This window comes from Sphaeramia orbicularis, chromosome 16, assembly GCF_902148855.1.
Source record: "Sphaeramia orbicularis chromosome 16, fSphaOr1.1, whole genome shotgun sequence".
In the NCBI taxonomy this organism is placed as follows: domain Eukaryota; kingdom Metazoa; phylum Chordata; class Actinopteri; order Kurtiformes; family Apogonidae; genus Sphaeramia; species Sphaeramia orbicularis.
In genome coordinates this window covers 20,495,267-20,567,355 of record NC_043972.1, presented here as the reverse complement: position 1 = coordinate 20,567,355, position 72,089 = coordinate 20,495,267, and the positions used below count along the sequence as shown (strand labels likewise).

At 36.2% G+C, this 72,089-nt stretch overlaps 2 protein-coding genes across 3 annotated transcripts in view; one reads left to right on the top strand and one right to left on the bottom strand.

The window, feature by feature from the left end:
- The window catches only part of LOC115434828 (beta-2 adrenergic receptor), a 7,913-nt gene extending 7,010 nt beyond the window's left edge, over nucleotides 1-903 (bottom strand). The window contains exon 1 of the mRNA XM_030156945.1: nucleotides 706-903. The gene's annotated coding sequence lies outside the window, so the exon portion shown is untranslated. The remainder of the gene's footprint in view (nucleotides 1-705) is intronic.
- A 32,895-nt stretch (nucleotides 904-33,798) lies between these two features.
- On the top strand, nucleotides 33,799-71,625 carry plekhf2 (pleckstrin homology domain containing, family F (with FYVE domain) member 2). 2 transcript variants are annotated; one of them, XM_030157366.1, is made up of 2 exons: nucleotides 33,799-33,974; nucleotides 70,161-71,625. In XM_030157366.1, exon 2 carries the CDS (start codon nucleotides 70,172-70,174, stop codon nucleotides 70,910-70,912), a length of 741 nt encoding a protein of 246 aa, XP_030013226.1. In that variant the 5' UTR covers nucleotides 33,799-33,974; nucleotides 70,161-70,171; the 3' UTR covers nucleotides 70,913-71,625. The 2 variants fall into 2 exon arrangements, with proteins under 2 accessions (XP_030013226.1, XP_030013227.1); XM_030157367.1 differs by lacking the exon at nucleotides 33,799-33,974 and adding an exon at nucleotides 39,216-39,368.
- The last annotated feature ends 464 nt before the right edge of the window (nucleotides 71,626-72,089 follow it).

The following is a 72,089-nucleotide window of genomic DNA, read 5'->3' as shown; positions in this document are numbered from 1 at the left end:
CTGTAGTAGTAAACAAAACCCTGCTGTTAATCCGCAAATACAGCGGCTTTAAAGGGGGTTCCTGGACATCCCCTGAACATCATATAGCAATAAAAACAAAAGAAAAGATTTAATAAATTATAAATATTGATACAAATAAAGCTTAAAACACTAAAGAAAATGTATATTTATACTCTAATGTCACTTTTCTGTTTCAGTGTTGCACTGAGGGTTTTTACGCACATCATATCCCGCACAGCCGGCGAGTAAACCGCCGGTAGAGCCGCGTTAACGCTCAGAAATCCTGCCAAACACCCCGCTATAGGCTTATCTGTCATCACTAATTCTGCTTTTCAGTTTCAGATGTCATATCCTGAAGCTTTTTTCACTGTATATCCATCTACAACGCGCAGCCATGCAGAAACCTCCCGCACATCCAGCCAATAATCCTCAGGATGCGGGGGGAATCCATCAAAATCACTTTGCACAAGCGCACAGTCCTCTGCGTCTGTTACAGGACTTTGAATGGTGTTAAACACAAAGCCAAAACTGGTTTTATTTCTGTAATTTCACAGAAAAGCGTGTGCGTAAATTTGGATCCTATAACTGGAGAAACCTTCAGATTCTCTCAGACATGAACCCTCCATGAAACCATCTAAAGGGCTTAAAGTGGTCCAGATAAAGTCCTGCACGTGAGTTGAAATGGACAGAGGCAGCTCTACTCACTTTCAGCTCCAATTCACTTCAAGACGCAGACGCAGCCGTGCGTGAAGCTGCATCTCCCTGCTGGATGTCCACACAGCTGCAGGTTTAAAACATCCCACAGTCTTTGAAGGAGGATGGAGAACAGATCCAGAGGCACAGGAGTCACTTTCCACGTCCAGATGTCGGTGCGTGAGGGTGGATCTGCTGCGCTCTGCTCAGCTCTGGAGATGCCGGGAAAGTGTCTCCACCGCTGGTGCGTCCATTGGCTGAGGATGCTGATGACAGAGGAGACCCTCCACCCTCCACCCACCCCCTCCCCAGCCTAGAACGAACCCGCTGCACCAAGACGTAGGCAAAGGAGGGCAAGGAACATGTACTTGTACTGCTTTAGAGAGGAGTGAAGATTAGTGTAAAATAATGCATGACATGAAGGATGACAGACAAAACCACTGTGTGTTAAAGGTGCCATATGGCGCAAAGACCCTTCAGCCCTATTAGCCCGCCCGTGGGCCGAAAAATTATATTAATATTCATCTACTATAAAATATAATAAATCAGGACAATGGATGTTTTTTTTCAACTTTTGCTCAAAGTTTAGATCCTAATGTTAATAAAAGTACATCAAAAGTGTATTTCAGTGCAAACTTTAATGTTCAAACATGATTTTTAATCTTTGTGGGGTGAAATATACGCTATTAAAAATGTCACGAACAATTAATTTATGCATATCATCGTCAATCCAGCCCAAAAAATAAATAAATAAATAAAATAAAATAAAATAAAATAAAATAAAAAACAGGCGAGGGTAAAAAATTCTAATTTCTCTTTTAGTTTGTTTCAGTTTACTCAGGCATAGTAATAGATACGATATTTTAGACAATGGCAATAGATTCTGTGAGGTGTCTAAATGTCCATAGACACCAAGAACATCCACATGAATCTTATTATTGTGAAGTAATTCTTCATTTCCTTTGGGTATGTCTTTTTAGGCGTTTTTCCCCTGAAAATATGGTCAGGGTTTAACTGAAACTGCTCATGAAATATTAACATTGGAGAGAAAAGGAAAACCAACAGCTGTATGAAATCTAAACTTCACGTTATTTCCAATTTTCACATATTACATAACATGATTTACAACCCATTATGTATTAAAAGTCCCTTGTAGAAAGACATTTAATTCTCATGAAATATTCACATTAGAGGGAAACCTGAAACCTCCAAATACTTTAAATTAAACTGAGAAGAGAATGGAGCCAAATAAACAAAGCCTGTTCCTTTGTGGTGCTTCCAGCCAAACATGTCCAAGGCTTTCATCATCATTATGCTCTGACATAAACCACTATTATTTCCAATTTTCACATAATTTCAACAGAAAACAAAAACTGGGCAATAAAAACCTAAACCTCAGATCAGCTGAAACACTCAGTTTATTTAAATCCAGGTTAAAGACCCACCTGTTCTCAGCTGCATTTGAATAGAGTTTGGATTCAGCAGTTTGGATTTGCACTGTTCCTTTTAAGCTAAAAGTTGTTATCTGTTTTATCTGTTTTATCTATTTATCTGATTGTTTTTTTGTTTTTTTTCATGCCTATACTTCTTTATTGCTTCTGCTGTAATGCTTTTAATGTTTTATGTAAAGCACTTTGAATTGTCTTGTACATGAAATGTGCTATAGAAATAAACCTGCCTTGCCTTGCCTAAATAAACACCAAAATAATTTGAGGAGAAAACGGGCCAGAATGCTGCAAAACACAAATGTATACAAAAATAAAATGTATTAACCTATACATAAAATAGGCTACTACTCCTCTTAAAATGAGTGACAGAGGTGGTGTTAGGATTGTGAAACATTAGCATAAAAGATATTACATGACATGTGATTTACAAAAAGACTGTATGGAAAGACATTTAATTCTCATGAAATATTATATTATGTCATGAAAGATTCTGGACAAACATATCCAGGGGTTTTGTTTGACATGAACCAAAAAAATGTATAAAATCTAAACTTCATATTATTTCCACATTATAATTTGAGCAGAAAACAACCAAATATCTAAATGAATAATAAAATAATCTAACAAGCCAATGTTCATATTAACAGAGTTATGCAAAATATAAATACTCTGTTGGTCATGATGTTGGAATAAAATATTTTAGCTCTTCTCATGCAGTGATTGAGACAGCATAATTTACTCTTAATAGATTAGGTGAAATTGGGAATCAGTTTGTAATCATTGAACCTGATCAAAGGTGATTATTGATGTGTATAAATAGGAATAAAAAGAATAATGTGCCTGAAAACAAAATTATTCAAACTTTATGGGCAACATTGTATTGTAAATAAAATTACATAATTACAAAGGTGATGAAACATTAGGATGAATGAATACATGGTATCAAATATGACTTACAGAACTGTATTAAAGGTCCCATATCATGCAAGGAAAGCTGGGAAACCAAAACCAAGCTGATTTAATAATAACAGAACTACAGTTGTATTGCAAATACTTTTTATTAAACTAAGCTGAGAGTGGCATTGTGGTCCAGTTTTTAACACTGTCATCTCTTAGCAAGAAATTCCTGGCTTTGATACTTTCTTTTGTGTAGACTGTGCATGTTCTCCTTGTGTCCTCAAGGGTTCTCTAAAGATATTCATTAAAATAAGGAATATTCTGAGAGGAAAAGACTAAAAAAGAGCCAATGTTCACCTTAGTAAAATGTACAAGTTTTGCAAAATACGAATATATACAGCAATAAAGTAAATTCCTTTGAATAAGAGTCATATTTATAGAGAACAAACAGGGGTTGGACAAAATAATGGAAACACCTTCACCTCAAGATGATAATGCCCCAATCCATACAGCTAGAATTGTTAAAGAATGGCATGAGGAACATTCTAATGAAGTTGAGCATCTCGTATGGCCGGCACAGTCCCCAGACCTCAACGTCATTGAGCATTTATGGTCAGTTTTAGAGATTCAAGTAAGACGTCGATTTCCACCGCCATCGTCTCTAAAGGAGTTGGAGGGTATTCTAACTGAAGAATGGCTTAAAATTCCTTTGGAAACAATTCACAAGTTGTATGAATCAATACCTCGGAGAATTGAGGCTGTAATTGCCGCAAAAGGCGGACCTACACCATATTAAATTATATTTTGTTGATTTTTTAAGGTGTTTCCATTATTTTGTCCAACCCCTGAACCTTAAACTGGCTTTCAAAGGTGGTGTTTGGATCATGAAATGGATGAAAGAATCCATTACAAAACCATCGTACAGTGAATGTCCTGTGCTTGTTCAATATGAATCAGTAACAACAAACGGAAAAACCAAAACCAAGTTGATTTTACCTGTCAGTCTCCCTCCTGTCAGACTGAATTGGATTCTTCATTCATCAGTTTTAGTTTCAGTTGTTGGTCAAAGAAGCTTTAATAGTGAATGAAGAGTTTTTTTAAAAAAAAAAGCTCCTGAATGTCCTGAATGTGGCTCCTTCTTCAGCTCATCTCAAAAGAAATGAGAAGGAAAAGGACAATAATGTCTAATGTGAGAGTCGGAGTTATAGAAATGTGATTCTCTGCTGGTTTTTATAACAGCTTTTACAAACACACTGCAGTATTTTTCTTTGTATCAGACATAGACATTATAGAGGCCCCTAAACCTTCAGATTTTCACACAATGATTTCACTGTTCATGAGTAATTTCAGAGTAACATCAATAGGTTGCCGTCAGATACAAAGACTGGATTTAATAACATGAAAACAACAAAAACAAAACCAATGCAGCCTAAATTCTCATTTTTACTTTCAGCTAAAGGTGAAGAAGTGTAGACATCCTCCTTTCCTATTCATGTATTGTCTGCTTATCAGCCAATATCAGCAAATTATTAACCTATACAATCTGAATTTCTGTAGTGACTAAAAGATTTCACTGATGTTTGCCACATGAATGTAAATAAAATAATAATGAGGACAATCATGTCAGTTATCAGGGAAAAAAAGGATTATATAGACTGTTCTCATTCTGTGGTGCAGTGAAGTCATGAAGCGGCATCTATTATTGTTGAAATCTGTGGATAATTTTTCTTCTCTCCACCTTCGTCCTGAACCTGGTCCTGATCTGTCAAAGAACCCGTTCCCTGACCTTTGAGCCGAGACAGATTAGTTTATTATCCTTCCAGAAAACCTCTTTGTGTCTGGGAGAACTCAGTCTGAAAAGTTCAATAGTGGCAGAAAAGACATTAGACACAGACCTTTGTCATTACATATAACCAAGAATAAGTACAACAGAAGTGGAGTGGGCACTACTTTTCCAGCTGAGAACCACGGCCTCAGACGTGGAGGAGCTGATCTTCACCCCAGCCACTTCACACTCAGCTGCGAACCGCCCCATTGAGAGCTGAAGACTGCTGCTTGACGGAGCTAAGAGGACCACATCATCCACAAAAAGCAGAGACGTTATCCTCCAATCACTGAAGTCGACCCACTGCTACACCCAGCTGTACCTAGAAATTCTGTTCATAAAAGTTAGGAACAGAACCAGTGTCACAGGGCAGCTCTAGCAAGTCCAACCCTCAGCGGGAACAGGTCCGACTTGTTACTGGCTATGTGGACCAGACTCACACTCCTTCAGTACTGGGACTGAATGGCTGCAAACGGGGGAATATACACCCCATACTCCTGGAGCACCCCCCACAGGATACCCCGAGGGCAGTGGTTCCCAACCTTTTTTGGCTCGCAACCCCATTTTAACATCACAAATTTCTTCAAAATGGGAATTTTTTTTACTAAAATTAATTTGCTTTTGATTATGTAACAGTTTGCTATACCATGTTGCAAATAAACGTTAATTTTAGATAACATTTAGTCTATATAATGTATATTATTACGGACGGAAGCAGAAAAGCCAGGTGTAGATTACTGCACAAAGTGAGAATTCTATTTTCCTTGGTCAGGATATGTACAGTCAGTCCAGCTTGGATTTACTAGGTTGACAATTAATACTGAACAAACAAGAACTCAAACTATGAATTATGAAAGAGCTGCAGCATCTGAAACTGACCACAATAAATATTTGAATGATAAACAGTACCACAGTGCTTCAGTTTCAGCTTCACAGTTTGTCATGTCTTTTATGTATTGGGATTGTCTCTGTCAACTCACTATATATTTTTTATTAATAATTTTTGTTTTAAATTTCTATCAATTACTAGAAATTTCAGGTGACCCCACGTGGGGTCCTGACCCCAAGTTTGAAAAATACTGCCCTAGGGACACAGTCATAAGCTTCCTCCAGATCCACAAAACACATGTGGACTGGATAGGCAAACTCCCAAGCCCCCTCCAGCACCCTAGCAAGGGTATAGAGCTGGTCCACACTGGTTTTCTTGTCTGGGACATTGCTCCTCCTCACTCTGAGGTTCAACTGTTGACCCTCTGCTCCAGTACCTGGTGTAGACCTTACCAGGGAGGCTGAGGAGTGTCATCCCTCTTCATTTCCATGACCGACATTTAAGCATTAATTCATTCTTTTGACACTAAAACAGTAGATAAGAATATTTGTGACATAGTTTTAAAGCCACAACATTCAGACTCAGAGTCTCGAGCCAATAAGATTTGGGATATTTTCTACCTTTCAGGATTGTTTAAACCAGTGTTTTTCAACCTTGGGGTCGCAACCCCATGTGGGGTCACCTGGAATTCAAATGGGGTCACCTGAAATTTCTAGTAATTGATTAAAAAAAAATTGCTGATACATTTTTTTAAGGATTCAAAATATATTTCATTATAATTAAAACATCACACACTTTTCCTAACAAAAATCAAGTTCAAATAATGTGCAGGATATAATATCTGAGAGGGCGTATCTTGATTGACCCGATCATGTGACCGCATGCATTACTAACACTTCAACCTGCCTGGACACAAGCGCAGTCAGAAAACTGGACGAAACACAGAATGGAAAGATTTCTTCGCCAACCTGGACCAGATACAACATCTCCAAGAGAAAAATGTCTCCGTTTTGAATGTCTGGGGTCGCCAGAAATTTGTGCTGTTAAAATGGGGTCATGAGCCAAAAAAGGTTGGGAACCACTGCTCTAAACCCTGTGACGTTATAGTATCATGCATCTGCAGGTTTGGCACAAGTGGACACAACAAAACAAAAGCGTAATCCAGGGCTTGTCAGTGTGTGGTGGGTAATCCTTAATCCAGGGGGCATCACAGCAGACGGCTCCACTCCCAGTTTGGTTCTGGAGCTTAAAACCGAACAGGCGGTGACATGAAACCTGTCATCTGCTTTTGTTTTAATACCTCGAAGGAACACGATCAGCATTTTCAAACCAGCTCTCCAGCATCAGAGACTCCAAACATCCATCATACCAAACATGAACTAACTGTACTCAGTGTCAAATAATCCAGTGGTTACTGTTAGAATGAACTATAACTGTTCAAAGTGGTACAAGGCTTCATTATCTATGTGACTGTAACATTATTTTGTCGTGTTTAAATACTTTAACACAGTGGTTCCCAACCTTTTTTGGCTCGTGACCCCCCAGACATTAAAAACTGAGACTTTTTTTTTTTTTTTTGCTGAAATTAATTTGTTTTTGAACATGTAATAGTTTGCTATACTATGTTGTAAATAAAAGTTAATTTTACACAACATTTAGGCTGTATAATGTATATTATTATGGACGGAGGCAGAAAAGCCAGGTGTAGATTACTGCACAAAGGGAGAAAATATAAATAAATATAAAGAATAACTCAAACTATGAATTATGAAAGAGCTGCAGCATCTTAAACTGACCACAATGAACATTTGAAAGATAAACAGAACCACAGTGCTGCAGTTTCAGCTTCACAGTTTGTCATGTCTTATATGTATTGGAATTGTCTCTGTCAACTCACCATATGTTTTTTATCAGTAAGTTTTTATTTTTTATTTTTATCAATTACTGGAAATTTCAGGTGACCCCATTTGAATTCCAGGCGACTCCACATGGGATCCCACGGTTGAAAAACCCTGCTTTAACACAATATGAAGAAGTTATTGAAATGGTTTTAATATTGGCAAGCAGGGCTGGAGTGGCCATATGGAGTACCAGTCATTTTCCCGGTGGGCCAATCAATATTGGGGCCAAATAGACAGCCGTTTTTCTTTTGTGTGTGTGTGTGTGTGTGTGTGTGTGTGTAACTACGGTAACCCTCCTGGCCCTGGGATATGGACATGTGATTGGCCCAGTGGTTTGTCTTTCATCTAAATGGTCAATCCTTGACCTTGAGTAGCACCGTCCCACAGAGCTGCAGACTCAGCATAGAGGTGACAATGGGTCCACTGGCCTGCCCCTTTTCAGAATACCTGGTCCAGTAGCTCGATGAAAGAGGCTACAGCAGCCCAGGAGTCCCATCCCCTCATCCAATCACTTTTATGAAAAAAAAGTAGTGAGAGAGAGTTATCAGAGAGATAGTGGTATCATCTTACCAACAAAAAGAAATTAATAAAATGGAGAAGGAGCACAAAAAATCCAAAGGCGTTTTTTGCAGAAATGGATGAAACCATTGGAAGCTCATAGATGCATGTGAACATTATGTATATGACTGGACAAATTTTCACATCCATGTACAAAGAAATTGTGAATTTCATTTTGTACATGTTTGTTTTGTGTTGGTTTGTGTCAAAAAGTTGACTAATGTTCTGTTATTTTCTAGGGCCCACTTTTCTCCCTCTTATGTTGTCCCTGGATATAATTCAATATTGCATTATAATGTATGATTTGAACACTATCATCTATATTTATATGAAGTCTTTTGATTTGTTTTGAGAGGAAAGAAGCTGTGTTTATCTTCAATTCTTGCATTTCCTTCCTGATTTCAGATCCTGTAACTTTAATCTTGTTGTTTTATGCTGCAAACATTGTCTTTTGAAGGAAATGAAAGTGCATTATTTATGGGAAATGAGTCTTATTTTCTTTCAATAGTAGATAAGTATACAAGACTGCCATGACTGTTTTTCATCAGAAAAGTGTCTAATTTTTAGAAAATCTATCTAACTGTGTCTCAGTAAATAACACATAGCAGCTAATACTGATCTACAGTTGTTGCACAAAGGTTTGTCATTGACATAAGTTTTGATCTGCTGCCTTTGTTTTTTAAATGTTTTTTCCACTCAATTCTGAAGTACACTGCACAACAATGAAAAGCATTTTAACAGATTTTATTGACAAATAAATTGCACTGAAGCATAGAATTGATTTATGGCTGTAGATTCAAACAGTAGTAAACATAGTTTGAGTGAAATCCAGCAGAGAAGCAAATTTAAGAGTAATTCACATTTCAGTTTAACAATATTAAGTCTGTCTTGCAAAACTGTTTTTGCGCCACATCTTTGAATCTAGACATTTTTGCTTATTTTAACTCTGAAAGATCCAAACATACACTTTTAACCTAAATCATCTACTGATCTAAACTGTTTAATTCCTGTTGATCCACTAATTCTATCAATCCATGTAAATAATTGGTGTAAAATACAGTTTGTCATCTTTTCATGGTCATCATTTATGACCCATTTGGACGTTCAGAGACGGTTCATAGTTACTATGGAAACACTGTTATCTTCTACACCACTGATTCACCAGTAAAACCCATGGAGTTGGATCAATGACAGTGGATGGAGACACTGGATTTATGATCAATAACAAATAAAATGAATAAAAATTATGAAAATATTTAGAAAACCTTAGATAACGTGAAAAAATAAGCAAAAACTTAATCAAAATTAAGTAAAAAATAATAAAATACACAATAAAATTAACAAAAACAGCCAAAGTGATCAATAAAATTAACAAAAATGAAAAATGAAACAACTAAATATTAAGTAACATGAACAAAATAAGCCACAAAGTGAAGAAAATTGATGAAAAAATAATAAACCCATGGAGTTGGATCATTAACATTAGACGGACACACTGGGTTTATATTCAGTTCATGAGAGATTGGACCAGAAAAGTGACTTTTTCTTCAGTTTTCTCCTCAACTTTACTTTAAACTCTTATGAACATCTACATGATTAGTAAATTAAATGTTGTAAAATACCTGATTTTCACCAAACACCCCCCCCCCCCCCCCCCCCTTCCCCACAAAATACAGAAGATAATATTACAATAAATGGTGATAAACCACTTAAGGATGGTTAAATACAGAGAAAAATTCATGTGGGAACTGACACAAATATCCCACTGGGTCCTTATGGGTTAAGGCCAATTATGGTCATTATGTGCTTAAACTAAATGTTTTTCCATAGTGGGAGATTTGTTCCATAACAAGACTAATTGGTACTATTTAATAAAACCTGCCTTCTTTCTTTTGAGGCTAATTTCAATATAAATTATGTAACATGTGAAACAGAGCAGATTTAGATACAGATATTTATTTCAGTCCTGATGTGAGACAGAAGACAGATGCCACAACATGAGCTTACAGATCTTTTTCCCTTATGGATAAAAGTCTCAGCAGGATTTTAAGTCAGCTGGGGGTGGAGAAGCTGTCCTTCAAGCCGTAATGGCAGTGTATTCTTCAACATCCTCTAACATTCTGTGAGCAGAAAGGAGGTGAAAATGGTGCTGAAGGAACAGATAGAGCTGATAATGGCCAGCCTTCAGCAGCATTTTTCACTCTTCAGACTGAAGGACAGGGGGACTGGAGGACAACAAACCTGAGCTGCACAAAGATAGATGTGTTACATAAACCTTATCTAACCTGGTGGGGTGACTGAGAATCAGGTCCTTATTCATGGCAGCACCCCTGGTCAGTCAGATTTCCACAAAACACTCATCTCACCTTGTCCTCCTTAGGAAAGGAGCGACCCTTTCATTGAAAACATCGTCAATAAGAGGAAAGAAACTGCACTTCCACCGCTCTGCATTAAAACCATCAATAGAAAACCTCCATTCTCCTCACAAATTGAGTTTTATTTCTGTTCCTTGGACCCAGAATGGCTGTTTTCGCTTCCTAATGGATTTAATTCAGTTTGGCTGCTTAGAGATGCATGTTGGCGAATGTGTGCAAAAGCATAAATGGCTAAATAAGAAAATAAATAAATAAAGGCTGTTTATTCCGTTTGTATGCTGCCTCTTGGCCAAGTCATTATTGCAAATGAGAATCAGTTCTCAACTAACTCAACTGGTTAAATGAAGGTTAAATAAGTAAATAAATCAATAAATAAATCAATAAGAAAATTAAAATTAACACAAACTTCTGGGAGTCGAGGAAAAAGTCAATGAAATACAGGAGGATTTTCCCATTGTCATGTTTTAAAATTACATAAAAGACAATAGGAGAACAAGAATGATGTGAAGTTCAGCGGTTTTTGCACTGAAACAGTAGAAATGAGGCAAGAAAATAAGACCCAGTTTTGAAGACTTTAGTTTTGTAGAGAATGAAACATCAAATGATTAATTACATGAATAAAAATGAACAAAAAAAAAAATTAAAATGAAATGTATTGAATGACTAAATGTATAAAAAAATAAGCAGGGTAATTGCAAAAAAAAAAAAAAAAAAAAAAAAAATCAGTTAAATGAATCAAAATGATCAAAATGATGAATTAAATGAAAAAGAATGAAAAAAGAAATAGAATAAAAAGAAATGAGCAAAATAATCAACAAAATGAAAAGATGAACAAAATATTTAATAAAAAGAGAAGAATAAGGAATAAAATGAACAAAATGAAAAACTGATATGATTGTCTTGATAACAGAATAAAAATGATCAAAATACTCAATAAAATGGAAAAGAAACAAATACAGTAAAAAAAAAAAAGTAAAATAATCCAAAAAAGAGCTATGAATAAGCAATAAAATGAGAACAAAAATAAATTCAGTTATCAAAAAAGGAATAAATTAATCGATAAACAAATAAAAATGTATAAAACAGTCAATAAAAAGAACACAGCTATGAACAAAATAAAAAACAATGTGATGGGAGGCTTCAGTTTGACAGAGAATGGCTGTGGAAAAAGGTCTGAATATGAAACAGGTCACGTATAACTGTATTCCCTTCGATCCATTATCTAATATTTTCTCAGCCAAAAGCAAAAACACACAAATGAGGTAAAATATTCACCTGGAAGCAGTGGCACATCAGCTGAAGGTACATAAAGTCTCAGAGGGATCGAGAGGCAACTGGACCAGATTTTTAACGTCCTGTTTAGCATTTTGTCCAATACATAAGCCAACCTCACACTCTCAGCTCCTGTTTCCAATGTAAAACCAGGAGGTGAAACTCTGTAAATGTCAGACCCGCAGGTATCGATTCATGCAAACACTAAGAACACAAATAATTTCACACAATGTTCATTCCATAGCTTGCAGCACATGTATCAAAATACTATTTCATGGAATAACAAGGACAAAACACAACAAATACTCACCTCATTATGCAATAACACCTGCATCTACACATGACCTCAACCTGCACTGCATTTTATGACAACCCAAAAAAAAAAAAAAAAAAACACAAATTTTTATCTTTATATGTTATATTTTTAACAATTAAGTTCATTCACACTTTTTCAACACCCACATTTTATTTCTTCCATTCTCTTTAGGTACAACCATTAGTTGGTTAATAGTTTATAGAGACAATTATTAAATTATTAAGTCCATAAGATGAACAAAAAATGAACAAACACACAAAATTATCAACAAAGTGAATAAAATGAACTAAATAATCAACAAAATGAACAAAATTGTCAATGAAATGAAAAAAAAAATCAACAAAATAGTCAACAAAATGGATAAAATAATCAATAAAATGAGCAAAATAATCAACAAGGTGAACAAAAATGAGCAAATTCATTAATAATATGGACAAAATAATCAATAAAATGATCAAAATAATCAACAAGGTGAACAAAAATGAGCAACGTCATTAATAATATGGACAAAATAATCAACAAAATGATCAAAATAATCAACAAGGTGAACAAAAATGAGCAAAGTCATTAATAATATGGACAAAATAATCAATAAAATGAATAAAATAATCAACAAACTGAACAAAAATGAGCAAACTCATTAATAACATGAACTAAATAATCAAAAAAATGATCAAAATCATCAATAAAATGAAAACAGTGGCAACAAATTAATGTACAAAATGAACAAAATTGTCAATGAAATGAAAAAATAATCAACAAACTGAACAAAAATGAGCAAAGTCTTTAATAATATGGACAAAAATTATAAATTAAAAAAAAAAAAACAACAACAACAGTAAAGTAAACAAAAATTAATAAAACAATCACTCCGATTCATCCAGCAACTCCCAAGGGTTAAAATGACCAAAATAATCCAACAAAATCAGCAGAAATGGACAATAGGAACTGAATTTTGCAATAAAACAAAAAGTATTATTATTATTATTTGTTGTGCGGCAAAAAGGTTCCTGTCAGTGTGTTCCACTCCTGGTAGATGTGCACCTGATCTGGACTTTATAGCATGTACATGACTCCCTTCAGTCCAGAATAGTGACATAAATGAATTTAAAGTGTTGTTCAGATCTGACTGTTCAGACTGATATCACTTTGAAAAAGTTCAGATTGTATGATTTGTTGTTTGTTGTTCTTTGTATTGTTCATGTTCATAAATCTGAAAAATCAATAAAAAGATTACATAAAAAAAAGGAAAAGTTCAGATCTGTATCTGATTCAGAATCACGTCTGGAAGGGATCTGGACCAGAAATTAATAAGATCAGTAGCACTTCAATAGCTCCTTTTCCATCACCAGAAACTTCTATTTCTAGGACTTTATTTTCCTGGGTAAAAGAATTCCTGGTAATCTGTGCAGGTTGCGTTTCCACTGCACATCAAAGTTCCGGAAAATATATTCAAATCAGGCTGATGATGTATGGAGGAGTGGTAAAAGAAACTGCTCTACACCTCCAGTCCAGTTGGTGGCGGTAAGAAGACACTTAAGGCCAAACAAACACGATGAAGCCGTAAGCGGAGAGCAACAAACCCACGTCATCATTTGTGTGAAACAATATGTTGTTTTGTTGTTCCTTGTGTTTTTCATTATAAATAAAACCATGTGATCTGCAAAAGACGCTGACGCCACTGGATTAAACGTGGGGGGTGAATGCGTGGAACGCTGCAAGTGTGTTCCACCAATCAGCGTTCCTGTTTGTTTGTTTATTTATTTCGAATATAACATTAAAACCAAACAACAAAAAGATTTATATAAAAAGAATGGAAAACATTCGAAAGAGAGCAGGCCCGCCCCCTTACCCCATCCTTCTACCTGCCCCAAATTCCCAAGGCAGATCCCACAAGTAACTCAAAAATCCTATACATAACAGGCTAAATTCTGACTAAGCACAAAACACAACAATGCCATACATATTAAGGAGAGACTCTGTCCATTTTGCAGTAGTATTGCACATCAAAATAAACTCTGTCCCTTTCATAGCACTACTACAAATATCAAAAGCAAAAATAAACTCTGTCCATTTCATAACAGTAATCCCCATATCAAAACCGGCACACTTCCACATTGACCGAACCATTTTAACTTTTTTATCGTTCCTTTATTGAGTTTGTTTTATCTTTTTGCCTGGTGGCATGGTTTGGTCAGACCTCAGTTGCAGAGAGAAACTCACTAAATCAAATAGTCAGATGGTCCAGTCACCGGATTGGTGAGTCCCAGTCTTGTCCCGCCTCCCTGTACACTAAACAGGTACAGAGGATGGCTTCATCAATTCTTCATAATGACTCCCATCCTTTACCAGGTGAATTTCAGCTCCTTTCCTCTGGACGGAGCTTCTTAGTCCCAAGGTGCAGGACACAGCGTTACAAAAACAACTTTGTTCCTGTCGCCATCATTGAGCTCAATAAGAAATAGTGACATTGCACTTTATTAATTTATTTTAGTTATTTATTCTATTTCTTTGCTCTATTTATTGTGACTTCAAATTTTTTAATTTTCTTTTCTCATCATGGTTTTAATCCTAGACTGTTTTTATCTTCTCTGGGTTTTTATTGTGTTTTATTGCATCTTGTTTTTATTTATTTGATCTTATTTATTTATTTTATTCTTTTACTTATCCATGCTGCTATACTGATGAATGGTGGAACACTGAGTACTTTTTGTCCTGTCTTTTTGTCCGGTCTGTAAGCTCGATCAAGTACCTGTCTAACATGTTCAATATAGAGTATGTCTTGCTTTAATGCCAAAGCAATCACCTCGACTGCAAAACAAGTTTACCCACGGGCACAAATAAAGTAACCTTGAACCTTGAAAGTAATAATAAGTCATAATAATACCCATTCTTCAGCACACAGACCCCCCCCATCAAGAATTCTGGGGAATCTTAAGAGTCCTACCACCTCTACAAGGGTGTTTTTATCGGGAAAGTGTGGGGTCAATGAAAGGATCATTTAATTTGAATCACAAAAAAACCCCACACATATGGGCAAAAAAGTCCAATTTGTGCCACTTTTTCCCACAGACTTTGAGACTCTCTCTTCACATGCATCACTTACATCACTTTCAGGCTGTTTATAATTCCAAATTGTTGGTGTTGTTTGTCAAGTTATCACTTATTGCTATTTTTTTACGCCTGCAGACAATCTTGTTCTTGAATAGACACCACTCAAGGCCTCTTTAGATGATGTCTTCATACGCATCACCCATCTGACGTCTGTGCGTTGGTTATATAATGAATAATACCTGGGCACATCTCACATAGTTGAAGAACCTCTTCACATGTACCACTTACATCACCTCTGAGCTTCTGCTGTATTTCCTACAAGAGCACTTTACTGTTGCTTTAAGCCCTGTGTCCATGCATTATATTTATCATATTTATCACACACAGCACATACTAATACCTTTCATTTAAATGTGCATTTTAAAGAAGCTGCAGACTGATTTGTTATTTGTGCACTCAAATATTCTGCTGCCTTTTTCTTCTTTATTTAAGACAGTGTTTTTCAACCTTGGGGTCGGGACCCCATGTGGGGTCACCTGGAATTCAAATGGGGTCACCTGAAATTTCTTGTAATTGAAAAAGACTTACTAATAAAAAATATATGGTGAGTTGACAGAGACAATCCCCATACATAAAAGACATGACAAACTCTGAAGCTGAATCTGAAGCACTGTGGTTCTGTTTATCTGTCAAATGTTCATTGTGGTCGGTTTCAGATGCTGCAGCTCTTTTATAATTCATAGTTTGAGTTATTGTTTGTTCAGTATTAATTGTCAGCCTTGGAAATACAAGCTGGACTGACTGTACATATCCTGACCAGGGAAAATAAAATTCTCACTTTGTGCAGTAATCTACACCTGGCTTTTCTGCCTCTGTCCATAATAATATACAGGGTGTCCCATAAGTCTCCATACATAGGAGACATAATACATTCCATACATATATGGTTCTAACATGTATTTCTTTATATTTCGGATAACCCAAAGAATGCTTCAGCAGTGGAGGACACGCATTGAAATGTGTTCCCGACAAAATGGCAGTCATATAGAGCATATTATATAAATAAAAATGGTTTATGTCAAGAATCGTTTATTTTTCCTATGTATGGAGACTTATGGGATACCCTTTACATTATATAGACTAAATGTCGTCTAAAGTTTATGTTTATTTCCAACATAGTATAGCAAACTATTACATGATCAAAAGCAAATTAATTTTAGCAAAAAAATGTCTCCATTTTGAATGGGGTCACCAGAGATTTGTGACTTTAAAATGGGGTCACAAGCCAAAAAAGGTTGAGAACCACTGGTTTAACCCTACATGCATGAATTATGAGAACCTTAGTCAAGATTTTTTTCTTGAGTGTTTTTATTCCTCCTCAGGCATAAAAAAAACAATGTAATTGAAGGTTTTTTTTTCTATAGAGTTACAAAAATACCCATGCACTTAATTTTTTAAGTAAAGAAATGTGTTTAAAACCCAATATCAGATAGTGATATGAAAACAATGGAATAGAAACATTTTTAATGCTACTAATCTGATGTCCTCTCACATTTTAAGATATTCTAATGCTAGTAATCACTCACTTCATGGAGATAATATGCAAAAAAAAACCTTTTTGTCTGACAAATAACAATTGATTTACACTAAAACATGTCACTGCAGATCAGGTTTATCAAGAACAGCAAAGTTACAGTAATGGTCTGAATGTCAGTGTATGGGATGGTGCATAAGTGTCCACTGTGTTGGCTGATATGGAACTAAAACAACAAAACCCATTAATATACAAGAGAACAGCTGTAGAATAACTGTCCACTGCAGTGACTTATGCGTGAAAGGGTTAAAGATTCACTCCTGTACTTACACTTCACTCGGTAACTTCACATGAAGACCGTGCAGACCAATATATATTCTGCATGATTTGTAAATCCATGAGCATTTATTTTTGTCATTCAGCATCATCTGACATTTTCACCTGGCACTGGTTTTAACTCCACAAATCACTCAATTCACTCAACCCCATTACCAGAATAAAACACCATGCTACATTTCCTCAAACTACAGATCTGGTACCTGAGCTTGTTCCTAAAACTACTTTTTGAAGTCCTTTAATTGTCTTTGAAAAATTGTCTTCCTATGTAATTTCTCCTTAACCTCATTAGGGATGGGAAATGAGATCTGGTTCATGGACTGAACCGGTTCCCAGTAGCTCAGTTCGTTAGAATCGTTTGTCTGTTTGCTAAACGGTTCTGCTTATCAGCTCCACAACATCATCACGTCAAATGCATCTCACGTTATTTCTGTATTTGGGTTCTGAATCGATGAATCGCTCTACAGTTATATTTCACCAGTAAACACGACACTGGTGTCATTTACAACAGTTTCATAGTTTCCATCACGACAAAAGAGGAAATACCTCCAACATGCAGGAACATTTAACCACCCAGCATCAAATTAAACTGCACCAATGGGACATCTCTGATTGGCTGCTTGGCAAATCGTGCGGTTACTATGGAAGTGGAGCGTACCACAGAGTGTCCTCTGTCACAGCCGCTAACATTAAACTCCTCTGGGTTCTATTGACACTGTTAATAACAACCTACTTTCACTATTGTATATGAATAATCTCCATGTCCTATAATTACATTTAGATGATGACGAGGCTCAGAGGCTGCTGCAAATAGCTCTCACACTCTTTTAACCCTTTACAGGGCTCTCATAGAAATATTGTATAATTTAAAATTCCAACCTCAGTGTATTATTGGAGGACATAGCAAGACTTTATTACTTTTGTGAATTTCTTTCAAATTTTTTTATTGTTATGTAGTAAAACAAGGTCAATGAAGTTACCATATTTGGTTCCTTACCAATTAGTGGCAAAAAAAAAAAAAAAAAAATCCAAGAAATAAATATAAAAAATAAAGAAAAACACATGTAAAGTGAAAGGAGCATGTATTTTAGAACATTATCCAATCTGATCCAACTTTATTTGTAAAGCACTTTAAAATAACCACAGTGGACCAAAGTGCTGTACAGAAAAATAAATAAAAAACCAAAATAACAGAGTAAAATACAAGAATAGATTAAAAGTAAATAAATAAATAAAAATACAGAAGAATAGATAAAACCTGAATAAAAGAATAAAATACAAGAATAGATTAAAAACATAAAAGGCTGTACAATTAAAAACAACAAATAAGAACAATAAACCAATGCCAAATAAAACATTAGAGCACCACTTTTAGAACATGAGACCAACGTTAGTGCTGATCCAGACCCATGTCCACATCCACATTATCCCTTTGAGCATCATTCCTTACATTAGTACCATTACTTCATGGTACCTAACAAAGCAGGTACACTCACTGTTCATGCAGAGGTGGCCCTTACAGACCCTGGAGACCACAGTGGACCTGAGATTGTTGACTCACTGTCCTCACTGGAACCGGTGCTGTCACTGTATTGTAATATATGCAGAAATTACCAAAAATAGTCATTTGCCTGATAAAGGGTTAAAGTTATAGAGCTATTTTTGTTGCAACCTCCAAATGAACTCTACATTTAACCTTTCTTAAGTGTTTTATCACCATTTGTTAAATTACTGTCCTCTACATCAGGACTGTCAAACATGTGGCAGGTGGGCCAAAACTGGCCCTCCAAAGGTTCCAATCTGGCCCATGGGATGAATATGTGAAAAGAAAAAATCATACCATAAAGGGCATAAAACTTGTTTTAGTTCAGGTTCCACATACAGACCAATATGATGTCAAGTCAAATAATTGAATAATAATCAATAAATACTGAACTACAAATTTTCTTCTTGGCTTGATGTGAAAAAAATAACATGACACTATGAAAATATTTACATTAAGAAACTATCCTTTAACAATAAAATGTGAATAATCTGAACAAATATGAACAACCTGAAATGTCTAAAAAAAAAAAAAAAGAAGTTTGAGCCATTTTAACAATATTCTGTCATGTATGCAGAAATTACCAAAAATAGTCACTCACCTGATAAAAGGTTAGCTATGACTTTATAACCCTTTATGAGGTTTGTTCGAATCGAATCCAAATCTTACTGCATGTTTGACATTAAAGAGTTAATGCAAACAAAACCACTTGTACTATAGTTTATTCCTTTATCCAATGAGAATCGATAAGAGAATCGATAATGGAACTGGAACCGCTAAATTCTTATCAATTCCCATCCCTAGTAAACATGCACTTTTAAAGACCAGTTGTAGTTGGACTAATGTAACTGTTTTTTTAAGTGTCATATAAACCTGCTGACTGTCCCCCACACACACACTTATGGATCATTTAGTATCTGGTCATCCAAAGCCTCATAGACACACACTAGTTGCTTTTCCATTGGACATCTGCGCAAAACTTTACCAGTATTTACTAAATGTTGAAAAAACATATGTGCGTAATGTTGGTTTTTCCATTAAATCACAAATGCGATGATTTGTTTATTTATTATCGCGAGATGACACGAGAAGTCATTCCATAAAAATGGTGATGAACGTAAATATGGTGTTGATTTACAGATATACTCATTATTATTATATTTTACCCCTCTATCTCGTACTGAATTAAAAAATGATTGGGTTTCCTGGTGTGTTCACACATACCATGACATGTTTCTTCTTCGCTTGTTGTAACGTCCGTCAGCATCTGGTTTTTTAATTCACCTTACTCTAGTTGCGAAAAAAGGTCTTTCCATTGCAGTTTTGCATTATATACCATTTGTGCTTCGCCTGAAAAACCACAGCCAGCGCAGAAACTTTAAATTGAAAAATGAGACTTTTAGCGAAATTGTCATTTTTCCATTAGGTAAATTTTTATGCGCAAGTTTTAGTTGTGGAAATTTGAGGGTCAATGGAAAAGTGAGTAGTGATCCACCAGAAACATGGCTGTTTTCCCCACAGATTCAGTTTATCTCACATGCCATCCAAGAAATTCTGTACTGACAGACTAGAGCAGAAATACAAGAGATGAGAGGAAGCCAGAAGGGAAATTGTACAGCATACAGTGTGATGAAGATCATATCTGAGGAGGGGGAGGGGAGGGAAGGAGCAGGGCGATGACACAGCATGGAGAGGGCGTCCAGTCCCACGGCTATAGACGGAAGCCGGCACACCACCACCAAGCGCCGGATTAATCCACTCTGACCATAATGCACTGGCTCCTCTGTGGGGAAAGAGGGACCCTTCCACTCCACGCTGGCTCCCCCTCTTCCAATTACTTCCTTCACCCCCTCCCCATGCCGTCACCTCCCCCCTCCAGCTCGGGTCGCTCTCTAGAGGCCTGATGTGGCTGGAAGCTGTGGATTTCAGGCGACAGATGGGGGGAGCTGAGCTTTATGGTACGCTGCACAGATCGTGGCTGACCGATCTGAGTCACGTTTGAGTCTGCTTCAAGTGATGTCATCTTTGTTTGGACTTGCGTGTCCAAGCGGGAGGGAGAGAAGGGGTTTGTGGGAGAGGACGTGGTAAGATCACGACAAGAAACACAGCTGGGTCTCAACAGCTGTTTGTGTGCAAGACTTACATTTATATAACAGTTTTTCAGGACAAAGTACAGCCTTTATTTTGGTTGTGCTTCTTTTTGTTTACCTACCTCCACTAAATCGCAAAATGAAAACAGTTGTGTTTCTAGGGTCTCTGATGTATTGCAATTTATCAGAGCAAAAAATCCTCATGTAACCAGAGGCCTGGGTTTTTCTACACATAACACCATTCTGACTATAAATAAACCAATCCAGGTTCATTTATGTCCTAAAAGGAAATTTCCCCATGTGTACACTTTTCCATCAGTGGTAACTGGTGTTAAACACGACTGGAAATTGCAAGAGGATTTGAACACAGGATGTCATAAGCCTTCGATTATAATGTCTGCCAACATGTCTTTATTTTACGGAAAAGAAAAATAAAACCTTAGTGAAACTTCACTCACATTGCAGGATTCAATCCCTGCTTTTTCAAGTGGTAATCCCACAACCTAACCCTCCTGCTTAAAAGAGTGATATTTTGCTTTTTTTTTTTTTTAAATGGGATTATCATTTTAAAACATTTCCCTGTGGTCTACATAAACTGTAAATGCTCTGCTTGGGTCTGAATTCTTCATTAATTCAACTCCACAGGTCCGTCTTCAACCCTATTTCTGAGTAATGACACTAGAAAGGTGGTTTTGAGCGCTGGCCCTTTAAATGCAAATGAGCCACTTCATGCCCCACCCCCTCCAGGTTGTTGGCTGTGCTGCTCTGTTCCATTCAACCAACAACTGAACATTTTAGTTAACTGGCTCAAAGTTTGGACATATTTTCAGTATGGACTATAACTGCTGCTGCTGACAAACAATTGTCGTACTCGGAGAAATGTTTGTCGGAAGCCTTGATGTTATATGCGCAAATGTCGTGACATAACTAGTTATAGACGGAACAAATTAAGAAGGAATTAAAATGGGTTGAAGAAATCCACTCGATTTTTGCCTAAATGAATATAAAGATAGCTTTGCAGCCCCTGGAGGGTTCAAATTCAAACTTTATGAACTATTAGGGTCTAAATACACAAATAAATGAACCAAAGACTAATTAAAGTGGGTTTAGCAAAATATGAGCCCTTTAAGCCATAAAGACCCAAACAGCCACTGTCGACCTAAACCATCTACTGATTTAAACAGTTTAAAACCTGTTGATCCACTAATCCTATCAATCCGTCTAAATAATTGGTGTAAAATGCAGTTTGCCATCTTTTCCTGGTCATCAGATATGACCCATTTGGACGTTCAGAGACTCCGTAGTGAGAGTGGAAACACCGTCATCTTCTACAACATTAATTCACCAGTAAAACCCATGGAGTTGGATCAATGACAGTGGATGGAGACACTGGGACTATACTCAGTTAATGATAGATTTTGCTGAAAAAGTAACTTTTTCTTTATTTTTCTCTGTTTTGTTATAATAACCTATGTATTTACTATGAGTTTTCATGAGCATCTAAATTAAGTATAGGAAATGAAATATGGAAAAATACATTATTTACAGTGAAAAGTGAAAAATATATGCAATAATATTATAATAAATGGTGGTAAATCACTTAGGAAAGATTAAATAGAGAGGAAAAAATTAATTTGGGAACTCCCACAACGCTAGCACTGGGTCTTTATGGGTTAAATGGGGGACTACATTATCAATATAGTTGAAAATACAACACAAATACAACACTAAGGTGAAGGACACTAAACTGAAGTGCTACAGGATGAACAGAACTAAACTTTTTAATCTGTGACACATGGTACAGATTAATTGTTTAATCATTTGCTTCATGTTCATTCCGGAGCCGTGAAATAATCTATTTGTTGCCTACTGAAAATTATCCGTCACATAAGGACAAGACAATAAAAATACTTCCCATTGACTACAGGGGGTAGAAATTATTGAGCTGAGGTGATTCTTAAATCCTCCAATGACAGCCCAGCCTCATGTCACCTGCTCAGCAAAAATCTTCAGATCCATACACACACTCATGACTCTCGACCGGGGAGTGAATAGTTAGTCGTTTAAAAAGTTGATGTTGACATGAACAAAACACTGGACAAGCTATCTGAATATATGTTTTCCTTCAATCATTCCTGAACTGTTTTAACCTAGGATCCTCTTGCAGTGAGGTGATAGTCCTAACCAGTACACCACTATGAAGATTTCTTTTTCTTTTTTGTCAGATAGAAGGAAAAAAGTTCATTTTTACCTTGACATGTTTTGGCTACAACCTGTAGCCTCCTCAGAAGGATCACTTGATGTTACTGGGACATGTCATTGTCAGCTGTTTTGTCCAGGTTTGCCAGGCAACAGGGGATGATTATGACTCCTGCTGCCCATGAACAGGGATGAGGGATCCTACACCTTATCCCACACCTAGGATGCTGTCCTCTGTGGGGTGCCAGGCAGCAGGTGGCATAATTGCCCCCTGTTGTCTGGCAAACCTGTATAAAACAATCGACGATGACACGTCACAGTAACATCAAGTGGGTTGTAGCCGAAACATGTCAAGGTAAAAATAAACTTTTTTCTTTCTGTCTGACAAAAAAGAAAAAGAAATCTTCATAAGTTTTAGTAGACAGTATGAACCTTACACCACTACATGCCCTTTCAGATGCATTTTTTGTCCAAAGAAAAAAAGAAAAATAAATTAGTCTGTTTAAATAGCTCTTCTTATCCATGTAAATTCAGGTGGACTAATAATTTCCATGTGTGCTGGTCAAGGTGCTGAATTATTATATCCCCAAAATGGAGTTTCGGGGATCCGCCGCCACCAGCTATCCTTCATGTGAACACGATAGACAGGACAGATTTGGTTGGATTTCTTCTCCCTTGATAACCAACATAGGGGACCCCTAATGGAAGAACCTTATTGATTTCAGTACTAAAAGTCATCCAAATGGGGGGTGTTTTAGTTGAAAATCAGTTTTTTGGACATGAATCAAGCAATAATCAGCCGATTGAGATAAAATTTGGTTCATAATGATCGTCTTACAAATGTCCATTTTCTTGCTACCATCCAGAGTTCACATGGTGTCATTTTCATTCACTAGGTGGAGTTTGTGGGGAAAAATTGATTCTCTGACCATTATTCTGCCACTATCAGGTCCATGTAGCTCAAATTGAGTTCATATCGATTGTCTAACAATTCTCTTTCTTCATGCCACTACCTTGAGTTTACATGATGTCAGTTTGACACCAGATGGTGTGTTTTTTCCAAATGGTTGGGGGGGATTCTGTTGAAAAATCCCTTTTTTTAACATTATTACAGGAATAGTCGGTCAGTCAAGCTCAAACTTGGTTCATATTGATCGTCTAACAACAATCAGTCTGATAATAGAACTGAACGGAACTCTTTTTTTCAAGTTCAAGATTTTTTTTTCATTATTTAATATCATCAGTTTTCTTGTCATGAGATTAAGGTGTAGTCTGATAGTTTTGTATTAAATATTGTAATAATACAAATTCTATTAGGTTGTGAGGTTTTAAAGGTTAGAATAATATTTTTAGTGTACTTTTAACAAGTGAATATATGTCTTTCTGGTCCTTATTTGGAATTAATTTTCCTACTGTGTGAAGTGTGTGCAGCTGAATATCTCAGACTAATAGTGGTACATGAGGAGCTAAATCCAGAGCAATCATTTCAGAATCACTGAGCAAGTCTATTATATAGTGACCATCAGAGTCCTGATACATTGTAATAAACGTACATGCAGTATTTTTATTTCATACCAGAAATTTAGTTTGCTGACGTATATTTTGAAATACCCCACCTGCATCTCCCACATAGTTCGTATCGATTGTCTAACAATTCTCTTTCTTCATGCCACTACCTTGAGTTTACATGATGTCATAGTTTGACACCAGGTTGTGTGTTTTTTCCAAATGGTTGTGGGAGATTCTGTTGAAAAATCCCTTTTTTTGGACATTATTACAGGCATAGTCGGTCAATCAAGCTCAAACTTGGCTCATATTGATCGTCTAACAAATGTCTAATATCTTTTCTGACATTATTCAGGCCAGATATCCTTCGTGTGAACATGATAACTATCCTCCTTTGCTTCATTATATAGCACAGGACTGGGGGGATTTATTTGATATACCCTTGCTGTCTGCCCCCAACAGGGTAAACCTCATTATACATTATTTTAAAATTGTCAATTATTTTTGCTTATTGATCATTTGTATCCAGCTTTTATGTGTCAGTAAACTTGCATCCAAATTGTGTGGCTTGCTGCCGTCATAACGGTGAATGTTTCCATCATGCTTTAGAGGGATTTTCATTTTTGTTGTTGTTGTTGGTTGCTCTTTGTTCGCTAAGTGAATGAAGAAGAACCTCTGACACACAACTACACCTAAAAAATGGCAAGTTTTGACGTCCCTTGATGCTGGTTTTCCTTTGTGGGGATTTAGTTTTCTTAATACCATAACATGCTTCTTCTGGACCAAAACAACCTCAGATTCAAAACAATTTTCCAGACGCATTGTTGCAGAATTCTGTGAAGGAAAAAGCAACAAAACAGCTCCAGCAAATGTTTCTTAGGTAACAGTGTTTCTCTACTGATCAATGAGATAAGTCAGGTCATACAAACACATAGGATAATGTTCAGACAGTACATTTCCTGCAGCTGCCTGTCTGTGCAGACAATGACATTGAATATAACTAATGTAACATTTAACTGCATTGTCTGTGTAAAAGTATATATGAACAGTGGGATGAAATATTGAACGTAACGTCATGTGTGGAGGTGGTTTGTTTTGTCAGATCACGCGGCCTTCTGACAGTCAGAGGTGTTTGAGTGACAGCTGCACTGATGCATCGTGGGTCTGCAAAGTCTGAGTCAGCTTCAATCTATAGTTGTCGACCTGACAGCAGAGCCCAGATGTCAAAGGTCGCAGAGCTTCTGTGGATCTGGGTCAAACTGCAGCTGTTGAAACACTCACTACATCCTCATCCTTAGTCTCCAACAGAATCACAGTTCCCTCCTCTTTCTTCTAGAAACTCTTTTTTAACCCTTTCATGCATTAATTGTGAGAACCTTAGTCAAGATTTCTTTCTTAAGTGTTTTCATTCCTCCTTAGGCATGAAAAAAACAATGCGCTTGAGTATTTTTTTTCTAAGGAGTTCCAAAAATATCCATGCATTTAATTTTTGAAGTAAAGAAACATGTGTTTAAAACCCAATATCAGAAAGTGATTTGAAAACAATGAAATAAAAACATTTTTAAGGCTGCTAATCTGATGTCTTCTGACATTTTAACATATTCTAATGCTAGTAATTACTCACTTCATGGAGATAATATGCAAAAAAAAAAAAAAAAAAACCTTCTTGTCTAACAAATAACAATTGATTTACACTAAAAAATGTTAGTGCAGATCAGGCTTATCAAGAACAGCAAAGTTATAGTAATGGTATGAATGTCAGGGTATGAGATGGTGCGTAAGTGTCCACTGTGTTGGCTGATATGGAACTAAAACAACAAAACCCATTAATATACAAGAAAAGAGCTGGAGAATAATTGTCCACTGGAGTGATCTATGCATGAAAGGGTTAATAAGTGAAATTATATATCTGTGATCTGTTTGTGGTTTAAAGCTGAGAGGTTTGTGTTTATAAGGGATTTGTTGATACTGATTCTCTGACAGGCAAGGACACATTTTGCTTCATGAAAGTGCTGCTGGACTTGCACACATTGTGTTCTGATCAGTGTGTGACGCTGCTCACTGTTTGTCACTATCGTCACAGGCTGAAGTGTTTGCAGTAATGTCACAGAGGAACCAACAGAAGCTTCAGTCACACAGCTGGTTCCCTGAATGCCAAGATCCACAGCTGGAGGCCAGTTCATTTGATGAGTTTCACGGAAACCACAAACCATCACACACCGTCTATAACGCGAAGAGCTCAAAGAAAATAATCCAGCTAGTCCTGCATCACACACAGAATGATAATGATAATGTTCCCCTGTTCCTCTTGTTTGATCTTGCAGCGTTTTTATCTTCACACAAACCACATACGAAGGCATTTCAATAAGTTCATGGCCTCACCCAGAAATACTGGTTGTTATAATACAGGATGTTACATTCTTTCGTGATGGGATAGTGATGCTTGAACATCGATGGACCAAGTGCATTGCTGTAAATGGAGATTATGTTGAAAAATAAAATATAAATTATCAGTCTGTGTTGTTCTGTTCTGGGTGAGGCCATGAACTTATTGAACGGCCCTCGTATCTGTCTGAATGTCAGTCAGCACCTGTAACTCAAAATTTACAATGCATTTCTGTTTGAAATTTTTACATGAGGCAGGTCTCTCCCATATCTTTGTCTTCTGGTTTAGGTCTGGATCAAGGTTATAATAGTTTTGGATTTTTCATTAGAGTTTAGTTTTATTTAGTTTTGAATTTTTTTTCTAATTCAGTTTTTTTTTTTTTTTTAAAGCAGGTTCGCTAGTTTTTATTAGTTTTCGTTATTTTCTAAATGCTTAGTTTTAGTTTAGTTTTAGTTTCTTTATATCTTTTATCTTCGCCATTATATTCAAATAAATCCCAGACAGGACTCTGCTGATTTCTCCCAACTTTAGTCTCCATGTTTCCAGATAGAGTGGGGACCAGAAGACGACTCTAAACGACAAGTGACAAGAAGTGACGGACCGTTAAATATCATATGTTGCCAGCAGCTAAAATTGCTTGAGGGAAAAAAAATCTATTTTATATCAATCTGACATTGACAAAGACGAAAACTAAGGGAATTTTATCCATCATTTTTATACGTTTTAGTTAGTTTTATAAACACACAATACAGTTTCAGTTAGTTATCATTTTTTTCCTTTAATTATAGTTTTTATTTATTTCAGGTAACGAAAATGTTTTTACAATTCTAGGTTTCGTCATTTTGTTCCTTTTCATTAACGATAACAGCCTTGGTCTGGATCAGGATTTCAGGATTTTTAGATGAATTCATGGAACATCTGCATTCGTGAATTGGTCAGCCCTCATCAGAATTAAGTTGCAATATCTCAGGAACAGTTTGGCAGAATAATACAGAACTCATCACAGATGTTCATTTGTTTTCAAGGATTAACTGAAGAAATTTTGGCGGCCAAAGTTCCGAGGTCAGGAACACTGTGACCTCATGCTTTCCCATTCTCATGAACAGAATAAGGTAGAAATACGTTGAGAGGATTCCTTCAAATTTGGAGGACTCAAGAAGGAACTGATTATATTATAGTGTCAGTGTCAAAGGTTCTGACATACGTTCTGATGAATGAGAAAACTCAAACATTGATATTTTTGTCATTTTGTTGCCTCTCAGATACCAGCATTTATGACAACAACCTAATCAGTTTATTGTTGAGTCTAAATGAACCTTTATACCAAATTATACACATATCCCTCCAGGTGTTCCTCAGATGTCATCTTCAAAACAAAGGACAGACATGAAGTCAAAGCAAACTTTACCTTTTCAGTTCATCCTTGATTTCAAAAATTAGTTTTAAAGCAGACTTTAAGAAATTCCCTCAAGGCATATATGATACATTTTGTTCACAAGAAAGGACAAGTATGAGGTTAAAGTGAGCTTGACCTTTAGTCAACAAAACTGTTTCAGCTCATCCTTACCCCCAAGTGAGTAATTCTGCCAAATTTTACAGTGTCTACCTGTTCCTGGTAAATTGTGTTTCAAATGTAACTGGGACTACACCAGGGGTTCCCAAAGTGGGGTACGCCTACCTCCAGGGGTACTTGGAAGAAGCCCAGGGGGTACTTGAAATAGTTTTGGAAAAATACATTGAAAAGCCATCATGTACAAAATAATACAATACAAAATATAAGAATAAAGAAAAGCACTCAGAGAGCACAGACCTCCGCCAAGACAGATCAGCCCCCCCCCGATCACCACCAAACTTTAATCATTTGTTCCTTGTGCCAGTATCAACATTTCCTGAAATTTTCATTCAAATCCATCCATAACTTTTTGAGTTATCTTGCACACAGACAGACAGACAGACAAACCAACGCTGGCAAAAACATAATATCCTTGGCGGAGGTAAATAATCAGAATTAATGCTGAAATATAAAACGCAATAAAAACATTCATATAATAGTTTTATTGTCAACATATCATTTTAACAACATTTCTATTTTATTTATTCAAAATGAATTTATTTGAGTTGCTAAGTAATTATTATTTGTTAATGAAAGATTCATTTATTAATTAATGACCAATTTATTGATTTTTCTAATCAATGAAAGAGGGCACTTTTCCGTTCATATTTTGCACAAAAATTCACTTTAAAAACGTGTTATTTTTTATATATTACAGTTAAATATGTGTTGTTTGTTTACAAAGTTTTGAAAATATAAACAGACACCTTAGGCACAGGAACACATTTTGCCTTATTCTTTTCAATCAAAATTGCTGAAGCAAGAGTTGGGGGTACTTGGCTAAAAAAGTATATTTCAATGCGCCAATGACAAAACTAAAAACTAGAGAAAACTCTAAACATATTTGTATTTTATTCCACCACATCCACCGTGTATTTGATGACTGTTCTTGACCTCAGTTTTTACACTTCTTCTTTCCTTTTTCATATCAGACCTGTTAACGATCAGTCTGATAATAGAACTGAACTGAACTCTTTTTTTTCAAGTTCAAGAATTTTTTTTTTTTTTTTTTCATTATTTAACATCATCAGTCTTCTTGTCATGAGATTAAGGTGTAGTCTGATAGTTTTGTATTAAATATGGTAATAATACAAATTCTATTAGGTTGTGAGGTTTTAAAGGTTAGAATAATATTTTTTATTTTACTTATATCAAGTGAATATATGTCTTTCTGGTCCTTATTTGGAATAAATTTTCCTACTCTGTGAACTGTGTGCAGCTGAATATCTCAGACTAATAGTGGTACATGAGGAGCTAAACCCAGAGCAATCATTTCAGAATCACTGAGCTAGTCTATTATATAGCGACCATCAGAGTCCTGATACATTGTAATAAACTTACATGCAGTGTTTTATTTCTTACCAGAAACTTAGTGTGCTCATGCATATTTTGAAATACCCCACCTGCATTTCCCACATACTACAACAATGCTGCTTTTGAGACCAGATTTGTGTTCACTTTTAATGTAATGATTAGTTTTCTGCCAGACTCCACAATAATCCACAACGTTTACATCTTGTTTTGCTCTTATATAGATGCTCATTAATGTGCACTGTCTCTATTAAATAAACAAATTAAGTAAGTGAAGTGTTAAAGTGAAATAAATGTCTGTGACTGTGATGAATGAGTGAACTTAACAAACACATAACCTTAAAAAAGCTCCACTTTAAAGTCCTGAACACATTACACGATATTTAATTTCCTGTGACGAAACTGTTTAATATCATCGCTGATTCGTGAGCAGGAATATTACATATGAGACCCCCATGGTGGGTTTAGGCAATTGATAGAGCTCACAGTGGACCGTGAGGTTAAGCCATTAATTTAATGAAGACTAAAAGCCTTTTTATTTCCTCACTGACTGAGAAGTTAATTTGCTTTTAGATGCATTTTATAACTGAGTGAGCTGGTTTGGCTTTGACTCTACAGCAAGTAAAACAGGTTAATGATGAAAAATGGCCTGTAATTTACTTATTTTACTATAAATAAGTAGTTCTGGAGAAATGCTTAAAATGTTCACTCAGAATCTTATCAGGTAAAAGTGGTTTCAGAAGTGATATCATCAGTTCATCCAAACTGCAATATGCTGCTGTCAGTCACACGATGATGAGGCAGAACAGGCAGTAGAGCTTCTCAACCGTTATCAAGCTACATGTTTGCGAAAAAAATAAATAAATGAATAAAATGTTTCTAAAGCAGTGAGTGTGTTGCGGAAAGCTCACTGAGTGCTGTCACTTTGTCAAATACATCAAACTCGTGAAAGAAACTAATAAGTTTCTTTGATTCTTCCAAGATAAACACTGATTTAACAACATGTCAAAAGTTCACACTTCTTTTCCTGCATAAGAAGTACAGATACTTTGGTATTTTGGAGTCTTTACTGCAGTAAAAGTGGCTGTTTGACTGCAAAACCAACTAAGGCTCATGTCATATCAATATAATGTAAAGAATATTAAACCATGCTAACTTCAAATCAAACAAGTAGCAATAGACTTAAAATAATAAACATTAACTTCACTCTCAACAACAGAAGTTGATTCATTATGAGGAATTTCCTCTGTAATCCAGTCTTCATTTTTTTGTCTGTTTCTGTTTGCTAACACTTGTGTATCTTTCACACCATTTTTCATCTTTGATTTGTTTTCTTGTTAAATATTGAATGTATATTTACATATTTTAGATCATGTTTTAACACAGATTTTAGCATTTTCTTTCCTCTCACATTGTTTCCAGCTAATATTAAATGCAGTCTCTTGATGAAAAACAGAAAGGAGTTTGTTCATTTAAAATGCAATATCAGAAAGTGATATACTGTGTGAAAACTATGAAATATTATTTTAAAGCAGCTAATCTGATGTTTTCTCACATTTTAGCATACTTTAATACTAGTTATTACTCACTTCATGGAGATAATGTGAAAAAAAATGTTTTGTTTAAGAAAACTGTTAATTACAGTCTAATAACAAATAGCAATTGATTTACTCTCAAACATGTTACTGCAGATCAGGTTTATCAAGAACAGCAAAGTTGTCTGATATGCCAATAAAACAACAAAATCCATGAATATACAAGAGAACATCTGTAGAATAACTGTCCTCTGTAGTGACCACAATGCATGAAAGGGTTAAAATGTGTTTTTCATCTGTTTCCAATGTAGTAAAAATCTTATTACACTTGGTAAAATATGATTATTTCTGTGAGTTGCAGAAAAACACATTTTATATGTGTTTTATTTCACTGTTTGAGGTATTTTTGTACATTTAGACTGAAATTTACTGCTTTAAAGAGGCTACATGTAATATTTCTACTTTCAAATATTACAAAATGACCAAAAAATAAAGACTGCATTTAGAATAAAGAGCTCTGAAGTTGTGTCAAAGATGCAAATGTATTGGATCATAATGGGCTGTCAAAATTAACGCAATAACGCGGATTAATCCATCATCATTATTAATCTGATTAAAATTTGAATTGTTTGACAGCACTGTTATAAAGATATGACCTTAATTTATTTATGCTGACAGGCCAGGAGATTTATATGGCCACTATAGGGAGTAGTGGGTCAGTCTGCCGGTCTCCCATGGTGATGAAAACTAACACCATAGAGCAGGGGTGTCAAACTCATTTTAGTTCAGGGGCCACATTCCCCCTAATATGATCTCATGTGGGCCGAACCAGTAAAATAACAGCAAAAAACGTAAATTTATATTATAATAATGTTTACATCTGCAAAGTTTCCGTAAAAATCTGAATAATACGAACAACTTGAAATGTCTTAAGAATAACAACTGCAGTTTTAATAATATTCTGCCTCAATTTATCAGTTTATCATTTACACATGTATGTTACTACCTCCATTACTATTACAAATACACAAAACATTTAGTAACAGGCACAATATTGGTAAAATTGCAAATACAGTGCTTCTCTTTAGACAGTTTCACATTGTTCATATTCAGGTTATTCACATTTTTTGTAAAAGGATAGCTTGTTAATGTAAACATTTTCATGTAATTTTACTTTTTTTACACTAAGGCAAAGAGAAAATTTGTAGTTGTCATTATTTAGAAGTTATTATAATAGTATTTTACTGGTTCTGACCCTCTTGAGATCATATTGATCTGTGTGTGGAACCTGAACTAAAATGATTTTGACACCACTGATTGTTAATTTCTTCAGTGTAATTTTTGCATTTCATAAATTCATCCCACGGGCCGGATTGGACCCTTTGGCGGGCCGGATTTGGCCCCCGAGCCCCCAATTTGGCCCGGGGGCCAAATCTGGCCCGCCAAAGGGTCCAGTTCGGCCCTTTGGTTGAATTGGTGAAAGACAAAAATTACACTGAAGATATTAACTATCACGGATGTCTAAATAATTTTAGGTCAATTCCATCTAAAGTGGGTCAGACCAGTGAAATACTATCATAATAAACTATAAATAATGAAAACCACAAATTTTTCTCTTTGTTTTAGTGTAAAAAAAAAAAAAAGAAGAAGAAGTAAAACTACACAAAAATGTTAACATTTACAGACTAGCCTTTTACAAAAAATGTGGAAAAACCTGAACAAATATGAACAACCTGAAATGTCTTGAAAGAATTAAGAATAATTGTACCAATATTCTGTCTGTTATTAAATGTTTTGTGCAATTGTAGATCCACTGTGATCTGTAAGTTGTAATGAACAAGTGAAAATGAGAAGCTGAGGCCAAATAATGGCATAAATTGTTAAAAGTGCACTTTTTTTCTGAACAAAATTTCATTTTGGTCATGGTTGTTTGTATTTTTCCACATTTTTTTAAAGGATGTAAAAATTTTGATAATATAATTTTACTTTTTTCACTCTAAAACATAGAAATTAGACATACACATTTTGGAATTGATGTTATTTATGTATTATTATGTTATTATTTTAATCATCCGGCCCACTGCAGGTCATATTGGGCTGTATGTGGCCCCTGAACTAACATGAGTTTGACACCCCTGCCATAGAGCCTTTGACCAAAGTGTCAGAAAGTGACCAGATGGAATGAGAACCACTAAGAAATAACTTTCAGAGTCAAAGAAAGTGACAAAAGTGATAAAAGCTAGAAGCACAGAGCTAAGCTAACAGAATTATAATATAAACTATCAGCTGATGCAACAGGTGAAGATTTAAAGACACACTGTTATTATTACTGACATTCAAGAAGCATGTATGAATTTTAGTTTGGAGAAGGAAAACAATGACTTTCATATTTTATTCAGTGAGTTATACAGTCTGTGGATACATAGTGCAGATTTGTTGGTGGTTTTGATAGTCCTACGTTTGTTTTGAGACGTGACTCCCCCCTGCTGTTGAGACTTTGGAATATAGGTACAACTCCCCCTTACAAACTGTAGACCTATCCCTTGATGGGGTGTATTTCCCTACTCTCCAGCGGGCCGTGAACGCAGCGCTGCCATATTGTTGTTGTATTTTCGGGGCAGCTGAGCGGAGTTTCCAGCTGCTGTCACTGTGGACTCTTTCTAAGGGGGGGGGACACTGCTTACCGACACTATCTGGAATACAACTAAACTGAAGTCACTGTAAAAGTTTCGGGACAGCGACAGGAGCCGTCGGGTGAGTAGTTTATCCGACTGAAAGTCTTCTTTGACTGGCTAAAGGTGGCTCGGTGGGTCGTTACTACTTTTCCCCATTCATGCTAACAGACGCTAACTTAGCTGTCTTACTCTGCACGGTACAAACTCTCCTGTTACTCCGGTAAAGTTTTGATGTGTAAAAGTATACTAGTACGCTGTTTGTGGAGTTTAAGGCGAGTAAGTAGAGATATTTGCTCAGACTGGAGGAGCAACAATTGAGCGGCTTTCAGGGAGAGTCGGCTAACTGAGCTAACTGCTAACGGGTACAAAGTTGGAGGAAAGCTGGAAAAGTGGTATCGAAGAGAAAACTAGAGAAGACATATTTGTACTGTTAAGAGAGAAAGTTTAACTTGTGTGGGTGTGAATTACATGTGTTGGCTTTTTAAGTCTAGGTTAAAAAGTCATCGCGGCTTGTTTACTTGGCAGGTCAGTAAACGCACCATTAATGCATGATTTATGTGTGGTTTATTGGGTTGAGTTTTGGTGTGTGGTTGGTGTGAGCAGACTACACCCACCTGTACCTGTCTGCACAGGTGACCTAGTATTACTCAGAGGTCCTACTGGAGGTAAATGTGAGATCCTGAAACTTTCTCTACCCTAAATGGGGAAGTTTGTCTGGACTTGTCTTTACTCTAATGATTTAGTCCATTATGACATGCCGTTTAACCACAGTTCTGTCTGTAATCACATGTTCATAGCAGCGTCTAAAGTGTATTCTTACATGTTAGAATGTAATTACAGATATACCCTCAGTGGCATTCTTAAAGTAGAAACTGTATATTTAAAGTCGCGTCCCAGATAGAGTTTATCTAAACTCTAAACGAAATGTCAGATGTCCACAATGGAAAACATTCATTAAAGCTGCATGATATGACCAAAATCTCATGTCCAGATGAGGATACATGTTGTAATATGGCCCTATGTTATTTTCACTTGACATAAAGGCTAGTCTCTTGAAAATAACCTCATGGAAAGGCTTGTTTTTTTATAACATTTTGTCACCATTTATTTAGAACCTTTGAACAAAATTTCTGTCTAACATGTAAAAGTGTAAAATATACATGTATGCAAGCACATTTTCAAGTATTTTTAGAAACTTACCCCGTATATTTGCAGTCATCTGTTAGGGGTGCACAGACATATCAAGTAAACATCAGTATCGGCCTATTTGCCTGACATTGTGTATCAACAAATGACATGTCACTAATGATGATGGGCAGTGTTTGTGTGTTGTGTTATGTTAAAGGGCATTGCATAGATTTAGATGGCTGACTATTCTAATAATAGTAACAATGTGACAAAAGCAGTAAAGACTGCAAAACAGAGCAGTTCTTTTCTATAGTGAACATTTACTTGTTTCCTCAGTATAAAACAATGAGTAGGCTAACAAATAATAACATAACCTATCGACTAAATATGTTTCAAAATTGGAATTGGTCCAGAGTTGCATACACAGAGCACCTCTTGTATCTGCAGTTGCATTTTTTCTAGTGATATTTGTAGATATTTGAAATTTATTTATCCATATTTTTACGAATCCATGTAAATTGTGACTGTGAAGAACTGAGTAACACCCATGTGCAGTATAACCTGTCTCTGCTCTGTGAACTTTGACATGTTTCGTTGTAGTCTGATGGTTTTCAGATGCCTCATGACTGGGTGGATTTGTGCCTTTAAGGTTGAGGTTGTTACTGTGGGATTAATCCTATTATCCATTTATAAACATGCCTCCCATTTTAGGGAAGGTATTTCCAGCCCTGCTCATGGTTTGGAAACTTGTTTGTATCATTCTGTTTTTCAATTTTACTGGTTCTGTAGACGTAGAGGTTTTTTTTTTTTTTTTTAAATGATCAGAACATTTCATTTGTTCATTTGCTTTGTAATTTTTTTCTTAAAATGCTCTGTGAGTGTGGCAAGTTTTTATAACAGTCAGAGCAATATAGTTTTAATCAGCTGAAATCTGAAAAATGTTTTCAAAGATTTTTGAAAACATGACAAATATCTGCTTCTCAGATATTCTGATGAACAAAATGTGATCTGAAGAGTCCATTATTGAATTACAAGGAGCTTTTTCTACATTTTTTCTAATAACGGAAATGATTAATACATAAGATAATTAGCTGATGAGTCATCTATGCACAGTGTTCTCACAATAGACTGTATGTTTTTTTACACGTTGTGTGCAATGAAATGTGGATGCTCTGACTATGTCTATTTGTTCTGTATTATTCAATGGTACAGTAAATGAATGTGTCAATAGATAAACATTCTGCTGGCTCTTACACAGTCAGAAAGAGGAAACTGTGGTTTAGAATAGATCTTTGTTCAAAGTGTGTTTGTTCGATGTGTTTATTATGATGTATATTTGCTCACCAGTTTGTGAACTAATATGGAATCCGATAGGTGATGTTCAGTAGTGGTTCATTTTCTCAAAATTCACTTAAAATAAAAGATGTTTTAGCACAATATGTTCAGATAAAGAGATCATCAGTGGGCATTTTACACCATTAGTTGTTTTGTTGTGGTCTCAGTAGGACCACAACAAACCATCTCTCTTCCTGAGCTTAATGGTCACCTTTTTCAACAAGAACCATATGTAAATTTCATTGCTTTTCAGGTAGTGTAAAGACTGATAACAGTGATTTGGATTTTTAAAGGTCCATATAATGATGATAGCTTGTAATAGGAAAAGGCTAATGGACCACTATTTAATATTACTCGACCTCTGAAAAAAATTGGGATCTTTTTGAAAATTATGTTGTACTTAGAACTAACACTGATAACTGCTGAACTGAGCATCTGAGTCAAGGTACAAAATGTATAAATTAACACATAAATCAGTAAATAAAATAATTATTAAACATCAAATTAACTGTTGCAAATCTTGGTTTTGTGTACTTATTTTTTTATTATTATTTTTTTTTTGCGATTATTTTTCATCAAAGTCTGCAGTTCTAGTTGTGAACGCTTATATTTTCCATCTGCTACAATCGGAGTCAATACTGATAGTTTGTAAAGCATCCTCAATGTTTCACATTAATGACACAGACAATTTAAAAATGCATTTTTGCACAATTTTGAACAGATATGATTAGACTATTTGGACAATTGGTAGATCAAATAATCACTAGCCTTTTCTATCTGTGATTCTGCCACATTTACATTAATTCCATAGCCTGATTTTTCTCATCCTCAAAAGTTTTTACACTCTAATGCAGCTCTAAAGTGTTTGTGTAAATTGAACTCACTGCACATTGGAGTTCAGAAGTTGCACCTATAGCTCACATACTATAGCTAAAATTTTTCCACTGTGTGAAGGTTTTTCATTACATCATTTCTTGAGCTGCAAAATCTACAAGTGGACTGAACACTTTTAGTGCAGAAACACCATATAAAGACTTAAATAACCTACTGGTCTCGCAGTGTTAATGCTACAAACCTATAACAGTGTTGTTGGTCATTCATGTACCGACTCAAATCAGAGACAAGTTTTAACTGCATATATAAATCACATGTAACCACAACAGAAAATACATGTGGAGAGCATTAAAACTAAATGAATGAGCTTGGATGTAATTGGTCCCAAGTGGACTTCTTGGGATGTTATTTATTTTCTGCTTTAGTTTTTCCATCGTGCGTATATCTGGCACTTTTAGACCCAATAATAAAAGAGAAATTGAGACATATTTCCGCTCAGGATATACCTCATGATGACTTCAGATAAATGCAAAAAAATTTTACTCTTGCTGTGAGCCTTCCCAAAATAAATGAATTTTTAATAAAATACTGGGGCCAAAAATAGGATCAAAATTGGGACAGGAAAAGCTACCCAGGTGTCAGTGCATTTGATCTTGAAACATCACTTGAAATGGTCTTATACACTGCTATAAATAAAGAGTCTGTGTTAAATTTGACATGCAGATAAATTTTCATGACTCTGCAGTCTCATTCCAGGTTTCGTGCATAACCCATCGTGACCATCTGCGTTAGGTGTGGAATCTGCCCATTTAAACACAAATAAATTGTGAGTGATTTTGTAACAGCGGTTATTTTTATGAAACACTCTGCCTTATAGATTTACTTCAATTTACAAAATGTACCTTGGAGAGAATAAAAAGATATTCTAAAAAAATAGTAGGCCTAGCACATAATTTTCGTGTCCTTTCTACCTTGGTTACGTCGGGGTAATCATTGCATACACAATCATCCGCGCACTGCTGGAACACTGACTAGTCATAATTTCTGGGGAAAACTCAGATATCACTGACTTGTCTGTGGATTTGCCTTGTGTAATAGTGTGGGTATTGGGGGGGGACCTGTAAGAAAAAGACGGGGGAGTTTATTATAGAAACCTGGCTTTTAGGTACCAGTTTCATAGAATCACCCATGTATTAAATAACTTTTGCACAACTGTAATGTAATTTCTAATACCTGACCTGGATGTATCGAATCCCTTCAGAGTTCTTCCGTTTAGTTTTTTACAGGTGAACAGGCTCCATTTCACACTTTGACCAAATGGGAATAAAAGACCCCTTTGAAGTCAACCATTTGAGGCATCTACACACAGATATCTGATTAGTTTAATTCCAGACTAATGTAAAGTGATTTTTTTCATTTAAAACATAATATTTTCTTCTATGTAGACCCCCTAAACCCCTGTCTTTGCACCCAAGTCTTTGACAAACACGGGGAAAACCAAAGATTTACACCTAATCCCTCTGAAAACCGAGGAGAACCTCCTACCTAGTGATGGAACTGCTCAAAAGGAGAAACATGTCAAGTTTCACAGTGTCACATGTGCAGCAGATGGGTTTTCTCACTTTATAGGTCTCACACGTAAAGGGTTTCAGGGACTGGAAGAGGGGTTTGGTTTCAGGGCGGGAAATCACCATCAGCTTAGTCAAATGGAAATAAAGAACTAACAGGGATCCTCTGATGATTGATTTTCAGTCCGTAAGCAAAGCAGCTGAAATAAATCACACACTTTTGCTAATCAGCCATTCACTCAGATGCATGAGCGGACTGTTTAGGTGTCGCGTTCCCTTTTATTCTGATCAAACTTGTTTCCTGGAGGGCGAGGCCCGGGTTAAATTAACCTCTTGTCAGGTTATTTTAATCCTCACCTCAACACCCTCCCGCCTTTCACTCGGCAAACACACACTCACAGACACACACCGGATATCTGTTCTGTTTCCTGACACTGTAATCCAGCCTATAATCCAGTCTGTCTCTGTTTATAAATGGATGCAGATTAGAAACAGAAGCAGAGCAGGTTATTAACTCAGGAGGTTAACTTTGACAGTAGAGGTGCTTATTAGTCTCGTTTAGTCACTGTGAGAAACAAACAACCTGCTCAGACGTAAGAACATTGAAGGTAAGATATTCCCAAGGGGAGCTTCACTTGATACATCCTGGTTTTGAGAAGCTATCGTATCCTATGACAACTGTAGTTTAACACATTGGTCAGCATTGAACCAGTAAATCGTGAAACTCTCTAAACATATTGATTTACTGAGTAGATGATGGAAGTAGGTACAGACAGAGCTCTCTCACTTCCCTCTGATCTTGGTGGAGAGTTTCACAAGTGCACACGAGAAAACAGCAACAGGTAAAGACACTTATGAGCTGAAACATGAGCGAGAATTTCACTTACTCTGGATAAGGGCATTTAGAGCAGTGAGTGAGATGGCCTGTCAATTGATCTCCATTACGTGTAAAACATGATATCTTAAGAATGGTTTGACAGAAGGTGGCACACATTTTCACTCGGAGGCAAGGATTAAGTGCAGGAGAAATTGATTGGTTTTGCTGTAACTTCTTTTCTGTTCGTTCTTATGAATAAAATATCTCAGAAATGTTTTATTACTTTACATTCAGCACAAATATTCACATCCACGCAATGGCAAAGTTATTTTTTGGTGGCTTAAAGTCAAAGGTTGTGACTTTATAAAGCACATTTGCATGAACATTTTATGATGCAGAGGTAGCGAACTGACTGATCTGACTGAACTTCTGCTGATTTTAATAATAAACCACTGCAACGGAATTCACGATAGAGTGCAATGGTGCATAAATATATTTTCTGTACCATTTCTTGTTGGAAACCAGTAATTTTTAAGATGTATATACTTGATAAATCATAACTTTATTTGTGTTACATTTTAAATATTGTAAGAATTACATAAATTAGCCAAAACTGGTGCGTTTAGGTGGAATTAACAAGAATATTTTTCTAGATTCAACTTTGACTACATTTATTAGAACAAAATGGACATTCAGAACTGTCTAAAACCTTTTGTTGGATGTTTATTCACATGAAAATCCTGTGTATTTGTTGACATTGGAGAATTTCAAAATAAATTCATTTTGAGGCAAGTAAAAGTTGATTTTGGGCAGGTAGAATTTAAAAGCCAAATAAAACCCAGAATTTGTCATCCTTGGTACATTTTATTACCACTATTAAATTATACACATTCATCACTGATCTGAATTTACCTACTAAACTGTAAATATGTAGGCTAGTAAATTGTGTGTGTTTAGCCCAAGCAGTTCCATAAATGGATTTTAATATTCTTGACTGAAACTTGTGGAATGTGCTTAATCGTAAATATGACAGCAGGATATTACAGTTTTATTTTTATAACATGATTTGGTCAGTGAGACATAAGTTTGAGTCAGATATCGTGAAAAAACTTCTTATCTGGAAATACTGAAAAGATAAATAAAAATAGCCTGTTGAATTATTTTATTTATTTATTTATTTTTTACGATTATTTAGTTATAAGTTTCAGAATTATTGATTGACACAACTGATGATGGTAACATTTACTACATAATTACACATGTAACACAATTAGATTACTTTGCATAAACCACAAGCCACAGGATGTCTGTTACACTAATAAAAGATCAGTAAAGTAATAATAATTCTTGACCTAAAATGGAGACTAGTGTAACATCGAAGTACCTACTTTACACATCTACACTTCTCGTTTTCATATCTGACATTTCTTCGCTCAACATTACTCAACAGTCATTCAATTCACAATGATTCACAGCAAGTCACAGTTTTACTTCCTTTATTTTTTCCTAAACCAAACCCAGAGTTTTCGTCTTTAAAGTCAGACACTACTACAAAGCCTGGCTTCCAATCTGTCAACACAGCGTGGTTTGTGTTGGTATATATGACCAGAGAGGCTTGTTTACGGTCATTGATTCCACTGTTTTAATGAGCAGCAGCTTATTTGTTTGTGTACAGTATTTGTTTGATTTTACATACAGCACATCTGCAGAGAGAAACGGAAACTGCACATGGTTTATGAAAACGCAGCATGAAACTGAAAAAAATTCTTGCTGGAAATGGACAAAAAACAAAAAAACACAGGTACTAATAATTTTGTACCTTAAGAAAAACCTGGCAACTACTTTCATGGTTTTGGTGTTATTTGGGTTCTAACATTTTCCCTAAATTTGTGCAAGGTTTGGTGCATATATGTGGAAGCCCCTTTTTCACCAAAAATGTATAATTTAGAATCGTTTTGGACCCTTTTTTGTTATGGGTACAAAAATGTGGAAAAGCATCTAAATCAAATTCTGCTGAAGTGCAATGGGGACAATCATTAGACAGAGGAAAACCCATGTAGTTATTTTTGATGCTCTGCATATTGATGCTATGGATTTGGCTTTAGGTGGTCCCAGAATGGCCTGGATGTGCCACCTAAACCCTGACTACTATATTTTAACAAACACAAAATTAGTTTGTACTTTTTTCTTTTAGCTTATTTGCAATATTAGACACTAAAAGCAGTTTTGTAATTTAAATATTGACATTTTAACTACAAGCTGAAGTTGTCTGCTAATATAATACTGATATAAAAGTATGTGAAGCACTCACTGGCCCTGAGAGTTACTCATTAGGTATTCAAATTTAGCATTAAATGAAATTAAAACATATATGATAGTTTTTTAGCATTCCAGTCAGTGCTATAAAAATATTTAAGTGCATTACCTTGTCATAAATAGTACCTCAGCAGTGCTTATTTGGTATTTTTTATTTTATTTCAGTAATTTTATTTTTTTTTGCCATTTGACTGATTAGTGTTTAATATCAGTGCTTTACCTGAACAGATAGATTTAATGAGACTCATTTAAGGAATTGAAAATTATTTAATTTAACATTTACTTTCAACAGATTCGCCAAATGTCAGATCACTCATTTCCAGGTCTGGAGGTGCATATGGTGTTAATGGTGGGTTTCAGCAGGTGCTGCAGCATGGTGATATTTAAATCAGACTGATTAAACCTCATCTGAAGAGTAGCTTTGCCCAAAATCTGTTTCCTGTCAGCAGTGCTTTTATTCACACAGGATTAATAGAAGTGTGGCAGAGAACATACAATTTCAGGAAAATTGTCAAAGTACACACATTAATACTTACTCTGGTGTTGGCTTTTTTAATTTCCACCAAAATTGCAATGATAATTCATCACTTTGAAGCAAAAATGGCCAAACTTTGCAACTTCTCTAATGGAGTCTTAATGCTCTTCTTTACCATTTGATGATGATCCTCATTGGATTTTTTTTGTTGCTTTTTAAACACTTTACTTGTGCCACAGGGACATAATAAGTGCTTGGCCTTCTGGAATTGGACATGGACATTGGACAGTCCAGTTTGGCAGATAAAATAACACTTTACATAACATTTCTTGCAGTCCGAGTTCCCACATTTGTTCCCAGTTTTGTTTCTATTTCTAGCCAAATAACCAGAAAAAAACTCACATATGCACTCTATGGTGATACATGACTGTTATTTTGTTGTTTTTGTTTAATGAAAAGTTATAGAGTGGGAAGCTAGATTTAAGTGATCCCATGATGTTAGATTTTGATGAGTTTTGAATTTGTCATATTTCAGAGGGACTGTCAGATCATGCCCAGACTTTCCTTCTGGGGTCTCTTTCCTTTATCAGTGGGTAATGGAGAGGATTACATTCAGAGGTGTTAATACTTAATGTCTCTAGGCTAACATATTTGTTCAAGTTCATGTAAAGTAATTCTTGAACATATTCATGCACTAAATTCATCTGTTTCAGTCTGTGTTAATATGCAAAGTTTGTGTAATGTAATATTTTACTGCTGTTGAAGAAATAACGAAGTGAAGTAATGACTTTTGAGAGTGCAGAATTAGTATAAACAAGTCTGTGGTCCAGTTCTGAACCATAAGATGCAGTGAGTTTGAGTCATACAGATGCTGTAGAGTTACGTGAAAGTGTAAAACCATTTGGGGTTTGTTGAAACTTCCAACCAGACAAATGTGGCCACAGTTTGTGTAATGAATGAAACACCGCAGTGTCACAGGTGTTCAGTTAAGAGAATGTGGACTAATGTTGATTTCATCAGCTATAGTCAAAATATTATGATAATATGGTGTAAAACTATGCAAAAGCATAGAATTTCTTGGTACTGAACAAAAAAAAGCTATCAACATTTTTGAAGTGGCGAGTAAATTGTAATTCACATATTGGTTTGTTGTTCTACTTCAAAAGGTCATCACATAATCCCCCAGCCCTTGTATAAAGGACAAAGATTAGATCAATTCCTCCATGAAGCCATTTCACAAAGCCTGTTTTTCTGAGGAACAAATTCCCCAGATTTCTAAACTGCCAGCTTCAGTCTGCAAAATGATAGTACAGTCTACTCTCATTAAACCGCCCGCCGTTATACCGCCATTTTCGCTCACCGCCGACCAAAACCATTGCACAGAAATCCCCAATGCATTATTCCATTAGCTACCGCCATTTCCGCCTATCGCCATCCGCCAGCCCAGTTCCATGCACAAACAACACTTATACCATTGATTTCCCGACCGTTATACCGCCAGCGTGATTGCCATCGAGTACACATAAATTTGAACAATGCACTGAAACAAATGCGCCAGACGCTGATCGCGACAAGCTACGAGTAGGTCTACGGAACGGCCATCGTTCATTTATCGCAGAACACTCAGTAGGTCAGGATGTCGGGAAGAGGACGTGGGATTAAGCCAAAGCCTCAAGATGATGGGGTGTCATTTCCCGACACGGTATAATAATGCTTAAAATGTTTCCCCACTTTAAATGATCCCTTACAACATAACAGAGTCAAGATTTATTTAGAAACGCAATTAGAACGGGTTAACGGAGGCAGCATAGACATCATATAGTAAAGACATGCACATTATGGACGCAACCCGTTGTAACGCCATTTTCGCTATACCGCCAATTTGGCCGTGAACGGAAGTTGGCGGTATAACGAGAGTAGACTGTATCTTGTTTCCTGGTTTTACTTTCTTCTTGTTTGTGGCTGATACTATTTAAGATGCACCTGCAGCAGAAAAAGTGCAGGTTTATGTTGGGATGTCAGTTTTCTGGTCGTAGCTTGTTAACAGCGGTTGCAGACTCCAGCTGTCTTTACCCCTTGGCCAACTCTGGTCAGAGGTGTATTGGAATCGTTTTGTCGTCTGTCTGTCTGACCATTCTGGCTGAGAGGTATTAGTGCGCAGCATGTTATGTTCTGAATAGCAGTGAATGAGTTTGAGCTGATTTAAAAATATCCGTAAGTGCACACGGGAACAGCCAAAAAGAGGTGGAAAGAGTGCAAACTCAAGCCAAATTCGGCGTCATAGCTTGCTGTTACCTGTCAGGTTATGTTCATTGGAAAAGCTCAAAGGTTGATCTGCTTCACACTTGAGTTCAGCAGAATGAAGGAAACAGATGGAGGTCTGTTCAGACCACATTCCTGCGAAACGCCATCCTGTCAGTCCTGTTCTGAACTCACACTGAGCTACAAAACGGTGCCACTTCAGGTTGTTAGCATGGCTTTAAAACCACAGAGCAGGAACCCTCCTCAGTCTTAGGTTATTGGCTGCTAAGTCATTAAATCCACTGCCTGCTGACTACTTTTACCAGCCAGTTGGCCTTGTTTCACAAAACTGTAACCAGTTTCTTCTGTGATTATAGTGTAGATTAAAGTCACGACTTTTATAAGTTGTTACTGACACTAAGTTCTACATATTTCTGAAAATCTATGCAGTTATTTTTATGTTTCCTTATGATTCAGATCAGAAACATTGTTGTGTGGTGTGGTTCATGTGACTCTAAACTCCTTACTGAAGTTCAAAGAAATGAAAATCCTGGATTTAGATGAGTGAAATACTTTCTTATACACCATGTTACACTGAATGATATGTACATGAATGTGATTTTATTTTTACGGTCCTCAATGACTGCTTGAGCATAAATTCATAGGATTTGACATCGAAATAGGTTAACAATGTAGAATGTGATGTATGTAATATTTCATGGGCTGCAAATGTAGAGGATGGTTTTGGCAGTTCAAGCCGTAACTTATTTTTTTTTCCGTGGGTGTGTTGGTTTGTGATATGAGAGCATAGCTTGTAGGAGAGGCACAGTTCACCCACATACAAAGAAATGTACCTGGCTGTAGGGCTGCTGGATGTGACGGAAACATTTTTGCACTGATTTTACAGGAATAATAAAAGAGCTGCATCATCTTCCTTATGCGAAATACAACAAAATACAAGGTGTTCAGTACATGTCATGTTGTTGGTCCATTGTTTGCAGCTTTTTGTGTCCTGGAGTATTCAAGTTTCAGTCTGAATACAACAGCACATAAAGACAACTGTGCATCTTCAGTTTAATTACAACATTTTGGTTCAGATAATCTTTTCCAAAATGATCTTTGTCAGGGCTGCTACTCAAGAAAGTAATGTATTAGAAAATAGTGCATTCATTTAGTTACGGTATTTAGTCTCAGTAGAAAGGATTGTGTTTATTTCTAGCATTAGTCTTGCTTTTTCATTGTTGTCACTAGAGGCCGATTGATACTAGATTTTTTTTAAAGGCTGATATAATAATATTAAGATACATATCTAACTGGAAACTGTCCCTACCTGAGGAAAAATCAACCCTGTTTTTACTGCATTACACTGTATCTGTGGATCCTTAAAAAGTCTTACTCTTAATTGTCCTAAATTAATGCCTTGATTATCCATAAAATTGATAATCAACCCTTAAATGTGGTGCTCGAAGATCTTAAAAATTCCACAGATGCAATAAAGGATATTAGCTACTATAATTGCTCTGTAAATCATTTTATCATGGTTCAGGTATGAGTTTTAGTAGCTTGAACGTCAGTAGCAGAAACATTAGTCATAGAGGACTGTAAGTATAACGTTAGCCGTATTGAAACATGGTTAAGACTGGTTCAACACAATAACTATGAGGCCTGTTCTACTGTCATTTATGTGAATTTAAGGTTGTAATTCTGAGAAAAGACATCTTGAAAAATGTTTTAAAGTGTTTTAAATAAATTTGGCTTCCTCAAACCTGCAGATACCTTGTATTAGAAACTAGATAAGTGTTGAACTAAGCATCAAAGTCACAGTATTTAAAACCTTAGTACCTAATTAAAACCTTATTACCTAATTTATTAGGTTTTGGTAATTGAATAATTGTTTTTGAGGGTTTTTTTTTTCTTTTTTTTTTTTCTTTGTTTTTAAAGAAAAAACAGTGCATTCTTAAATGTCTTGGAGTCTAGTTTATTAAATATGAATATCTTCTATTTTCTTTGTTCCTCTGAAGCTGTAAATTTAATATCTTTGAGTTATGGACCAAACAAAAAATAAGAGGATCTTACTTTTCACTATTTTCTGATCCAACACATTAACTAGTCAAGAAAATGGTGGACAAATTATTCAAAAATGAAATTATACCTTAGTTGCATCATTGAAAATTTTGCATTTTCACATAATACATGACAGTTAATGTCATAATATAAAAAAAAAAAACAAAAACAAAAACACACATTTTACATTTTGACATAAAATGTAAACCTTAAACAAATAAATTATAGATGTAAGCAAGATGTCTTGAAGTCATTTTCTGTGCTGTACAAAATAATAGTGGATAAATGGATGCGAAGGGATCTGAAGTGCTATTAACGCAACCATGAGTGGTGGAGAAAATGGGATGTTTTTTCCTTTTCATGTGGTTTACAAGGTAGATGTGTGCTGCATATGTCCTATAATGATAAGAAACACCCTGCATCACTGAGAAATTTTTGTGAGAATCTACCTCAGTCATGTCTTATAGACTGACCTTCGTAACACTATCAGATGATGAAAGACATAAAAGTCAGCAGGGTCCAGGACCTGTGCTGCTGGGTCAAAGAAACCTGTGACACATGTTCCTTCAAAGTCTTCACTACATACATTTTATGAGTCGGGACAGACATGGATGTAAACTGCAATTTGGCTGCTTGGCAGATGCATACAACCACAAAACAGTAATTCTAGTTTTTAGCATTTCGGTTACATTTTTCTTCTAAAACGGTCCATGTTAAATGGGTGTTTTCACATTCCCTTCCCATGTAATTGTGCATTTTGTAGTTTCTTTTTTGCATTTAGTGACATCCCACTGAAAGCAAAACCAAATGAAAGCCTCCTGTTGATTCGTCTCATTCACGAAACAAGTGCATTTTATTTTTGCCACGATGCAATTGCTGTGCAGCCTCATTTCATGCCTCGAGTTTAGAGTTAATTGCAAGTGACATGAAAGGATTTATCGTCTTTTTAAGTAGACATTCACGTGTAATGAGTGCAAGTGTGATAGTCCAGCAAATCAAGAGGGGATTCTTACTGTTATCACTCTGCTTTTGTTGCTTTGCTTAATGTGTTTAAAATCTGCTGAATGAGCAAGAACTAGAGGAGGGGAATTGGATAGCAACTAATTATGTCCTACGATTCGGAAGGACATATTCAGCAATTAGTCATCCTCATACTTTTGCAAATATAGCTAGTGCATTTACAGTTGCCATGACTTGGTGCTTAACCTACGTTGAGAACAATTTTATTCATTGTTTTCCTGAGTTCCTTGACCTCAGCCTAATCTCTGCAGACAACATTGACCTGGAACAGACTGAGTAGAATCTGCACAATTTTCAGTTAAATATATTTACTCCAGACATTAGACAGGTGAATTCCCACCCCTTCCTCTCAGCAGTTTGGTGTAAAACTGAAGTACCAGAAAATGAAGTTGTGAAATTAGTCTACACACCCAAAAATTGCGGAAGTGACCTAATTCTTGGGTGGCATGTTTGTGTACTTTATAGCACTTCTGCCTCCCAGCTAGGAGGTTGCATGTTTGAATCCCAGTTGGACCAGAGTCTTTCTGTGTTGAGTCTTTCATATTCTCTCCATCATCTGGAGTTGGTCCCCAAGCACCTTCAATGGTGATGATTCAATGATGCTAATGCTAGGTGCTTTTTTGTATTAGAATGGGTAAAATGCATGCAGACACCAAATTTCCCCATGTGGACAAGATGTGTGAATTAATTCCTTTCTTTTATCTGTGGAGGCTGGTCAGAGCCAAGCTCAGAGGTAGGTGATGGGACCAGAAACTGTTATCATAACTTTTTCATGTCCTTTATGTTGATAATTGTCACAATAAATGTCAAATCAGTATATCATGAAGATTAAAAGCTGATTTTTGGTGAAAATTTGAAGAAACCTGACATCTATACTTGGTTTTAAATACTCATGAAAGACTCAACAAAATAATAAAACTCACAGCAACAACAGAAACCATTAAAATGACAAAGAAGACATAAAACACATTACACTTTAGAAATAACATAAAAGTTGCAACAACACAAAAGTGACAGAAAAGACAAAAATGACAAAACATACCAAAATGAATTAAGTCCAAACTACACCTGTAGTGTAGGATATTGTACACGGGATTTCACAGCATTAAAATGAGACAAATCTAAGCTGTTATTCAACAAGATATAGAAGAAGTACGTTTTTAAATTTATATATCTGTTAACACATTGTCAACACTAGTAGTTGTTGAAATGATGGTCTGTGTTGAATGGTGACGTTCCCTCTCAGATTGCATTTTTCCCAGGCTGAAAACAAAACACTGACACTTCAGGAAGATAAACTGTAACATCTACCCTCTTTTCCCACTGAACCTCCACAAACCTGAGGCTCATTATCTGTTTTTACAGAGATAAAGTGTGCAAACAAGCAATTATTTTGGCACTCTACTGTGGATGTTGAGCTAAAGCTGCAGCTAGATTGTCGGGGAGGGTGTGATAAGGCTTTTTCATTTTCAGCACTGATTGTTGGTAATCAAGGACATGACTGCAGGAAAACTATAAATCTCCTTTTTACCTTTACAGTCCAATCTTCTTTCAACAATAGACTATTTAGTCTGTTTTTTTTTTGTTTTTTTTTAATGAGCCTAATAACTAAATATGCCACTAAATGTACCACCTGCATTTAAAGGATTAAAAATCTGTTTGATTTTTAGAAAATTAGAATTTAAAAAAAAAAAGGATCTTGAGTTTCCTGTTCCTGCATTTCAAAAAAGTCTTGGCCTGTATTTATTCTAAAATTCAATTTAATTTAACACTGCCTTGTTTCTCTCCCTCTTAAATCCGACTCCTCTTTTTATCTTGTTAATGAGAGTGACAAATACATTAATTGAGCTGAAGTGTGATATAATTAATTAAAAATGCAGAATATTGAATTTGATGATCATTCCTGTTTTAATTTGTGTACGTAAATAATAATATTAATATTAATAATAATAGGCCTAATTAATAATAATAATAATAATGCTCCTAGTGAACCAGAAGATGTCATTTTTAGTTTCTTCTGTCACTGCGCTGTAACTTGTGATGATGTCTGTGTTTCATTGTGCATCAAAAGCTGAACAAAAGCCTGACTCTTGTGTAACTGTGCAGAGGGAAAGAAAGGCTTCAGATGAATGAGGTCGTCGAGTTTGTCTTCTTCTTCTTCTATAAACGGGGTTGAATGGAGCTGAAAATGTAGTGCAGCTTGACCATTGTTGCCAAATTTTGCAGCCCCAATATCAGACTGTACATTTAGGATTGGTTCTGTAATGAGGAGGATTCTACTGTAGACAGTGGGGTAACTGTTATATTTGTAATATATTTATTCAGCCATTTTTGATATTGCTGAGAACATTTCAGATCAAAACTGATGTATTGATACACCATGGCTTGTTTATAAAGGAGGGTGATACTGAGGGGCTCATCTATCCCTGAGGCTTAGGTCCAGCTCATTCAGTTAACAATTTCACACTGAATAATTCCATGTGTCGTACAAATAGAAAATGAAGTCTTTCATGAAACTCATCCGGCTCGTTCCCAGTGAAGTTGAAATGTAAATCCTTCTCCCATGAGGATTTAAACACCTCCAAAGAATCCTTTTGACAGTCCATCCTCTAAAGCATTCACAGGGGAAAAGTGGCTGAGAAATGATTAATATTGAGCTTTAATTAGTAATTGATAGAAAGTTCAAGCCACTTCACAGATTCAGTTAGTATTTCATACAAAAATCACATGAAATATAAATTATATGTGCAACCTCGTCTATCATATATGATGGGAAATTAAACATTTTGCTGGTTTTGGAAAAATTTAAAGTTTAGGTTTTTAAAGCTATAGTTTTACTTTTTGTACATTTCATATGTTTGATTGGTTGAAACAAGCACCTGGTGAATCACTTTAAATAAATAAATAAATAAAAAATAGTGAATAGTAATCTGAAATGTAGTTTACTGGTATGCACTACATGTGTAGTCTATTGACAAAGGGCTGAGTGTTGTGAAAAACATTTCTAGCTAATCTTTTCGTGGATCAGTTTTGTCTATGTTAGGTTTTCAGATTTTGAGCTTTTCTTTTGCACCTGAAAATGTGTTTACAACAGAACCATACCACGCATTGGAGCTGTCTGTGTGTAATAATGAAAATGTAAGAAAACTGGATTCACTGTTTGTACTGACACTGATGAAATGTATCTTAGGAACTGGCTTTTTTTTTTTTAATTAAATATCTTGCATGAAGTTGTTATCAAGATGGTGCCTCTGATGGCTGCTTCGGTACTGAGCTCTCTATTACTCTGTGTGTTATTTTGTGTTATTGTTTTTGTGTGTGTGTTTGTGTACTCAAACCCCTCACTTTCACTTGCACCATTATTATAAGTAGATACCTCTATCTTTAGCTGTAGAGTTTAGCTATATGTAGAGTTTTTCTTTTACTTTTTCTTCTACTTTTCCTGCTACTTTTCCTTAAATTTTGTATTTATCAAGACATACAACAGCTGGTAGGAAAGAATTCCTTGTATGTGCTTTTGTATTTGGTGAATAAAGCTGGTTCTGAAATAGGTTTGCATATTTAATCAAATTTCAACCAAAATTGCCATATGAGCCTGTTCAGTAAAACAAAAGCAATAGGCTGCAAAGTAAAGGTCCAGAATTGAGACTTACGCTAAACGAACTGCAGAAATGAGAAAAAAAATATAACACATCTCTGTTGTCTGGTGGCATTTTCAATTCACTGGACAGAGAGAGGAACTGCATAAAACACTGTAAGTGAACATCACAGTATTTCTGCATTTGTTTTTGACAGTTTTGGTTTGTATGTTTTGAATTGAGCACATGTCAAAATGAGAAATCTGCACATTTTTACTTTATTACCAAGCAAGAAGATCACAAAACAGAACAGTACCCACAATGTTCACCACTTTTTCACCGAATCATGCAGCCCTGGTATTAAATGACAAGACACTATAAATAATCAAAGCTAAGAAAATCCTAAATCTTAATATTAGAATCTCCCTGACCTTCTATGATTTCCTGTTCCCTTAAATCAAAGTAGTTGTAAGACTTTCCCCGCGTTAAGTTTTCCTCTGAAACTTTCTTACTGTCTGCTGATTTCTGCTGACGTCAGCCTATCGCCTTAAAAGGAGCAGATTTTTGTTTAATCACAGCGTTTGGAAACAGCTGAGGTCACAGGGGAGCTTCTACTGGAAATGACTGTTTAGACTAGTTACTCTTCGCTGATCTAACGGACCTAAAAATAAAGACATAAATGCTTTGCGGTTAAAGAGTCAGTGACCTCTGTTGTTAGGTTTTAGTACGTTTTGTTGAATCATTTTCATCTTTTGTGCATTGGGTTTTATAAAACTGTCTTATACTGAGATTCAAGTGATAATTACCTCCTTTCACCAGACCTGACATTTGTGAATATGATCTGTTGGCAGTAACACGTCTCAGTGCAGCAGAGCAGTCATTTATCAGGTGCTCTGTTATTACTCTGATTATTACCCTGGATCTGCCATCTGCTGCCGGCTCCTCTGGGTTTTAATCTGCTGAATGCACTTTTGACATTCTCTTTTTCCCTCAGAGCTGATTTCTAATGTGACTGGAGGCTGTTTTCTCTGACCGTAACTTGTTAAAAAGGCCAGGTCAAGTTTAGAGAATGAATAATCAAATGAGGGAAATTATTGGTCATGTTAAAGAAGTTCAACATCTTTATTTCACACACAGTAACAACTCATTTCTAGTTAAAAAGGACATGTTATGTAAATGATTTACTAAGAAAAACAAATGTAAAATGTCAAAAATAATGATAAAGAGTAATTAAAATAATAATAATACAACTTATTTTATCAAGTGTCAAGTGTCAAAATATCTTACTATGGAGCCAATAATGATGGTTCCTCATTTTGTTTAGGATTGTTATCATCATCATCATCATCATCATCATCATCATCATCATCATCATCATAATAAGAAATTAAAATGTAAATTAAAATGACTCCTCCAAAATCAGCTAAATTAATTAGTCATTTTCACTGATAAATATATAAAATATACTCTTTCTATCTATTTTTTATAAACCAGATTATCTTTTTCTGGCTCTGGAAAATATGCACAGTAGTAGACATGTAAATACTGTTTGGTCCTGAAATAACCGTTCAGTTGCTCTTTTAAAGCCTTTTTTCATTTTTCATTTTATGCATAATACAGTTTGCAGTATGAAGTCAGTATGAAACTGGGCAGATGATAAGAAGTGGTGTTATCTTCGCTGTGTAGCCAAAGTCCACCAGAGTTCAATGGCTGAAAGATTGCACACAGGGTCAGAATTTATAGACATTGCAATGAGCTTTAGTAATTATACTCTATGGGCCAGATTTACTATACACAGATGCAATCCTTTGTTTAGGAATTTTCCAAAAAAAGTTGTAAGTGTAAAGTTAAAGCTGGAAACAACTCATTTTAGTACCTGACATTACTGCATGTACATCTGTAGGAGATTCTGTATCACAGTGCAAATTTCAGGGCTGTTTGAGGAATTGTGCAACACGATGAATGGGTAATTGCAGCATTATTTAACACAAAAGAATCAGAATCGCCTTTATTCACCAAGTATCTTCAAAAGAATACAAGGAATTTTCCTCTGTTTTTCAAAAATGCGCTCTCTCTGTACAACATAATAAACAAGTACTTAAAAAAATGCAATTAAAACTGAGTTTAAATACGTAAAAACATTTAGTGCAAAAAAATGTATAAAAATTTAAGTCAAGTAGTGCAATTAAAAAAATGTGCAATTGAAAAAATGTGCAAAGAGAAAGTAAGAGCAGACAACAGGTTTAGGTTGTACATGAGGTATATGACTTACTGTTATATTGCAGGTTTAATTGTTCATCAGTGTGATTGCTTGGGGGAGGAAACTGTTCTTGTGCATGCATGAAAGACCATGTATAGCACATTTTGCTTCTGCCATGACTGTGACACAAGCAAAGGCTGTCCCTCTAAGAACAGTGGGAAGAAGTAAGAGAGAATTTGGTAGTCTCTGATATCCACACCAGTGCTGTAGATCAGTCTGGCACCATCCACTGTCGTACTGAAACAAAGGGTAAAGTATCTGGGTTGTTTGACTAGTTCTTGGGTAGCGCTGAGCACAGGATGTTGAGATGACACAAAACAGTGTTGGGAGAGAAGTTGTTTTGCTGGTACATGTGTGCACAAGAAACCACATTGTGACATTAAAATTACTAAATCCCCACAAAAGAAAACAGCAAAATATGTCAATACTTGCCATTTTCAGGGTGATGTAACTCAGATGATTTTGTTGTTCTTTTATGTAGGGGGAAGTACTTACAGAAATACAATAACACACAGATAGAGGAAGGAAGGCAGAGTTCAATTATTGAGCATTACAGTATTTCCAACAAGAATTTTCTCCACACAGGCTTATTTATTTCAGTGATAGAAGAAGCTGTTATCAGAATATACTGATTATAAAACAGCCCACATTTTCACCTGCTGTTGTGCTTCCAGAATTACAATAAAAGCCTGTGCCCCATGTCCTTATCTGTTGAGTTTTTGCCCAGTCTGGATCAACTATAATTTTCACTACTCATGGTAAATTCAAGTGAACAGGCCATGTCTATTTTCATAGTTTTGTGTCTTGTTGGTAAATGATCGACCAATCTGTACATTCCCTTTGGCACTTTCTCCTGGATAGTTTGTGCTGCTTGGGTAAATCTGGCCATATATGTCCTCAAGTTTATCCCACCATATTGATCCATATCCTGTGTCTTCTCTGGTTTTTAGTAGTATTGCAATATGTAGCCTATTGGCACAGATTTTCGGACAGTTTTGCAACGTGCAAGTTCAGGACCGATTTGAACCTTATTACATGTACTTTAACAGGTGTGAACATGAGCTCAGTTTACATACCATCACCTCTCACAACAGATTAAGCTTTAATCTCTTTATCTGTGGTTCCACTCGCACCATGGCTGTGTAATCCAGTGTATACTTGTACATAGACAGGATGTTGTTGACACATCAGGGCAGGTCAAGCTGTTAACAGGAAGAAGAAGAGCCTTAGAGACTAGATCAGACTGTCCTGTTTTTTTTTCCTCTGTCCTTTCTGTATGCTTTATATGAAACACAGGTGAAAGGTGATCCTTTCACTTTAGAGCTCATTTATATAATTTTCCATCACAGCAGCGTCTCAAGAAAAACCTGTTTGGAATGATTATTGTGAGCATGTTAACATATCTGAACCTGCTCTAGGCTTTTTGCTATTAACATTCTGAGACGCCTCATTGACTCTTAATGTTACTTAAGTTTTCACACTGCTGGTTCAGGCTGCTCTGAACAAGAAACAACCTCTACTACTACAGTCTTTAAAGTAATTTAATATTGGAGGTAGGGCTGCACGATTTTGGCCAAAAATAAGTTCCCAATTTTTTTCCTCTAAAAACTCGATTTTTCGATTTCGGGGTAAAACTACAAAAGACAACAGAAGTCAGCATGTCATTTTTGTGAGCAGCCCACAATGCAAGGCACTGCTCCCTACCTCAAATCTGTGATGGTATCATGTGATGGGCCCACAGAAGTGATACCGCTGGAAGTCAGTGACAGGTATCAGTCATGCGTGTGTGTGGACCACATAATATTAATGATCCCCATGTGGTTATATTTAAACTGGGGGATCCGTGCATGGAAGAGACCGACCTAGGTCATGCTAGAGGGGTTGTATCTCTGGTCTGGCTTGGTAATGCTGCAGGATTCCCCTGGAGCTGGTGGATGTGGCTGGGGAGGGGGCTGTCTGGGCTCCTCTGCTGAGCCCCCGCGACCCAGACCTGGATTAGAAGAAGGCAGTACGGTATGGATCTGTGCGGGACAGCCTAAGATGAGTGATCCCCATGCAGTTATATTTGAATTGGGGGATCTGTGCGTGAAACCACAGCTTACATTGGTATCACTACTGGGGGCCCATCACAGGTTTAATGTCCATGGTCAATATACAGACTTCTGTGAAAGACCGCTCTCACAGATAGGAGGAGCCTATGGTAGCCCACAGGCGAGTGGCCTGGAGGCACACAGCTCGGAGGCACTGGAGAGATGAAATCGATTTGACGATTTCCCTTTTTAAAAAATTGTCCTAATTAAAAACACCCGATTTCGATTTAAAATTGATTAATTGTGGAACCCTAATTAGAGGAATATGACATAGACTGAATTTTAACTGAAATACAGTTTAAAATAACTTCTTACTGTTACTACTGCTAACAAGTGTCTTTCTCTTTAGATCTGACTACATTTCAGACTCTAGACTCTTTTCCAAAATACAGTTAGTTACAAATCAAGTGCCTTTTTGTGCAGGTTTCAGCTCCCATCCTTAAAAAGTGATAAATGTTTGTCAGTGAATGTGTCTCAGTTTCTGGTCCAACGGTTCAGCAGCTCGTCCAGTCAACCAATCAGCACTCGGATGTGTTGATTGCGGGTAGTGCCATGTGTGGTGACTTCACAGGCAAGTTTCAGAATTCCCACATGTCCTGGAAAACCTGGAAAAAGTTTGACCAATTTTCCAGTCATGGAAAACATATGGAAAATGAGAAAAAAGGTCAAATGTCCTGGAAACAGTTAAGTTATCCTAGAAAATTATTTATCCTCCCCCTGCCTTGTGACCTTGTGTGCCTGTACTGAGATGAAACAAAGGAAGTTGTTTTTCAGTGATTTATTGAAAATATACAAATATATTAAGAGGACGTGTAGGAGAGAAAGCTGAGTTGGGAATTGCCCAGTTGTACATTGTCACTCCAGTTTGTCCTGCTAATGAAGTGCTACGCTGTAATCTGTGGGTGTGTTTGCATTATTCTATGATATATTTGTCATAATTATTTTTCATAGATAAATTATAGCCATAGACTGCACATCAAATGTCTTAGTGATAAACATAGAAAAAATCTGGGTAAATGCAAGTTACAACTGTAGAAAAGAACACTTCCAAAGACTGGGGGGGTGGGATTGTATTAGTGTATGATGTGATAACTTGTCTCTGTAGCTGCTGAAAATATTCTGGAAAAGTCTGGGAAAATAATTTCAGGGAAAGAGTGGGGACACTGAGTTTATGAGTTTTCATTGAAGATGGTGCTCAACATCGATGGTTACTATCCAGGACTCAAAATAAATTAGTTTTCAATTGGCTTAGATGATGTCTGGGCTCCAGTATTTTCCCATGTTTGTGTAACACCTAGGTGCACAGGCAGGACAAGACAATTGTACATGTAATTTCACACAGTTTTCAAGAATGACTATTATATATGTGTGGTAAAGTCTGGAAAAGCTAGAGCCCGTAGAAAATAACCAAAAACATTGAACTAAAATGGCATGGATGCTGTACCTAAGCCTTATAATGACTGGGAAAACCTTGAAATTGCCATCAAACCATTGAAAATCTATGAAAGGATTTTCTAAATTGCATTGCATGTTGACAGTATAAGTCACTTTACCTGATTCCAACTGTGAAAACTGGTGTGACTAATGGATCCAGTGCCAACAGTCATGGTGGTGAATGAAACACTTCAGTGTGTTCTTCATGCACATACCTTTAGTTAATCCTTTGGACACATGTATCTTGTGTTGGGGTTTTTCCTTCATTTTAGGGTTTCCCTTAGACCTTAGACATGTGATGTAAAATCAATGTAGGGAAAATTTAAAAAAAAAAAAAAAAGGCTTGTTGTTGCACAAATGGTTGTGGACTTGATTTTGCAAGCTTTGTTTTTAGGCTTTTTGGGGGATATATATTCATTATCTGTGCTAGTTCTTCAGTTTTTTCCACATCTGATTATTATTAGTATTTTATAAGTACCCCCCCCCCCCCAAAAAAAAAAAAAAAAACAAAAAAAAAGGTGTTGTTTTCTTACAAGAAGACCCACACAACCTCCACCTATGTGCAAAACTCTGATACCCCAGTGATCTAAAATGAAGTTTAAATAAATCTTAAAGATTTTAGTCAAATAAAATCACATTTTCTTGATGGAGGATTTGCAAGTCCCATAATTACAACATAGACCACCACAAACCTAAATGGGAAACCTGGGTCCTGCTGCAGTTGTTGTAGTCTTGTAGTACTTTTACAATATTTAGAACAACTTCTCGGTTTTATTAGTCGTAATTGTCTAAGTCTATGTTATACCATTTTGTTGTAAGTACCATTCCATCTTTAATATATAAGAAGTTACTAGTCGTTCCAAAAAGAAACCAAAAAACACAGATATGGGTTCAGTAGTAATGGTGTTAAATAACTACATGTATTAATTACAGTATTAATGAAACTATTCAATGAACACCATTTAAACTAATGATTCAGGTGACCATTAGTGAAAGAGAAGCAATACAGCAAAAAAGGAAGTCTGCACATTTAATATACAGCCCATTTTGCTGATGATATTTGTTTCATCAGCTCAAATAAATTAATCATTCCATCTCTTCTACTTCCTGCTTTGACCCTGGCTTTTGCACATTGATATTACTTCGTGTTTACTTCTGTGGTTTTCCATCTATCAGAGATGAGACATAGCGAGGACTTCCCTATACGTAATACTGTTGTACAGGTTTGGTTGTCTGTTTATTTGTGGTGTTATAAAGTGTTGTAGTGTCAGTAAGTTGAGCAGAGTAAACAGGAGGACGATGACGGCACCTCGTCCTCAACAGCTCTGCCCTCATGTTACCCCTGAGGATAAATGGGTGTCCTTGTTTTTCACTCCACAGAAACACTCTTTCTCTCAGCTCTTTGTCATCTCCACTGTCACCCTTTGGCATCTGAGTCATTGCTTCCTTCAGCTCAGTGCGGTACTGACAGACCTTTAGCTGCAGGCTCTGTTAATAAACCTGTGGTGTTTTGTGACACGGCTGGAAAATAATCCTGACATTTCTTCCTCTTTTTCATGTCTTTACTAAACCAGTGAACTCAGGTCCTGAGTGGGCAGTTGACTCATTTATTCTGGTCAGATCACTATAATTTTCTAAATATCTGCCAAGTGTGTGGACCGCTGGCTGTTTGTGTCTCCATTTGACACTTTGGTGCTTTATTAATGGTAATTGGTATTTATTCGTCTGCCACCATTTTCCTTAGCTTTTGCGGGAAACAGATGCATTATTTTTTACTTTACATCACTGCTTGCCTTTCTGAGATTAAGATGGGATTTCAAGATAAACTGATATAAACAGAATAAAAATAAAATATGGCTTTTTCAAGGCTAAACATTCAGTGTGAAAGTACTCAAGACAAACAATGTGTAGGAAAAAAAATGTAGTGATGTGCAAATTAATCCCAAAAAATGCTAGTTTGTAAAGGTCTTATATAGTTATTAAATATATATTTGCCCAAGGCTAAGGCTTGTTGGCTTTGTTGCTTTTGCAGGATTGTAATGGACATGTGTCTTTATTTCTAAGTAATATGCAGGAAATATGTGCACAGTATTGAAACATGATGGATGGATGGATGGATGGATGAATGGATGGATGGATGGATGGATGGATGGGTGGGTGGATGGATGGATGGCAGAACTAAACAGCTTCAGTAGGCAAAGTCAGTATTTAGTGTGACCACCTCTTCTTAAGTCTGGATGTTTTCTTAAATAATCTTGTGTTATATTAGCCTACACACATTCAGAATGTCCCAGAAGCCTTCATGGTCTTTTATCCTTTTCTCTATTCAGAAGATCCCATGTAACTTCTTCAATTTTGATATTTTTTTCTTAAATACATTTTTGTTTTTAACACTGTTTACATATTTGCTATATATTCCTGTTTCCTGTTTTACATGTATTACTAAAAAGACTGAGAAATGCATTTGTGTGGTCATAACCCGACTAATTTAGTTCACTGCTGAATTAGTCGTCATCTAATTTTGCCATCAGCCATTTATCGACTAGTCGCAAATCTCTTTATCGTGGGAAAAAATATCCTGTAATGTCATATTTCTCTAACATGATGCAGCCCTAATTTAGATTGCTGTCAGCCTGAAGGTACTGTAAATACACTGTGAACATGAATCTGAATCTTAACCTCATTTGTCATTGGTGAGAATTACTTCACAGAAACAAAAGTAGATTTAGTTTCCTTTCCTTACATTTGGGGTTAATAATGTTTGTCCCAAAGTGCCGAAGTCATATTAGTTTGTCCTGAAACCAACAGGATCTTCTTTCTCCCCTGAACCTGTGCTCCTCCACTGCTGTTTATAGACGAGCTGTGATCTTATTATGTCTTATTTCCAGACTTGTTTTAGGGGAGGCTTTAATCTGATTGTGTCCTGGCAGTAAATGACTAGAGCTTGTAAACTGAGAGTGAGAGGACGTCTCCCCTAATGAATTAATCATTGGTCCTTATCTAAAGTCGCTGCTGTGTCTGTAACCTAAGGTAGCACAGCAGACTGCATTGAGATTCACAACAAACTGCAGACGACTGTTTCCCAAACTATACCATGTGTAAAAATAGCTGCTTATTACCTGCATTTCTTTCTCTTATTGTTGCTCTGCATCTCTTATTGGTTCTTGATGGAGTCCTGAGAGAGATTTTCTGTCAATAGTAGCTTCATTAGAGCAAATAAATAGCTGGAATATTAATTAAAATGTTTTTCCATGTGATGGATTTGTGAGTGTTTAATTAACCTTGGAGCATTATCATTATTATTATTATTTTTTTTTTTAAATATGTGTAACTGAAGGTGAAATGTTGAACTGTACAGATAATGGTTAACATTCTTGGCTGTATTTTTTAAAATGTCTGAATTCGCTTCTTCTGTGTTGTGTATTTCTTTTGGTTTACATGCTTCCTGTTTTATTACTGATTTTACTTTCATTTTAACAGCAAGTGTAGACAAAAAATATGTTTTATTTATCACAGATGAAAACATTTCATGTTATACAGCTATCATTGCTTTTCCTTGCTGATGAGGAGGGTCTAAGGGTGTGGGATTCCCAGGACATCAACCCATTTCCTTCATCCACTGTCAATTTGACTCTTGTGCATTTTCATATTCGACTGATTCTGTAAAGCCCTGTGAGGCAGCCATGTTGTGATATAGGGCTCTACAAATAAAATTGAATTGAATTGCTTTTCAGGTGGTGGAAGCAAGTAAAATATCAATTTAAACCAATAAATGAAAGGTTTAGCCTATTAGTGAACCTGTAGGTGATGTAAGCAGTGATTTTTATTTAAGGTATTCATTTGTATATTTTTATAGTAATTTTTCTGTCTTAAAAAGTAAAATCAGATGCTAAATATTCTAATAAATACCCAGACACTAGACTTTAGAAACCTGAAATTATTGAAAATGCAAAAAAAAAACACAAAATAAAAATGAGAGTATTTTTTATTTATTTATTTTTACAAATATTGGGTTGCACAACCTGCCACTTTTTGGACACTGACAGAAATTATTCTCACAATAAATACTTTCATATCAGTCTATCAATATTTAGCATGATAAATATTAAATTATTATTTTTTCCAGCTTAAAGGCTGGATTTTCATTCTAAATCAGGGGTGTCCAACTCCAGTCCTGGAGGGCTGTTATCCTACATGTTTTAGATATTTTCCTCTTCCATCACACCTGGAAGCCATTACATCATTATCAGGCTTCTGCAGAATTTGATGATGAGCTGATCATTAATTGAACCAGGTGTGATGGAAGAGGGAAATATCTAAAACATGCAGGATACTGGCCCTCGAGGATCAGGTTTGGATTCCCTTTTTCTAAGTGAAAGTAAAAAAAATTGACCAAACTTAACAAGACAAGAGCAGACAAGATGAGAACATTGACAAGACATTAACAAAAATGCTCTGTACCTCCAGATGTTGTGTTTTATTGCTTATTTTGTTCACTTTCTAAAAAAATTACAATCTAAGTACAGTCTCAGTTCACATCTGCAAAAACAAAAATTATGCTTATTGGCCATTATTTTTGGTTCTTTATGTGACAAATACTCAACAACCAGCAGAACTTTTGACAAATTTAGGAGGTTGAACTTTTACACGCTTATGACAATGTAATGATTGTTTATAGTAAAATATATAATACAATAAAAAGTAAAATTAAGCAAAACACAGGTGTTTTAAATAAAATTAAACACTAACCATCATAGTTAGTTAGCCTTATAGTTTCCTAAAATTTTACTGTCTCTATCCCCATCAATACCCGATGATCTCATGAGAATTATCTGTCTGCATCTTTTTTTTTTTCCTCCAATTTTATAAGTTTCAGTCTGAAGGTCCCCAAATTTGTTTGTTTGTTTATTTTGGTGATGAAAGAACAGTCAGTACAGTACAGGGCTCATTGATGTAACACCAATGCGATAACAAAACAGGAGAAAAAATAATATGAAACCCCTTCCGAAAAGAAACAGGTTCAATTTGGTTAAAATCCTGTTTCAACTTGCCAGTATCTGACTGGAAACCAGGCTTTATCACCCACTTTTCTGACTGAATGGAAGCAAATCCCTGTTGAGATGTTGAAAGAAAGGAGTGAAATAATATACATTTTGTCAGCTTTTCCTATCATTATCATCACATTACTCATGAACTATTAGGAAAGTGTTGTGGGTCGGAGCGAGCAGGCTGACATGGCCCAGATGAGATGACATGTGTAAATCCAGTAGAAACATCTGTGCGTTTGTTGTGTTTATTTTCTCAGATGACACAGCAGATGGAGAAGGTTCAGAGTTCAGACTGATACTCAGCAGCTGCCAACCGACTCTGTCCTAAAGCTGTGAAACTCAACCCAACAGCCAACTAATGCTAATAAATAATTCCCTCTGGATGTGAAGTTTATACCCTTTACCAACTGCTTCCATCAAGTTTATTTATGTGGACCAGGCTATTGTCATTACAGAGATCATCTATAGATGGCTTGATGACATGGTGTTTAAGGAGCATCAACCTGCGGACAGTTGCTTTTTTTTTTTAAATGTTTTATTTTTTTCTTGTTTGTTAGTATGTGTTGTGTTAAAAGTGAAGTCCCTGCTGTAGTTTTCTATGTAAACATGGACTTCAGATTTACTGTCTGCTTGTTAATGAAGTCTTGCTTGTGGGCAGTCAGTCGTCTTGGCTTAAAGAGCATTTTAGGTGTATTAGTGACATTAAAAATAAGACCGTTCAGGTCACACGGAAAATTTAAGCTTGATAAAAGTAGTGATTTGATATATATCATGATACATATCGATATTTGATATGAAAAAAATTATCATGAAATTATTTTTTTCCATATTGTCCAGCCCTAACTGTAATGCACATTTTTCCCCCATGGGACACAGTTGGAAGGGGTGGGACTTCAGCTCTTGTTACATGTCTCTCTGATGTTGAAACATTCAGTATGTGCAGATCAGGTACATGACTTGTGTGAGTATTTCTGTAAACCATGAACTTACAGGTGTCTCGTCTGTTGGGATGCCATTAAATCTCAAAAGTCCTTTCTAAAATGTGGCTGTTCTCTGCACTGTACTTGCTTTGACCATCTGTTCATGTTGTTAGCTGGTAGGGGTGTGCCAATACATCAATCATTAGATTCATTGCAATGTGACGTGATGATTTGATAATGATTCATAAATGCTTAAAAACAATTATTTTTCATAATTACTAAATGACAGGAACACAACCGCAGCATGCGACAGGAAAATAAAAGTGGCGCATGCCGCCCAGACGTCTTAAAGAACAGACCCTGGGGTAACACAGTAAAACCAACTCTGTTTGGCTTCAGTTAAAAAGCATGAGATTCACCCAACGGGTTTAAAAGCTAGTGTTTGGAAGCAGGGCTTTCATGCTCCGATGCGGACGTTGGAGTGCAGATACAAACTTCCGAACCAAAAGTATTTTGCCCAGAAAGCAGTTCCCGAACTGTATAATGAGACCAAACCCACAGTAGTGGAATCACTGAGGAAAGCAGGGAGGATAACGCCGACATTGTAATGCATGCTTTGATTGTGGATAGCGAAATCTTTAGTTTCTTGTAGGATTCATGCTGCTCAATGGGGATTTTGTTTTCGATATCATTTATTTTGACTGAATAAGACAGCTTTTGTGTTGGTTCAGATTGAATTAGCTGTTTTCCACAGTTTTCTACAGAAGCCTGTGTGTGTGTGGAGGGTCTGAGAGTTTGAGTGGGTTCCTGGGGAGCTTTTGAGGGGCCAGAAAAACTAAATAAGCAATTATTTTTTTTATTTATTTATTTTTTATTACTCTCACAGAAATCTGTTAAAACCACTTTCGATTGAAATAAGTCTTATTTATTTCTAAAGACACTTTATTTGTTTTCCTAAAAAATGTGGACTTCACTCCACCAAAGTTTTGTTTGTACTATTAATAGGTATGTATTTTTGAGAAGTATTGCTTTTGATACAGCAAATGTTTTGCAGGTAACTGGAAATCTTTATTTGTGTAAAAAAGCAGCTTTTGCTGTATATGCCCCTGCTACCTTTTTTCTGTTGGTTCCCTGTTGGAATATATGTTGGATCATTCAGTGGTTTGACTCAAATAAAAGATAATGGAGGCAAATTTGTTTGATTACTTGAATTTATAGATAATGACAAATACACCTTGTTTAAAAGTATGAAGTAGCCACATAGGGAGAAAAAAAAAATCCTGAATGGGGGGAAAAAGATGCATCGAAAATCATTGTAATCGTAACAGTCATTATTATTGTGATAACTGTTGATTAATCGGCCGTGAATCATAATCGAATCAAATCATGAGGTGCCTTAGATGGTACACCTCTAGTAGCTGGTGAGACATATTGACTGATAGAACAGATTCTGTCTATATAATCTTAGAAATACTTTCCTTGAGTCAAGTTGTAGTATTAAGAAGTTATGACTTATTGTTGCCAGAGTTGAATAATCAAGTAGTGTTTGTGATGATTTATGGAACCATTGCAACATTTAATGCTGGACAGACACCTCTGAAATTTAAGGTTCTTTTCCTTCATGCATTTTTCAGCTATTTTACCCAGCCCTACAATTACCTAAAGGCAATGGGTTTGATGTTATTGTTTTGTACATTTATTTTCTTTTTTTAATAGGCCTTCATTTTCCATTTTATACATTCAGCTTTAAATCTTCTCCAAAGGGAAAGCAGCTGAAATATGTTGATGTCAACCCCTGTGTGTATTATATATTTAGAAACTAAAGTCATTGAAAACTCTGTATTTGTGAACCAGTGTAGAAATCGACCTGGCAGACTGCTGCCTCCAGAGACCTACAAAAACTGAACTCATTTCTGATGTTAGTGTTTCCATTCGATGTGCTGACTGAAACAAAAGTGTAGAAAGTCACCACATTGATCCTTAAATAATCAATGAGAATACACTAAATCACCAGGGGATAAGGACATAAACATAAGCTGGATACCACTGACATAGCTGTACATTCACAGGAGTCCTGCTTTTTTAAATGAAAAGGGAAACTATGTAAAGAGTCTCCACCACATTTTAATGTAATTTGTAGTTGCATTTATATAGTTCAGATCTCTTCACTGTTAACCAAAGTTTTGTTGAGATTATTGTCTTCTGTGGCATCCAAAAATGTAAGATAATTCAGGACATGTTTACCATATTCATTTTTACTCTTAAATACATATGGTCAAAGACAATAATAATTACAAGTGAAAAGTCAAGATATCATTTTATGCATTTTTTTCTCTGTCTTTTACATAATTTATTTCTTTTAGATTATTCTCATCTTCTGCATAATTTTTGTTTTGTTGCATGTTTTAAGTTATTTTCACTTATTAGGTTGTATTTTTGACCTTTGTGTTTCACATTGTTGTTTGTGGAGTTTCTTCAACTTGCACTCCAATTATTTCACACAAATGATAATTACATCAACTGATATGAAAAAAGTAGACATCATATTACAGACCACTAACCAGCATCTATTTACATATTTCATTACTTTATGTAATGATGACCAAAGTCAAATGTTACTTGAAAGTACATTTTTTAGTTAAATAAGGGCCTGGAAACCTAGTAAGGAAACTAGAATTGTACATACACACATTATTTTTTCATGCAGACTAAAACAGACAGTGTATCTTTGTAATTGGATGTAGGCTATGTTGACATTCAGCTTTTCTTTGTGTAGTGTCATTATGTGTGCGGAGTTGTATTCTCTGTGGGTTTTTCAGTCCTATCTCATTTAAATCAGTGTGTTTGAAGCCACCAGTCTGCATCCAGAGCCCTCTGTAACTGTCTGTGTTGGTTGAAGAGTTTCCTTAGTATTCATCTATCTGTTTCTGTTGGTTGATGAGTGTCCTCAGCCCTGGACCACCGGCCCTCATTCCCCTCGTTAACAGGGCTGACTCGTCCACAGCAGCAGCAGTATCAGCCCTCTGTCCTCCTGAGGCTTCAGCAGCGATGGCGGTGGCAGCTCTCCCTCTCTGGGTTATTAGTGTGCAGATCACTGGGGAGTCCGCTCAGGCTCTGTTGGCATCTGCAGCCTAATTAGCATCCATTTCTGCCTCTGTGGTTTCAGAATAGAACAGGAAACAGAGACTTTGTTTCCTTGTGCTGCACTCAGAGTAGAGTGGGGGTGTATTTGCGTTTTGTTCACCCAGTTACAAACACACACTTGGGACTTTTGAGTTGCACACTGTGGAGTTGTTAAGAGGAAAGACTTGTGGACCCTTAAGTTGGAAAGTTGGAAAGAGTCAGTGTCTTTATTTGGATCCTTAGTAGTGATGAAATATAGTGACATTGTGTTTAGGGAGTATCAACCTGCTGACAGTCACTGCTTTCAAATGTTTTCCGTCTTTATCGTTTCCTCATAAACTCACTGTGTCTGCGGTGGTAAAAAGTGAAGTCCCTGCTGTAGTTTTCTATTTAAACACGGACCTCTGATTTACTGTCTGGTTGCTGGTGTCACCTCTTGATGAAGATGTTTGCGTCATTGTACAGTCGGTATGATCAGAAAATGCAACAGAGCAGTAGTTTTAAGTTGTTGCATTTTCTCTGATGCTATTGTGATGTCTTTATCATTTTCTCTGGGTTAAAAACGGTTGTTGTTACAGGTCATTCGTGATGTTTTTAGTTTAGACTATTGCTTTTCTGTGAACAATCAGTGTCAAGAAGTAGCCTATCAAGACTTCTATTTATAGAAAGTCTAAATCCTGCTCCTTCCTCTGTGGGAGTGTGTTTGAGTCCTGAAAAACTTGTTTAAAACTTGTGAGTCATTTTTTTGCTGAGTCGTGAGTCATGATTCCCTATTCCTGCTACCACGAGCTAGATAACTGCAAAGAAGAAACCTGACCACATGTCATTATTGTGCAACTGTTATTCTAACTGGATTTGTATAAATATACCAAGTTAATCTCAATATTAGCCCTGTGGGAAAAGCAGCAGCTCTGGTTTCTTGTTTCAGCTCAACTTCACCATTTCCTCCCTTCCATGAGCGGTGAACGAATGAATCAGTCAGGAGCTCACTTCCAGCCCAGCAGCATCACACTCACTCTCTCTTACCACTGGGAAAGTCACTCCCGTACTCCAGTTGAAAATCTGCTGCTCTGCTCCAGTAGTCTCTGAGTAACGGTGTAGAAAGAAATTATTTACTATGCATGTTATGAATCAGTGGGGACTGTGAGTGCGTGGAGCTTGTGTTCTCATGTTAATTTCAGCACACTCTGAGTAATTGAACTGACTGAAATGACTCAAAAACCTGATTCTCTTTGGTGAGTGACTCCTATAAACTCCAGCCAGTAAAAAGACCCGAGTTTGTCCCTGACTACTCCTGAGCTTTGCCGGTAGACAACAGGGAATATTCTAATATGATCAGCAAATCATATTACAGTGAAGAACACTGTACTCTTTTGCATCCATTCCAGTGTTGCAGCACAGTCACTCATGGTGTTATGGCTTTGATAAGGCTACCTTCACACTGCAGGTCTTAATAATCAGTTCTGATTTTTTTTTTTTTTTTTTTTTTTGAGTGATTGCTTATGTCATAATTTAAATGCGACTTTGATCAGACTCCTGTGAAAGGTCTATGGCCCTGAAGTAGGGATGTAACGATATGAAAATTTCATATCCTGGTTTTTGTGACCAAAATTATCACGGTTATCATTACTATCACAGTATTGTTGAAATTGTGTTCAAAATGTTTAAAAAGTACTTATACACACTGAAATAATTTAACCAAGTTGTATTTTGAAAAAACAACAACAACAAAAAAGCCAAATAAAATACTTGGTACAATGTACTTTCTGTTGGCAGAAACATTCAAATATTAACCCTTAGTGGTTTGAGCCTATTTTGGCTGTTTTTCAGTACTTTTGATTTTGCCTTTACATACTATATAAACAAATGTTTTCCATACCCATGTTTGGTATCTTTTTTTTCAGCACAACTTCATCTATCTCATCTATTAGTTTTTCACTTTAACCAACTATATCAACATAAAAGGACAAAAAATATAAAAAATCCGATTTGAAAAATGTATATAATTTATTGCATAAATAACACAAAGATGCTTAATGAACCTTTTCAAAGACTTTAAAAGTGAATATTGGTTCCAAATATTAGGTATATACAATTAAAATTGTAATAAATTAAAACTTTACTCAAATATTTGACATAAAAGCAGATCTTTACATAGGAGTTTTCTCCAGAAAAGTGCGGTAATCAAACAAGGTTATCATGATAATTAGACTTTAAACAGTAATACTAACCGTTGGCAATTTTACCGCAGTTTATCGTTATACCGGTAATCGTTACATCCCTACCCTGAAGTGGCCCATATGCACAGAGGAAAATATGATGTCACACAGCACACTGTGTTGATGAAAGTAAATATGGATCTTGCCTCCTCCAGCACAGAATTGTGATGTCTGTTGCATTTCAGTGACTTAAAAATTGGATGAAATTTCATTACCATAGATATATATAATAGATGCCGCATTGACACTGAGGTCTATGGGAATGAACGTGTCAATGGAGCTGCCATCTTGGTGCAGGGTAGGGCTCCTTATGAATGAATGAACATCAGTTGGGGCCAAGGTGTATACAGATTTAAATCACCGTAGACTGGCAAATGCGAGAAGCAATGTTTTTTGTCTTTGTTCGCTACAAACGTCAGGCTTGTGTTTACAACCAAGCCACAAGTAAAATTATAGTGAAAAGTGTTTTTTGTCAATATAGTCTACTTCATGTTGAAAATGTACTGCACATATAGGCAATTCTTCCATTCCACTGGACGCAACATCTAGGCTATTGTGTATATATATCTATAGATCATTACTAGTTGCACTTCTGATGGATTTTTATCTCTTTGATTACATGGCTTATATTTATTCTGATGGTGTTTGTTGTGTAAACATCTTCATGTAAGTGTGCATGTTTCTGAGGTCACGGCTCTGCTTTCAGCCCACAAGGTTCGCCACAGAGCACCATCACCCTTCCATGTCCATCATCGCTGATCTTTGACCTCTTCTGTAGTGCTCTGAGAGAAGCCGGCAGGTCCTCTATGCTGCCATCTGGGTCACAGTCAAACTAAAGGAATGAAATGAAACTAAACCTTTATTGACAGAGAAAACATAGAGAAACTGTGCTTCTGTTAACATAGAACATGCTGAGAGTAAAGCTTCAGGAGTTCGTCTTCAGCACAGCAGGACATGTTTTAACGGTTTGTGGACACAGAAACGATAGCAAACCAACCAACCAACCAGTTGGAGGTGTTGACATTAATGTTACTGTTTGACAACTCAATAACTCAGCTATGTTTGTGAAAGGACAGGGAGAAAAATAACAAATTTTAAAAATTGTAAAAGCTGTTAGAGCAGTGGGACGCTTTGCCCTTAGTCTGTGTTGTTTGGTCATGTGATGTTTAGTGGAAGCGCTTTCAGCCTCTTTGCATCTTCATTTAGCCTTTTTTTTTTTTTTTTTTTTACATCATTTCATTTGACTGGCTTGGAATCCAGAGATTTTTATGTAGACTGATTGAATTCATTTTATTGGCACTGCTTGCTATTGTTCCTGTTGAATTTCAGTTTGCACAGTTTACACAGTAGCAAAGAGTCAATTCACGCCGTTTAGCTTTAATTAAACACATTTATTGGCTCATTTTGTTTAGTTTTGTGTTGTTGCTGATTAAATACTGGCTTAGAAATGTGATAATCATGAATGTTAGCTTTCATTTATGATACATAATGTTAACATATTAATGATGATACTCCGTAGCATCTAATTGTTTTAAAGTATTTCTGTATATATTAAACTGTTTAGTAAACTGTTCTAACGATAATATGGTTCACAAAACATAACCGTTCCCATGGTTTTGATTGTTTTATTATTGTAATAACCTCTAAATTCATTCACATGCACACTTGTTTATGACTAAGAAAAAACTCAAAAGCAAATCTTATCAGAGGAGGATGAGACTGAACCATGTGATCAGTTTCTAAGAGCTATTGATTGATTGATCTAATGTTCCGCTCTCTCTTTGTGGTCCTGTAGGAGAGGTGAAGATGGTGGACCGGCTTGCAAACAGCGAGGCCAACTCGAAGCGCATTGCGGTGGTGGAAAGCTGCTTTGGCGCCGCCGGGCAGCCATTGGCCATCCCTGGGCGTGTGCTCATCGGCGAGGGCGTCCTCACCAAACTCTGCCGCAAGAAGCCCAAAGCACGGCAGTTTTTCCTCTTCAACGACATCCTGGTGTACGGCAACATCGTCATCCAGAAGAAGAAGTACAACAAGCAGCACATCATCCCACTGGAGAGCGTCACCATTGACACGGTGCCAGATGAGGGCGACCTCCGCAACGGCTGGCTCATCAAAACGCCCACCAAGTCGTTTGCTGTGTACGCCGCCACTGCCACAGAGAAGTCTGAGTGGATGAACCACATAGGGAAGTGTGTGGGAGACCTGCTGCAGAAGAGCGGGAAGGCTCCCACCGGAGAGCACGCTGCCGTCTGGGTTCCCGACTCTGAGGCATCGGTGTGCATGCGCTGCAAGAAGGTCAAGTTTACACCCGTCAGCCGCCGCCATCACTGCAGGAAGTGCGGCTTCGTGGTGTGCGGCCCGTGCTCAGAGAAGAAGTACCTCCTGCCCAGCCAGTCGTCCAAACCGGTTCGAGTCTGTGAGTACTGCTACAGCCAGCTGATGTCTGGAAGCCTGGCGCCGCGCTTAGACTCCATCAGCCGGCCGGGGTCAAAGTTCAACAGCAACAACCTGTCGGACGATGAGGATGAAGACGACAGCAGTGACTAAGGACCACAGGACCCTCCTCGATCTGCTCATCTAAGAGTTGAGGAGGAAATACTCTAACAAGAGCTTTTTGTTTTTCTTTTTGCTCCAAATGAATGAGGATTAATGAATGGATGAAGGAATGAATGAATGAATCCCGTCACTTGGGATTTCCATCCACAAACCAAGTGTTTATTCTCTCCTTTTTCTCCAGGGATCGTACTTTCCTGAACACTGCGATTAAACAGATGTGGATTTAGTGTGGTGACTGGCAGAACAATGGGGAAAAAAGTCTGACTGTTCATCATCCCCCCCTTTTTTCTCTCTTTTTTTGACGCTTGATCAGGCTGCAGTTCATCACTACATAACACAACGGTGCTAATGAGACCCCTCTCCTTTTACTTTCTTCACATGATGATTGCTTGTAATTTTCTGCAGGGAAAAGCAAATGATAGGGCTTCATCTCTTCACACCAAAAAGGGGCTATTTTCACATGCTTATTGCCCTGCTTTGTAAATTTCTCTCCAGTCTCAAGTAAAATTATTACTCTAAATGTTTTCTAGCAGACCTGATACTGTAGCTGCTTGTGACAAATCAGATTCATGTAGAAACTAAAGCTGGACACACACTTAACAACCATCTGAGCAAATCTACTCTTTTACTATCAGAAAAAACAAACATGAAGAAGCACCAAGTCTGCAAAATATATGACCCTGTTGTTTTACTCATATAAATAATGACTATAATGAAACAATGAAAATTAAGTGAATTGCAGATGTTTCTTTTTTCACTGACAAGATATATATATATATATATATATATATATATATATATATATATATATATATATATATATATATATATATATATTTTTTTTTTTTTTTTTTTTTTTTTTTTTTTTTTTTTTTGCTTTTGTTATGGATTAATCACACACTACAACTTGTTTAAAACCAGAAACAGTCTAAATCTGATAAAAAATAAAAATGTCTGTGACTAAACTGAGAAATTACTTAGAAACCCTCACATTTACTAGAGTAAACATGAATTTTCTCTGAGATTAGAATCAGATCTTTTTATTGAGTTTAAAACATCATAAACTTGCATTGAAATTGAGTTTTGGTTTCATAGAATATGACTTAAACTAAACTTATTGATCATCAAAACAATTCGTTAAGTTGACAACTAATCAAGTAATCAAATA

What these genes read in the sequence shown, in the direction of transcription:
- plekhf2 (XM_030157366.1), top strand. Translation starts at nt 70,172, where the DNA reads ATGGTGGACCGGCTTGCAAACAGCGAGGCCAACTCGAAGCGCATTGCG.